Source organism: Lactuca saligna, chromosome 1 (genome assembly GCF_052625555.1).
Source record: "Lactuca saligna cultivar CGN05327 chromosome 1, ASM5262555v1, whole genome shotgun sequence".
Lineage (NCBI taxonomy): Eukaryota > Viridiplantae > Streptophyta > Magnoliopsida > Asterales > Asteraceae > Lactuca > Lactuca saligna.
The window spans coordinates 19,956,163-20,028,251 of record NC_136417.1 but is presented as its reverse complement, the minus strand read 5'-3'; the positions used below and the strand labels follow the sequence as shown (position 1 = coordinate 20,028,251).

Sequence of the window (72,089 nt, the reverse complement as noted above, 5' to 3'; positions counted from 1 at the left end):
AGAGAGGCATGGATAGAAAATGAGAAGAGTATGAGATAAGGTGAGAAAAGATGAGATGATAGGAAAATAGGGTTATAGTATATAAGGATGTGAAAATAAAGTATGAACAGAGTAAAGTGATGATTTGAGAAGAGTGGATAATATGAGATGAGATGAGATGAGAACATAGTAGATGAGATAAGAAAGGATGATAATAGAGTAGAAGAGTATGGAAATAGGAGATTATAAGAGTAGAGTATGAGAATATGAGATTAGAGTTAAAGAGTATGAGACAAAAAGAGAAGAATGGTAGAGTGTGAAAAGAAGAGAAAATAGTAGTAGTGTATAAATACATGAGAACAGATTAAAGTAAAACTCTCTAGACCTATGGTATGATGTTATAGATTTTTTTCATGTGTTGCAGGTTCATATGGTAGTCGTTGTATAAGAGGATATATGAGTACAAGGACTTAGGCTAGATATATATATATATATATATATATATATATATATATATATATATATATATATATATATATATATATATATATATATATATATATTTATTTGGTTTTTCCTTGTTGCTTTAAATTGTGGTTATAATATTTTGTAAACCCGATAATATCTTAGGATGTAAAATGTTTTTGAAGTTTAAATTCCATAAATTTTCATAGAAAACTCTGATGAATCCCCATAATATTTAGATGGAAAAATTCAGGTCGTTACAATTGGTATCAGAGCCATAGTTTAAGCGAACTAGATTTAGGATGTCCACACCTACACTTAAACTATAGGAGATGAAAAGAACCAAAGTGTTTAGGACCATTATTAGTGATGATCACTTAGTTGTATGTTATAGTGGGTGTTATTGTACACGACTAAAAGATAGAGTATAAATTGGTTTCTTAATAAACCATGTTATTAGATTGTAGGTACACGACCACATTTATATGTAGATAAAGAACAAAGGAGTTTAAATCTAATAGATTGATCAACCATGAGGGTTTGGACCAAGTATGTTAGGAGGAAACAATGAATAGTCATTTTGCAAAATGACATAAGAAATGATTCTCTGTGTAAAGAGATGTTATGTATGTGTAAAGAGAATGATATCATGGTTATAATGATGAAGAGATATATTAAATATGATGTGTCCTAATAAGAGGACCATAGTTAGGGCATGTTTCCCTAAGAGTTAGAGACAAAGAGATAATAAGAAAAGATGGAGGTTTAGAGATAATAGGAAGAAATAAAGATACAAACATAGTTAGAGGTAGAAAGTGGAGAAAGAATAGAAAGAGTGGATAAAGAGTAGAAAGAAAGGAACATGCTGAGTAGAAAGGGTAAAGGAATTGGTATGAACAGAAAAAAAAAAGAGAAAGAAAGAAAAGGTTAGAGAAATATAATAGAGATAGAGAATAAACCTACGTATAGAAGCAAATAGTGAAAGAAAATAGATAAGAATATAAAGAGTAAATGGGTCAAGACTTCTATGGAAGTAAGGTATTGCACACGGTGTAAGAGGACTTATTTTTATAATGTATCCATAAAAGAAAGATTTAGACAAGTGTAAAAAAAAGGATTGAGATGTAACTCCTACAGTAAGAAAAATTAGACCCGTGGGATTATGAAGATATGAGTATGTTATGTAACAGTTCATTGTGAAGAATTGTTAGAAAAATAAGAAGAGTGAACCTTATGTGTGATAAGGGATAGTTAGAGAAATATTGTGAAGTTGCATAGAACAATGATAAGTTAGTCGACTCATGATAAGAGTCTAAGGTTGAGTATGAGTATAGAGCCTCAATAGAAAATATGACGATTGAGTGTCGTATAAAAATGAGAAGTTAGAAACCTTGGGAGTATATGATTTCTCCATATGAAAGATAAGTATGTATGTTAAAGTACATCTTCTTGACGTATCGACACTAGATTTTGTAAGTAGAAGTGTGAAAGTGATAGAATCTAGCTGATGAGTAACTGAGAGTTAAGGAAAATGAATTCCTTAAAATTTCATGTAGAGAAATTGGGATTTAAGAAAAGATGTTATAAAACTTGTGAATCATGGAATGAAGTGGTGAGATTAAAACTATATAAGTATATTGTGCATGCAATGTTATGGGCACATATTACTACAGACACATGATACTTATTGTGATTCAATGGAATCAGAAAGTTACCTGGGGATCAAGTTGACTGAGGAGAGAAGAGCTAGCATGGTATTTGGAGAGAGATTACCATGTATGGATTAAGACTTGAGTCTCATAAATAGTACAAGAGTAGGTGTGAAGGTTCGGTGTACGAACTTTAAGAGATTGTTGGGTTAAGGGTTGTGTTAGATGCGAATATTTAGAATGAATGTAAAGTGAATAAAGATGATATTTCACAAAGAATTAAGAAGAGAGTTAGAAAAGTGGTGGTATAGCTACCTATGGAGTCAGAGTAGTGCAGTGGAAGCGGAGTAGGTTTTTAACCTACCTAAGAACGAATGGTCAAGAATTGTTTGGTTTGTAACCACCCTTGTAACACAATTGTTCGTTGGTTAGATTAGGTGGAGAATTTGCAGATTACAAAGACTAAAATGATAGCTCTCGATGTGATTATCGAAACTATGCTGTGGGCTAAATGGAGATATCAAATTTCTTTGGTGTTTGATGAAAAAATATGAAAAAAATGTTATGTTTGAATCGTTAGTTTTTTTCTTTCTTTTGAACGGAAAATCTAATACACTTATAAATTACTCTTGATTTTAAATATGTTACCAGACGAAACTTGAAGGCTCAACATCAAAGACGGAGAACAATAACTGATACTATTAAGATAGAAGTCTTTTGATCGTTAGTTTCTTTCTTGTTTCATTGGTTTACTAGTTGTGAAACCCGTATATTATACGGGTTGATTAAAACAAAATGTTAAATATAAACGATTAAATGAGAAGTTTATTTGAATTCGAAATTTAAAATAAATAAAAATTATGAGAAAAAAAAACATGCAAAAAATAAATAAATTAAAATTATTGTTTAATTATCAGACCTGTATACTAAACAGGTTAATTATAACAAAATGTTAAACACAAAGGTTTAAACTGTAAATTTATTTGAAATTGAAATTGAAATTTAAAATTTAAAATTAATATCATTATGATAGGTTTAATTTATGGAAACTAATTAATAATACATTTGAAATGGAAAATGAAATAAATGACAAGTGGAAAATAAATATATTTTTAAATTATGACAAAATGACATGTGGCAAATTGAATGAGAGAAGGACATGTGGCAAAATCATTTTTATTTATTAGGGTAGAGATGAGTAGATATCATAGAGTTATTGCTCATTATTTGGAAAGATCGGCTTAAAAGCCCTTTAGTTGTATTTGATTTATTGTCCTTTTATAGCCTTTGGCTATTTTATTTTTAACTGTGACATGAATCATTTAGCCGTTTGAAAAAAATGTGGAAGTAATATAAGTGTTCTGCAAAATTGACAAGCAAAATAGTTAAATTTGGATATATTGCTTTATTATAGCAAGCAATGAAAATACTAGCTTATATCTAATTATATTAGGTTAGAAAAAAAAAAAATCTCTTTCAAAATGTCTTATATGTTGCAAGTATTTTCTTTTCAAATAAAGTGTATTGAAATCTCACATGACTAGTTTGACAAAATGACAAAAGTAGATTTGCACAGGAGATGCTAAGGTTTGGTAGATGGAAAATGGTGAGAGATATAGAAAGAAATAGGAATTAAAAATTAGTTAGGGTAGGCCTCATCGTGGGGTTAAGTCTGACATTCTTTTAAAAATGTATAGTTTGTAAAGCCGACATATGTATACCACGAAGGGTGGTTTTTGTCCCCTCGGATACCCTAAAACGTAATTCTTAATATCCCACCAAGATCTTCTCATTCTTTTTTTTAAGAAGATAATAATAATAATAATAATAATAATAATAATAATAATAATAATAAAATTCTTTTAACTGTTGTTAATTGTTGGATGGCAATATTTTTTCGTTAGTGTAATTTTCAACTACAAATATGTTAAAAATATATAAAAATTCATAAATTATGTCTTAGTGATCTTAGATCTTACTCATATAAATAGAACCATTATAAATGTAAAACATACACATTTTTTAATGCACTTTAAAAATAATCAAATTTTCTTAGAATCTTTTTTTTTCTTAAAGTTTAGGTTTAGATTTATTAATCTTATTTTAATTACGTCGAATCTACTATAATAAATGAAAATAATTTTTGATGTCAATCTCTAATTAGTTTTAATACTTGTCATTTTGTGATGTTTTTTAAATAAATAATATCCATATGTCAATTTATGGGTTTTTCAAATTTCAAAATTAAAAAGTCACATAATTTTATACTTATATATGTAATTTTATACTTATATATGTAAAGTATCAAATGTAATAAATATTATAATAAATTACAATTAATTGTTTCTTCATTCTTTATTTCAAATAATACTTATTATTTATATTTTAATATTTTATTTTCTTTAATCAACTCGTGTAATACACTGGTTTTACACCTAGTTTATAATATGTTATAGCATGAAAGTTCTAATCAATGTGATTAAACAAGTGGAAATCGTATATGTCTTAATCAAGTTGGATATGATTTCAACTAAAGTCAAACACCAAGAAAAAATTGGAGATCTCTGTATAGCAATACTACACATACTATCCTAAAATGTAACACCCGATTAAAAAAAAGTATACAATTTTTTTTAAATATGTGCTTCATAAAGCCATCATAAAGTCATTATCGTTTACAACAAGAAATAATTATACAGGATCGGGTTCGAGCCAGATTTACAACTTTACTAAACATTCTAAAGTTTAATTATCAAAAGAAACACATTATGACTACTCTATTAGGCTCTTTCCCTTATCCGTGATACTTGTACATGCAATCATTAAGAAGTTTATAAAGGTAAGTTCAAAGCTTAATGAGTAACTTTTTCTTATATCTATAAGATATTATAACCATGAGATCATATTTTATATCAAAACAAATCATATACCCCTCCTGGGTATAATACATATTTCTCATGTATTCTTAATCAACTCCATTTAGCAATACTATCTCGTATCAAAAATTGATTATCTCGTTCAATCTCATTTTGAATATTATCAAGATTTCATCAAATCATCTCAATTAACTTCTCATACATGACACCTCCAAATCACCTCTCACGGGCTACTAATATCAAATTTCATCATCTATCAATAGTGAAAACATAGATCCAATGCTAGGGTTGCATGTACACATAGGATTGTTTGTATAAAACCCATCACTTTCTTTATACAGGGCCATCAATAATCATTTTTCAAATCCAAATACATCTTAGTGGCCCCAGGATGGATTGAAAACCTCGACTTATGGGCCTCCTCCATCAAAATCCGTCGGGCTCTACCCGTATATGGCACCTATATCCGCTTATGAAAGGTCATAAACGCTCGACTACCCGTCTCAAAGTCAAAAATATGCCTGATCACTCGCTCTCTCTTGCGGTTCTCTGGCCTCATGACCACCGCTTGGGCCTCTTAGATGGCATCTAAGATTGGAGTCACCAACATCATCTGCATACATACATGTCGAATCGGAGTACTTGCTAATCTACAACTCAAGGCATCAGCTGCCTCATTCGCTTTTCCTGGATGATACAAGATCTCACAATCATAGTCCTTCACTACATCCAACCCCCTCCTTTGTCTCATATTTAGATTGGGCTGATCCATAAGGCATCTTAGGCTCTTATGGTCCATGTATATGGTACATCGAAAACCATAGAGATAGTGGCACCAAATCTTGAGGCCAAAAACCATCGCCCCCAGCTCCAAATCATGGGTGTGATATCTTGTCTCATGAGGCTTCAACTGCCTCGACGCATATACTATCACGTGCCCCCTTTTGCATCAACACAACACCCAATCCCGCTATGGATGTATTGGCGTAAAGTTTCTCCCTCCTCAACACTCCAAGTATCTCCCGAAGATGCTCCTCGTGTTGTTCCCTAAACTTCGAGTATACCAAAATATCGTTAATGAACTTGATAACCGACTGGTCCAACATGGGCCTACACACGAGGTTCATGAGGTCCATGAACGCTGCTGGTGCATTGGTGAGCCCGAAAGGCATCACCACGAACTCAAAATGCCCAAAACGAGTCTGAAAGGCCATATTCTGAATATCCTCCTCGTGAACCCTCATCTGACGATATCCAGATCTCAAATCAATCTTGGAAAACCAAGACGCTCCCTACAGATGATCAAGTAAGTCGTCAATCCTCGACAATGGATAGCGGTTCTTAACTGTCAACTTGTTTAACTCCACGTAATAAATGCACATCCGGTGTGAACCATCATTCTTCTTGAAAAAAAGGATCGGCGCACCCCACGACGAACTACTCGGCCGAATGAATCCCTTCCCCAATAGCTCCAGAAGCTGCGAGGATAACTCCTGTATCGTGGGCGGCTCAAGACGATATGGTGCCTTGGCAATAGGCGCCACTCCCAGAATCAGATCAATCCAAAACTCCACTTGTCACTCATAGGGCCAATAAGGTTTAAGCTTGGGGAGATTTGTTAGATGGAATTTTATGTATCTTATAGGGTGGTTTTTATCATCATTTTAGCATCATATTTTGTACATTTGCATGTCATTTAGATAAAAAAAAATGTTCAGCTCATGTATTTTGTTAGAATTCCCGTACTGCTCATGTTTTTATGTCCTCGTCGGCTTGAATGGTTACCATGAGTATTTCTTAATTCTTTTTTGGAAATAAAATAAATAAAAAATAATGCCTAAAGTAGAAGGACTAATCTGTTATTTCTTTCATCGCCCCCAATATGACAATATTGGCACTGATAGTAACAGATAGTTCGAATGGAACAGTGCTTTGGGAGAAATTGGATGCGCGTTTAGAGCTTAAAATGGCACTTGGAACTTATGGAGTATGTTAAGGAATGATTTAAAGATGTTTTGGTCAAGAAACATTCGATCGAATTGATCACACAAAGATAGAATATGCAATCTAAAGTTAAAGGATGTTGCTGGCAGCTTCGACCCCCTGTCAATATTTTGACCATATCTCGAGAACCGTAACTCCGATTGATGTGATTCAAAATGATCTGAAAATTAGACGAAATTTCGGATGTCATAGGCATAACCTGAGATCACAAGTTGTCTCCTTGCGATCGCAGGTGACCCTTTTTGCGATCGCAGGTTTGGTCGCAGGTTGCCTTCGAGGTTCCGGGAGTGAAAACTCAATACCTGCGATCGCAGGTTGTGTACATGCGATCACAGGTTGGCCAAAAAGTGTCAAAATAGCATCCTACTTCATTAAAAAGGCACCAGACGTGTTTATGTCAAAACCTGCGATCGCAGGTTGTGTACATTCGATCGCAGGTGCGCCGTTTTTGTTGTTGGACATATAAATAAACCTTATAACCTTCCAGTAACCTAAGTTGGCGATTCCAGAGGTTCCAGACGATGAAAATATGATTTTAGAGGCGTTTCTTCTCTAATTTCATCAATTGCTGAAGATCTGAAGACTGTGGATCATCTCCTTCAAGTATATTAGTAAGATTAGTTGTTTGATGTCTCTTTTCATCTGTTTTCATTAGATTTTGGCCATGTCTGGCTAAACCCTAGTTTTCAGTTCTGCATAAGACAAGTACTTTTCATGTGATTGATCATTAGATTTGGTTTTTGATTTGTGTTTCTATCTAGATTCTTCAGTTTTGTTCTTAATGAATGTTTGATTTTGATTCTTGTTAGTTTGATCACCTAGCTAGGGTTTTATCATTCCAGTTAATCAGTTAATAGAATCTGTAATTGTTCTTATCAACTGGTAAAAGTAACAAGTATCAGATTGGTCCCAATTTTTCTTAGTACCAGCCTAGATAGAACGCATCTCAAATAACCAAGTCAATATTGATTTCATGATTAGGAAACTCGCAGCAGAGCTGAAATCGTGTTTATTATTGATTTCATTTAGTTTAATATCACTACAATTCTAGTTTTTAGTTTAATTCAAAACCCTATTTTTTATATTTTCTATTTCTTAACTAGACTGTGCCTGATGCAAAAAGGCGTTGACCATTAGGATGTGTCCCTGAGGATTCGACCTTGCTTCCCTGTGCTATTTTTTTGTGCAACCAATAGTGATAATTTATTAGCTTAATACGCGTGCGACAGCGTGTTAACAGTACGCCCTGCATACTCAGTCGGAATGGGTTTCGCTTATAGGGATTCGGTGTAGGCCAACTATTGGGCTTGTTTATCTTGGGCCTATTGGGTCATCTGGTTGTGGCTTGTTAATGATGTGGGAAAAGGCCCCGGAAGGATTTGGTCCCAATTTAGAAATTTGGGCCATGGTTTGGGCCATGAGTGTTTTTTAGCATTTTGGGCTTAAGTGTTTGGATTATTATTGGACCATCGGGATGCTAGGTGGGTTGGACTAAAAAGAAGGATTTGGACCTCGTGGCAAGACCCACGTAGAGGTTTGGGCCCAATTTGGAAAATTAGGCCATTAATGGATTTATGGACATTATAGTGTTGGGCAGGACATCAGCTAAGGATTTCTTTCAGGAAGCTTCTGCATTCGACCTGAGTTTTCCTCACTATACTCAAGGGTTTAAGGTACCAAGGTCGACCCTTTTTGGATTGTCATCCTGATGTGTTATACGCTTGGGTATTGTATGATCAGTTAGATCAGTATCCTGGTATATAGGATGGTGTGTGTTGTTATGATCTGTTAGATCAGTATCCTGGTATATAGGATGGTATGTGCTGTTATGATCCGTTAGATCAGTATCCTGGTAGATAGGATGGTATGTGCTGTTATGATCCATTAGATAAGTATCCTGGTAGATAGTATGGTATGTGTTATTATGATCCGTTATATCAGTATTCTGGTAGATAGGATGGTGTGCGCTGTTATGATCTGTTAGATCAGTATCCTAGTAGGTAGGATGTTATGTGCACATGTTCGTTTGGCGGTTGAGGCTTACTTGCTTTGTGTGAAAGCCAATAGAGCTGGGCATTCCAACCTGTTGGTTGTGGGCCATGAGTATTCCATCCCAAGGATGATTGGACTCATAGTATGTGGGCATTCCAACTTGTTGGTTGTGGGCCTGGGGTATTCCAACCTGATGGTTGACTGGACCCATAGTATGTTGTTTATGATTATATGTGTATTGTTATGGATATGGGTATTTTGGGGGAACTCACTAAGCTTTTGGGCTTACAGTTTCAGTTTATTGTTTCAGGTACATCAGGAGATCGTGGCAAGGCAAAGGCGTGATCATACAACTCCTCACTGTTTATGACTTTGTTTCTGGGATACTCTGATATGATACATTTTGAAAACAAGTTTTGTAAGGGTTAAAAGATTTCAAATGTTTTTAAAAGTGTAAATTTGGCATGATTTTTTTGGTTGTTACAAGTTTAATTCATTCTTCCTTTATTTATGAAGTTTAGTAAATGTCATAACTTCTTCATTCGGAGTCCATTTTCTAAGATATTTATATAGTTCAAAACTAATGAAGAGTAATACAATGTATATTTACATATCTCTGGCTAAATATGTACACATATCGAGAAGTTAAGTCATGAGTATGGGTTCATACTAATCCTGGCCATTTTTTTTCCTTAACTAGTCTTTTTGAAATGGCCATAACTCTTTCATCTTATGTCCAAATGACATGAATCTTTTCTCTTTGTTCCCATATTCATGGTTACTAAAACTTTTTTTTAACAAATTTCTTCTCATTCTCTCCAGATCATGAGTTACTCGACTTCAACCTACTCCTCTCTAACTTTCTAATTTCTCATCAACTTTGCGATACCATAAATGCTTCATCACAACTTGTTTCAAGCTAATTCGACTTGGAGTCATTTCAATTTTATGCCTAATATAAATTATTTTTTACACTTGTTACTTATCTTGCGTCTAAAGTTGGGTTTTATAGTCTTAAAGTTGACATCATTAGCATTTTATGTGAAATTCTAATTTCACAAGTTCTTCCTTCTTTGCTCTTGAGTTTCATCCGATGGCACTATAATTGTATAATACCAAATAATTTCTTGTAATGATTATATGTACTATTATTTTCCTTTTTGGTCATGTAAAATGACTAAATTTCCCTTTTAACATTTTTTTTCCTTATTACAACTTCTTATATTTTCCAAATCCTATCTCATTTTTTTCTTTCTCTATAATAAGATGTACATCAGAGGCTCAAGTATATTATGGGGTTGAAGTTCGATTGCTATTATAATAAGATGTATATCAAAGGCTCAAACATGGCAGGGTTTGTTGATGTCCAAGTGAAGTTTAAAAGATTCCATGTTCAAGCCTCAAGGGAGTGCCCGGTTGTTGTATTACCAAAGTTCTTTGGATCTTAGGGCATGGTCCTGTTCGATGTCAATCTTAGTGGTTCATTCAAAGTTCACTGCCATATCAAGGTGCTAATTGTTGGTTCTTGAGTCAAGCTGCATGTAGGTGTTGGCTTTTTATATTTAGTGTTAACATAAGTTTGTCTTTGTGTTCTAGTGTGCCTCTAAAAGCTTGATGTTAAAACTGCTATTGCGCTTTCTGTTCCGTTTATATATATGTCCATCTTGTTGGTGATTTTAGTGTCACTTTTCATTTTGTGTAATTGGAACTGACATGTGAGCTAATAGGCTTATTGTTTGTAATCTATATTATATGTTTAGGGAATGCGTTGTGCATGCATATATAAGATCGAATTATAAGTCGGTATGATAGGAAGGCGGGGTCAAGGGGGCACTCCTCCTTGCAGGGTACTAGGGGAAGTGCCCCTAGCGGGGTCCAAGGGGAAGATCCCCTGACAACGGTCCTACTGAAATCTCAAGCGGGGATCAAGGGGCAGCGCCCCAAAAGGTCTTCGGAAATTTGAATTAGTTTCTTTATAGAAAAACCGAATTCTAGTGGGTGATTATGGTAAAATTAACAAATTTCGTCAGTTTTGGAAACCATTGATTATGACATTAAATTCGAGATTCTCCTAACTAATTTAGAAGATAAAACCCTAATATGTCATGCATATATATATATATATATATATATATATATATATATATATATATATATATATATATATATATATATATATATATATATATATATATATATATATATATGGCTCCTCTTTTGAGCCGTAGACATAACCATTTTTTCATCTCTTCTTCTTTTGAACGAAAACAGAATTCTTTCTATGCCTAGATATACAAGTGTCCTTTTAGATTAGCATAGACTTGATTTCATATAACTCATGCATAGAGTGAAAATATTGGTTCAGAAAGTGAATATACACGATCTGTCGATCTATAAGACCAGAGGGTATGGGAGGGAAGGTTCCCTCACTTTTTGTGGGCCATGCCCCCTTTCTTTCACTTTTCTTTTCCTCACCTAAAACCCAATGAATGGGTGGGAAGCCCTTCCCTCACTTTTTTTTTTATTAAATAAAATTAATTTTTTTATGATTTATAATTTTTAAATTAATACTAAAAATAAAATTTAATAAAAAATAAAAAGCATTTCTTTAATTAAAATAAAACTTACATAAAACCTAAAATTTAACAAACTAGAAAATAAAAAAAAATTAAAAAAAAAACACAAACTAAAAATCAAACAAACTAACAACGACCTACAAAAAATATTTTTTCAGAATATTTCTCTCTTCTTCGTCACGAGTTCGAGAGTCGAGCCTGAGAGACGATTGACGTTTTCCATCAAAAACTTTATATCCTCCATTTCTTGTCTCTCTGTCCGCTTCTTTTTCCTTGTTTCTTCTTTTTCTTTGTCGAAAGCCAAACGTTCGGAGAAATTATGATTATATCGATCAAACGACGATGTTATTTTCCGCATTTCGTCAATGTCCCCACTAAAATCAGATGCACCCAAAGAAGTCCCTTTTCCCTTTCTCTTCGCTTTGTCCTTACCCATTGGGCGGACAATTTCTTCACGCTCGAGTTCGTCATCCTGACTTAAATCTAGACCGACCTGAGCATTGGAGGAGGTTGTGTAACCACTAGACCCCGTTTTCGTTCGCTTTGATTGTTGGACTCCAAAAATAAACTATTGCTCGTATTTTTTCCAACTAGGACATCGAACCAGTAATTTCCAACAATCGTGCCACTTGAATGGTTTTCCGACTTCTTCAAGATAAAACTACAAAGCTTCTTGAAGTATTTGTTCGTCCCCTTAGCCGCTTTTCCGTTGGGTTTTTAGGTTGTTGTACAACTCGTTTATTTTTGAAACCCCCTTTGCTATTTCTAGAAACTTCAAATTCAGTTGATATTTCGTACGGTAGTCGTCACCTTTTTCTAGCTCCTCTCGAAATCGTTCTAAAATGCGAAACCAAAAATGGTCTCCCGGTTGTGCGTTTCCTTGAATTGAATCTTTAGAAATGTCAGCCCAAGCTTTGACCAAAACTAGCTCTTCGTGCGGAAGCCATGCAGTCGACTTTTGTCATCCCGGTGGTGCGACACCCTCGCGCGCTTGTTTTTTCCATTTACATCTTTGTGGGGGTGGTGTGGGTTAAGTTTCTGAAACCATCTCTTCTACTTCCGAGTCATCCAACTCGTCGATAAGTTGGCATTGTTGGTGGGTTTGGGTTTGGGGTTGAGGTTGATTTGGCGATTGTTGACTCGGAAACACAACAAAGTTTAAAAATATTTGCGGCAAAACATTTGGAACTTGCATCGGGTAATATTGTCCAACATTTTGGTATTGAAATTATAGTGGGGATTGAATGAGAGCATCGAGTTGGGGGCGATAAACTCCTTGTAGTGATGAATTGATAGCAAAAATGTTTCGAGAAACAATGTTTATACTCGAATCATGACTTTTTTTTTCCTTCGATCGAAAGATGGGGTTTGATTGTCGGGATTCATTTTTTTAGAAGAAAGTAGAGAGTGTAGAGGGTCTGTGTGAATTTTGTTTGATGATAAATAGTTATGTATTATAGGTGTGTAAAAAGGTTTAAAAAGAAACAAAAAAATGGATTTAAATCCATTTAGCCGTTGCAACAAAAAAAATTTAAAAAAAATTATTTTTTTACCGTTGAAAAACGGTTGAATTTCAAAAAAAAAAAAAAAAAAAAAAAAAAAAAATTACACACCCAATCAAGTGAAGAGAGAGAGTGCGGGACTCCCTCCCCCATCTCTTTCTTGCGTTTCCTTTCCTACACCCCCGGTGCGGTATTTCTCCATGCGGGACGTTTCCCGCAGCATTCCCCGCTCACCATAGCGTCCGGCCTAAGGAATCCGGATTTCCACCATCACCCTAGTCATATATCCTCCAACACATCTCCTTCAACTCCCTATATAGAACTAAGTTGGGAAACTATTTTTTGGTCACCCACAAAAACTTGTAATTGATCTTGGCTGATTTAGTGACATCTGGCTTCTCTGAAAGTTCATTGATATTGCAAGTGATCATGTGAAAGTTCATTGAGGTCGTCATAGTTACTCCTTTTACCTTAGCCTATGTGCAGTTACGGACATATGCAAGATAAATGCACCCGTTTGTAGTTAATAATATAAAAATGTCATCTATAATAATATATTGGAAAACCTAATTATGTCAATATTGTGACAAAAGATTTCGACACAAACTAGTACAATTAACAGCTATCTAATAACTCAAAACGAACAAAATCTTGACTATTACAGCAACGGAATACCCCGAATGTTACTTGAACTTGGTCATTACAAGACATCACTCCCGTAGATTCTGCCGATTCCTATGGCTTTGAGATTACGCGTCCAACCGAGATTTGTTTTCAAACATTAAAAAATACCCACACCCATATAAAAAATAAAATAATTGATTATTTTTTTATTATAACTTACATGTTTTTATTTCACATAAAAGCTTTTATTAGGCTGTAAAGTATTCTACTCTCTTGGGGCTTGCACCGCCCATCGCACGATCTCCCTCTTATACGAAAAGAAAATAGTATCTTTTAGTTTTGAAGTAAATATGATAAACTCTTACAACATGTAATCATTTTTAAAATAAAGTCTAATACGAATTTATATTCTACAGTAAGCTTTACCACACATTGTCACACAATATATTTTTTGATAAATTCTTGTGATTAATAGAATTCATCAAATTGTGGTAATATATATATATATATATATATATATATATATATATATATATATATATATATATATATATATATATATATATATATATATATATATATATATATATATATATATACGGGTGAGATCCGTTGAGAACTCCTAGTTTTCTGAGAACCTGAAAACTAAAAATGGAGCGTTAGATCAAAACCAACTATATAAGAGCTTGATTGTTATCTTACCGATCTCATTTAATGTTTAATTTTTATTGTTATTGAAAATATTAATAAAAAATTTTAAAAATTAAAATAGTAAATAAATTTTCAAATTTTTTTTAAAATAATTTTCGATCTTTAGAAAAACGGATTAAATTTTTTTTTTTCAAAAAACATGAATTTTTTAAAAAATTGAAAAAATTGCAATTTTTTCAAAAAAAATCAGCAATTTTTTTTTTCAAAAAAAACTGCATTTTTTTTTCAAAAAACAACTGCATTTTTTTTTAAAAAAAAACCTCATTTAAAAAAACTACATTTTTTTAAAAATAACTGTATTTTTTTTAAAAAGGAAATTTTAAAAATTAGTAAATTAAAAAAAACACTAGAATACTTCAAACAAAAAACTCTAATTTTTTTAACAAAAAAAAAATCAATGTTTTAGATATATATATATATATATATATATATATATATATATATATATATATATATATATATATATATATATATATATATATATATGCATATTTCTTATACTATAATAATCATAAGTAAATCATAAAAAAAATCTCATTTTTGTTAATCAATCTATAAACATAATACTACAAGTATTTTTCGATACAAATATATATATATATATATATATATATATATATATATATATATATATATATAATATTAATATTAATAATAATAATAATAATAATAATAATAATAATAACTACAAAGATTCACAAATATCAAGATTTCCGTATTTTCTTCAATTTATCACTTTTCACATCTTCAATATTTTCCACAAATTCTTCAAAATCTACAAGAAAATTAAAAAAAATGATTAATGCAAGAACACTAACAAAAATGCACATGTATATATCATGTAAGATTCGCATGTGATTATATCATGTAAGATTCACATGTGATTTTATAATGTGATATTCAAATGTGATTATATCTTTTAAGATTCAAATATAAAATTCACAAGAAAATGTTAAAAAAAATAATTAACGAAGAACACTCGCACAAAATGCATGTGTGCATATAGACGCAATTCATATGTGATTCATTTGTGATTTACATGTAAATCACATGTAAATCATATGTTATTCATTTGTGATTTACATATGAATCATATGTAATTGATATGTCATTCAATTGTGATTTACATGTGAATTACATGTGATTAATATGTGAATTACATGTGATTTACATGTGCATGGCATATAAATCATATGTGATTCACTTGTGAATCACATGTAATTCAAATGTTATTCACTTGTAATTTACATGTGAATCACATATAATTCATATGTGAATTACATGTTATTTACATGTAATTAATATGTTATTCACTTGTAATTTACATGTGAATCACAAATGAATCATATGTGATTATTTGTGAATCATAGGTAATTTATATGTGAATTACATGTGAATCACATGTAATTCATATGTGATTCACTTGTGAATTACATGTGAATCACATGTAATTAATATGTGATTCACTTGTGATTTACATGTGAATTATATGTTATTTATATGTGAATTACATGTGAGTTACATGTGAACTACATGTAATTCATATGCGATCCACTTGTGATTTACATGTGATTCATATGTGAATTAGATGTGAATCACTGCACACTTATAGTTTTGCTTTCAATTTATTACTAAAATAGTATGACACTTCACACGAATTACATATGATTTTTAATTGATTATTAAAATAGTACTAAAATAGTACCAAACTCTGTAAAAACAAATGGCTTGGAGGTATTATTGAAAGATTATTCGAGAATTACTGAAACTAAACGACAAAATAGATAGGTTTTTATGCAAAACGCAAGCCTCGATTCTTTTTCTCAACTTTCTTTATAAGTTCATTAAGTAAAAAGTATCATAAAATATTTATGAAGCGAAAAAATTTGGAAGTATACCACGAAATATATGTCTAAATTTCCATTCATTGTCATGTAAATCCCTCGCGATTAATTCTTGAACCGAAGTTTGTTGTGAAAAGTTCTAAAAATTTCCACAAAGATAGTCAAATTAGTCAAAATTGGTCAAAATTAAACCTCAATGAAACACAATCCGTTGAAGAATTAGGCTACCAATGGAGGAAGCACTTTCTCAGCTGCATGACAAGGAACTGAAAATCCACCATGAGTGCTTGTGTCCCTTGTTGTCAAAGTTTTACAAAATTAATTTGTCGGTTGTTTCTAAGGGAACCCAAATTCGCATGAAGAAATGATTTTTTTCTTCAAACAAATTGTATTGGTCAATAAGTTAGTAGATGAAGCCCACCTCATTAGCAGGAAGCCACTATTGTCACTGATCTCCAAAGTCGGTTCAAAACAATAAGCAAATATGTAGTTCTAGTCTTGCATGCCTCCATATATGGGATACCTACACCAATCATTCATATTGGTTTCGAAAATTTACATCACAAAATCCAATTGAAAAGCTTCTGAATTCAAATGAAACTTTCTAAATTTCAGGTTTTCAAATGTCAAGAGGTTTGGAACATTATACATTTTAAATAGAACAATACCATTGGCCCCCATTAGTTATTCCTTCTTCAAATTCGCTGCCTTGAGACATGTTAAAGTGAGAGCCACTATACAAATTTGCCATGTATTTGAAAGTTACATCAACAAGACATGCATAGTAACTTTTGCTAAAATACTAGAAAAACCAATGTCAGCATACTACAATATAATCTATATATATATATATATATATATATATATATATATATATATATCATATTTTCAATCACAAGGTTCAGATTAAGTTGCTGAAGCATTTAACTAAATCTTCGAGTCATAAAATGAAAACAAACATAAGTGCAATAGAAAGATGTTTATTAGAGTGTGAGCATTTTCATCAAAAAAAAAGTTTAAAATGAACATTAATTTATTTAGAACTTACTTTCTTTCATCGACCCCATCTCATGTATAATTTGAAACAATTGCTCCCTAAGAAATAAGAAACATACGCACACATATTCAAATAGTAAAATTAACAAGAGATAGACTTGAGGACGGAAGGTAGTAGAAAATCAATTTCGAACAAGGAGGCGAAAGCCTGGTTGTTGTACTTCGGTAGCATAGCTCTGTCGACAATCAAAGAATCATACATATATCAGATTCTTTGATTCGTGGAGTGTGATTGGAAGTCGTTATTCATTGGATATCAAAAAATCGTTAGGAGTACGAATCCATACCTTCATAATCGGTGATGGCGGAGGCATCCATGTATTCTAACGCCTGATCATTGATTCTTGGATTTACCATATGCCATTTGGAGATTGGAGATTGAAGGCAGCGATTGATTCCTTTATCACTCGATTCCGTGACAGAGCCTCAGCCAGATTTAGCATTGATTCCTCGAAACAGGTGAAACAAGAAACTCATTAATAGAATTTTTCATATGAGCAAAAGATTAAAACATCATGTCACAGGAAACAAAATATGAGAATAGGCATTTTTTAGTCAATTACCTCTGTGTGTGTGTGTGTGTGTCTGTAAGGGAGAAAGGGGGGGGGGGAGATGATAAGGAAGGAGATCAGTTGATGGGGGTGACGATTACCAAAGGCGGCCATGGATTTCAGATGGTGGTTTCATCCAACAATCAACGATGAAGGTGTAGAGAGAGAGAAAGAGAGAGGCAGGATGAATAGAGAGAGATAGGGGTAGAGTTAACGTGATTAAATCTGATAAAGGGGGTGTAACATCATAGAATTCAGGTATATTCCTTTGATCCTTTTCTTTCCCCCAAGTTGTCAAAATTAGTCCTTGAAAGAAAAGTTAGGCTTTTGAGTACCCTAGCGTAAGGGAGAGTACGTTGCGCGTACAAATGAGCGTGTTCTTGACGCGGAGTCTAACCAGTACATTGGGCGTACCATAGTATACGTTGGGCATCCTAGGTTCAGATGGAAACCCTAATTGTGGGGGTGAGCCCTATAAAAGGAACGTTTTGGCCTCACTTTTAGCCACTATTCCCAGAGAGCAAAACCCTAAGTGTGCCAAACCCTCATTCTAGATCGTGTGTGTGTGTGTGTTTGTGTGTGTGTTTGAGCTTGATAGTGTTCTTGTGTGCCTTTGAAGAGAAGAAGGTGTCATTGAAGAAGCTAGAGTTGGAGTGCAAGCCTTGGATCTGAGCTTTTCAGAGGTTGGAGCATTAGTTGAAGGTAAAAAGCTCAAAGCTTTCTCAATCTTTTTGATTTGTGCATTATGGGCCATTTCTAGGGTTTTTGTCCCAAAGGTGGAGACTTTATGAGCAAAGGAGCTCCATAGAGGTCGAGTATACCCAACATAGGGTTCAATCAGCCCAATATCAGCATAGTGGTCGAGTACATCCAGCATAGGAATCTGGTACGCACCGCGTACTCCTTAGGGTTGACTTTTGTTGACTTTTAGGGTTTAGTCAACAAGTGGATTTTGGACCATTGGAGGGGTAGAATGGTCTTTTACCCTTCTGAGAAAGCATAGGAAGGGATTAGTCTAGCCTTTGAGAGCCATTATTAATTAGAGATAATTTATGTATGTGATTAGGCGGAGGCTAGATTAGTGTTCTGAGTTCGAGATCATTTGAGTTTACCCGAGGTGAGTCTTCTCACTATACATTACCTAGGATGGTATCTATATGTGGTATTTTGGGAAACTCACTAAGCATTCGTGCTTACCGTGTTATGTGTTATGTGTTTCAGGTACCCCGGAGGATCGCGGGAAGGCACCGGCATGATTGTACATACACTCGAGATTTGGAGTTATGTTTTGTGGATCCTGGATTTAGACAATTGTTTGAAAACTTGTGTTGATTTTTGAGAATTAATGTTGAGACATGTGTTTTATGAATATTAAAAATGAAAATTTTGGTTTGAAAAATTATGTCGTTACAGGGGAATCAATTACATTATCCCTAATACCCCTGATTCTTTTCAATAAGATGCCCCTGTCCATTTTTATTTTCACATATTTACAAAAATACCACAAAGCATCCTAACCTTCTATTATTTTAATCTAACAGTCATTGTTTAGTTCTCGGGTTCTCGAGAAACTTTGAGTTCTCAAATGATCATTCCTCTCTCTCTCTCTCTCTGTGTGTGTGTGTGTGTGTATGTGTATATACATATATATATATATATATATATATATATATATATATATATATATATATATATATATATATATATAGTGAGACAAACATAATTTTGTGAGACCATGAGACCAAATTTTTTTAGTGAAATGTTCTAATATTCTTTTATTCGTAAAAATAGAATATATAATATATTCTAACATTAAATGTTTTAGAATATTTCAATGTAAAATATGTTAAAATTATTGGCTTAAAATATTAGAATATTATACATATTTAATTTTTATAAACACTAGAATGTTAGAATATTTCATTAAAAAAAAGGACTAACGATCTCATAAAATTAGGTTGTCTCACATGAACCTAACCCTATATATATATATATATATATATATATATATATATATATATATATATATATATATGTTCAATGAAAAATAAATAATTAGGGCCACATATGCTTTTAAATTCCAACCTTTTAAGGCAGTTATGATGGGCTGTAAGAGTGATAGATTCAGATCTCTTGATCTGGGTGCGGCTAATTCTCTAGATTCAGGGTTCTCTAGTTAAGAAATCAAGAGTGCAGTGTGGGATTGTGGGCTGGACCGGGCGTCGGGTCCTGATGATTCTCTTTCCGGTTTCTCAGGCATTTTTGGGAGATTTTGGGTAATGATGTTGTGGCTTTTATGCAGGAATTTTGTGCCAATCCTAGGTTTCCCATTGGGTGAAATTCTTTTTTTTTATTACATTAATTCCTAAGATTGACAATCCTATTCGTATAAATGGTTATCGGCCTATTAGTCTCATTGGCATGCAGTTTAAGATTATTGCTAAACTGTTGGCTAATAGGTTAGAACCGGTTCATCATGATGTTATTGGGTTGGAGCAATCTACTTTTCTCAACTCCAGGCAAATTCTAGATGGTCCTCTTCTTGTGAACGAGATGGTTTGGTGGTTCAACCACAAGAAGAAGAAATTCATGATTCTTAAAGTTGACTTTGAAAAAGCGTATGATTCAGTTAGTTGGGATTATATTGACAGGATTATGATGTTTCTTGGTTTTGGGAAAGATGGAGAGCATGGATCAGGAGGATGTTTTCTAATTCTTGTTCTTATATTCTTTTGAATGGTTACTCAACAGATGAGTTTCAGTTGTTTAGAGGGTTGAGACAAGGTGACCCTTTGTCGCCTTTTCTCTTCATTATTGCTATGGAGGGTCTTCTTATTGCTATGGAGGATGCGGTGTCGGAAGGTGTGTTTAGGGGGCCCCAACTTGAGTCACATGATTTAGCTATCTCTAATTTGTTTTATGCAGATGATGCTATTTTTCTGGGATAGTGGAATGAGAATAATGTCCGAAATTTGATTTGGGTGTTGAGATGTTTTTATTTAGTCCCGGGTCTAAACCTTTCTAAATATAGTCTATATTATGGGGTGGGGGGGGGGGGTGGTAGGTCTGAAATCACCAATCTTGCTTCTATTACAGGCTACTCGGCTAGATCTTTTCCATTTGTGTATCTTGGTGTTCCGGTTAGCGAATCTATGGTGTGTGTTAAAGGATGGAAAATAATTATAGATCACTTTAAGAAGAGATTGGCGTCTTGGAAAGCTAGATTGTTATCTATTGGTGGTCGTTTAACTCTTGTTAAGTCAATCCTGGGTAGCCTTAGTATTTATTAATTATCTCTTTTTAGGCCTCATGTTGTTATCTTGCAGACTTTGGAGAATATGAGGGCTCGTTTTTTTGGGGTATGGAAGAGGGTCAAAAACGTATTCATTGGGTTAAGTGGAATTTGGCGTTAAACTCTTTTGACCATGGTGGTTTGGGTATTGGTAGTTTAGATGCTTTTAATCTGGGTCTTTTATATAAATGGAAATGAAGATTCTTTAATGAGCCTGAAGCCTTATGGGTGAAAGTTTTAAAGTTTTTTTTATGGTGAAGAGGGAGGTTTTTCTGGGGGGGGGGGGGGGGTCGAGAATACAAAGTGGTGGTGGTGTTTGGAAAAAATTGTTGGATCTATTAATCATCTTCATGAGTGTGGTTTACTGCTTCGAATGCCATGGCTAGAGTGACCTATAATGGAGCTACTATTCGGTTTTGGCACGATGTTTGGTGCTTGGATGTTCATATTATGGTGCAATTTAGAAGATTGTTTGCACTAGCTTCTAATTAAAATTCTTTAGTTAGAGAGTATTGGTCGCCGATGGGTTGGGTTTTTGCTTGGCGTCGTGATATTAGAGGAGGGGTTGAACAGGAGCAGCTTGCTAGTTTGATGTCTTTATTAGATGGCTTTCAGCTTGGCATGGAGTCAGACAAATGGGATTGGAATCTGGATAATTCAGGGTACTTTTTGGTTAAATCGACTAGGAATTGGATCAATGATTCGAGACTTCCGCCGGGTTCCTTGCCCACTCGATAGAATCGCTCAGTTCCTATTAAAATAAATGTTTTTATTTGACATTTATTGATGGATAGGCTCCCTGTTAGGTCGAAGTTTGTGGAGAGAGGGGTGGATCTTGACTTAGTTTTGTGTCCATTGTGTAACCATGCTACTGAAGACGTGTTGCACTTGTTTATTCAGTGCACAATTGCAACTCAAATTTGGAGGTGGGTTAGTCGTTGGCTTGATTTGGATATCCCTGTTTTTCTTACTATGGGAGATATGATGGACTGGATTGATGTGAGGCCTAATGTTAGACAACAACGGGTGATTGTTGACTCGGTATTTTCTGTGGTCATTTGGGTGCTTTGAATGTTCCGTAATGGTATTTTGTTTAGTAGTAATAAGCCTAGAAAAGATAGGATTTTTATTCCATTATTGATATTTGGTTGCGTTGGTTCTTGTCTCATAACTCTAAGACTATGATTAATTGGAGTTTGTGGCTTCAAAATCCTACTCAGTCTTAATGATCTGTACTCCTAGCATCTTGCTAGTTTAGTTTTAATATATTTGTTTGCTGTCGTTCAAAAAAAATTAGGGCAACATATGCTGGAACCGATGATCAAGTGACATGTGTCCAATTCTTTATTCATAAGCAATGTACTATTGAAGTTATTTATGTAGTTACTCCAAAGTGATGTGTTATCATGTTTTCATTGGTTTATTTTCCATATAACCCTTTCTATATATATATATATATATATATATATATATATATATATATATATATATATATATATATATATATATATATATATATATATATATATATATATATAGCTTCGTGAATCACGCATGTATTAGTTTATGCAAATCATGACAATCCTTCGATTAATATGGAGACGAAAAGAAAAAAAAATAAGGAGACTCATATGACCTTTATTAGTCAAACAAACTAATTAACTAATGAAACTAAATTAATTAGTTAATCATGTCAATTGAAAATGCATCAACCACTAGCCGATTAACAAAAGGACCAAGCATTTTGTACGAGCAATTTCTTATTTATTAAACTAAGTACTTTATAACACAGATATTTCAATGGATACAAGAAAGGAAGAAAAAACATCTAACACATTAAATATTATATTGAAAATAGTTTATACAATTTTTATACAAATATTCAAAGTCGATGTTGTAATATAGCCATATAGGTAAAAATCTATTATTCGATAGTTTTATGGATGATATGTCATATGTGTGATAATTTACTTAATTGTAGTATAGTAGGATCTTTTTTTAATTGTAGTAAAGTAGCATTTCAAATGTTATAAAACAACAATAATATTAATATATATTATTAAATAGAATGTTCGTTTTCAGTTAATTAACAAGGCTTTTAACCACAAACAAAATATGTGGTCTTAGGGGATGCAGAATTTACAATATTTGGTTGTATATATTTTTAATGGTTGCAACTTAATAAAAAAATAGAAAAATAAATAATTATATCTTTTTATATTTATAAGATAAAATCGAGTAGTGGGCAGGGACCCTCGAGAACCCCAGGATCTGCAATCGATGCTAGCTGAACCGTTCCCTTCACCGATTCGACTAACCTGCTCAAACCAGTTTTTAAAACATTGATCTCTACTCGTTGCCACATTGGAATTTACATTTATGATGAAAAAATGAATCTACTAAATGGAACAATCTTGTTATAATGGTTTGGAGAATGTTAATGGATAGATTACCTACTATACAAAAGCTTGTTTTAATGGTAATGATGATACCATCTTATGTTTGTCATAAGTAGGTGGAAAATATCTACTACCTCATGTCTAGTGTGATGTTGGCATATTGTGACTTATATTCAATCCCTATTTGTATTTGGTGAGATTTGCATGGTTTTTTTTTGGAACGATAATTATGTCAACGGAAACCCCTTCACATATTTCAGCAAAGTCTTCGAGATTGAATCAACCAATAGAGATGACACGACCCCATACGGATTCCAGGGAAAAATTCCCCACATGAGGAACTATTAAGAGGGTTTGACAGGTATCGAACTCCCTACCTCAAACATCTAATGGTTATAAATCGGGTGCCTTTTCCAACTAGGTTGGAAATCAATGACAGGTGGTTAGGTATTGGGAGAAGCCAGCAAAAGCTATGAGCATAAACCCGAAGTCATGTACACAACGCGTTAGAAACCTCGTTAAATGTTGGTTAATGTAAATTCCCTAAAATATGACCCAAAAATTTCATTTTTAATTTAAATAAAATGGTAATTCAAAACATTGTCATACAACCAAGATAGACCAAAGTATGTCACTACATCATATCATATCATAGTAAATCACAAAATACGAAAAAAAATGGTGTGTGCTCTACAATCATCCCGGACTATTCACTTTCGAACCAAAAGTACCTGAAACATAACCTTAAAACTGTAAGCACAAAGGTTAATGAGTTCCCCAAAATACCCCATACCATACATAGTAAACACATATTGGGCCCCCGCCCGACATCGAGTCCTACCCAGCCTCGGGCCCCGCTCGGTTTACATATATGTCAATTACCAGGCCCCGCCTGACATCGGACCCCATCCGATATACATATAATCATATAAACACATAATCATACTAACACATGCGATAATCACAAAGATAATAGCATATAATAAAGTCATCGGGCCTCGCTCAGTATACATACCAATGCATACACATGAAAGAGTCACGCAAACATCTAGCATCCTAACATAATAAACCATGGGTTGAAATTGGTGCTTCCGACCCGCTAAACACAATGAGGAAACTCACCTCAACCTGTTGTGTCTCACAAATAAATCTTTGGTTATTAGCCCGCTAAAATCCATGTACTATCAACATAAAATAGCATCCAATTAATATTTGGATCCTAACTCACACTAAGAGTCCAAACTAGAGTAAAAGACCGTTTTACCCTTTTCATAACTTGGCCCAAGGCCAAGGCCCAAACTGATAACGTCTGTTTTATGCATATATTTATGATGTTTTTATTTATCTTATACTATATCTGTATGTTATTTACAACTAAAAGATACTTAATATGCTTTGAAATTTTAAATTAAAGTTAAAATGGGAAGTGAAATGCAAAAGGAGGAGAAATGAGCTAAAAAGACGCAAAAAGGATATTGTTGGCAAATTGACCCCTCTTCAGTGTTTCGAGTATATCTGATGACTCATAAGTCCAATTGATGACAATTAAAATGTTCTCAAAACTAAACAAAATTTCCTACGACTTATGTGACAGGGCCTTTTTGCTAATTCGACATTTATCATATCCAAAATCGGCCTTGAAGATGAAGCATAAAAGTTGGACGAAAATTTCCTCCAAATTACTTATTCCCTAAGCACAACTTATCTTATTTTTATTTGCTTAATCCCTAAGCCACCATTAGTTTCCTTATTCCAATCCAACCCTAATATTCCATATTAAATCCATCTCCATTCAACTATAAATACCCCATATCATTCCACCATTTTCATCATTTATGATATTTCACTTCGACTTGTGCGACATGAAAACTTCATAGCTGCTGTTTTGAGGGTCTAGAAGGCGGCCGAAAGTCCATTAAGCTAATAGGAGAGAAGATTTGAAGGATTGGAGAGTGGATTCATGTCGGTAATCATGTGGTTTGTTATCGTGACCATGTTTAGCATTCCATTGTGATTCTGTTATGTGTTTACTTTCTGATTTAGGTGTAAAAACCTTTTACTTTGTATTTATGATTGAATGAACCTTTGAATCTATGGTTTAATTGCTATTTGGATTGTTTATTCTTATTTAATTTATTTCTCAAGTTTGATTGAAGATCCATATGTGTTAAAGATTGTTGTTTTGTTCACTATTATTGAATTGATAAAGTTTAGATGACTTTCTAGCTATGTTAATTTGAATCATAGTTGTCCAGTGACCATTGGTGATTATGACTAGAGTTTTGACCAAAACCTAGGGTTAGGGAATAAAGTAATGAACTTTAATGTGTGTGCATGAGTAGAATGACCATTCTCTGCGTGATTTAACTCCTATCATCATTAGGGTTAAATAAGATCAAATCTTGCTTAATACGAACTGAATACTGATTTGCATGATTGTTTGTTCACCTGATCGGTGAATTAATAGTTGTTTTCAAATCAAAGTATTAGGTGTCATGACCATGACACTAGTCATATTAGGAATCAGTGAATATAAATGAATATCCATTATATTAGTAGTTAGCCATTAATTTGAGATGTAATTTATCTAGACCAAAGTACCTAAAGAAATTTGTCTTCCAGTCAGTTTATCGATATTTGATGTTTAGTAGTATTTAAAGTATTAATAAAACTCATCTTATTGCTTATGTGTTTTGTGTAACCTATAATAAAGCATTCTAAAATTAATTCACCACCGTTCCCCATGTGTTCGACACCTGGTCTTACCTCAACTATATTATTGCACGACTAGGTACACTGCCTAGTGTGTTTATTAGTTTGGTTGAGATAAAATTAGTTTTCTAAATTTAAAACTTGAATAACTAAAAAAATATATAAAAACACATATCACAAACCAATTATCCAATAGGCCTAAACTCCAAAATGATCACCCAAGGCCCAAACATGGCCCAATCTTCCAAATTGGGCCTAAATCCCTTGGTGGGCATTCAACCAAAAGAGACCAGTAAAAGAGCATCAGTCCAAAATAGAATTTTGACGGCCCAACAAAGCCCTAGACTCCTAAGCTCCATCATGAGCCCAATACCGAAAAGCCCAAAATTTTGAAAGCACGCAGGGCGTACTTAGCTTGTACATTTAGCGTACATGCTCTAGGGATAGTACACGCTGCATACAAGCTTTTACGTCCAACGTACTCCCCAGCTGGCCATCCCACAACATTAAGCACTTTATCCGCTCAGCCCTTTCTGCATACTCTCAAATTTGACTTCGTTAAGGTGACTTATCACGTAAAGTTGGCATCTTTACATGCATGCATGGCTTAATGGGGCTCTAGAGCTCAAATAAGCTTAACAAAGGGCCTTAACACATGCATGAGTCCATAAACACCTCAAATATTGCATTTTTTGGACAAAGGGACCAAAAGAAACCTAAATCTACCATCAATCACTTCTAGAGTGAATCAAGAAGCTCATCCATCACTCCAAGGACTCAAAAAGCACAAAATAGAAAACTAACTAGATCTAGCATCATAGATTAACAAGATGTGAGCTTTTTACCTCAAAAAGCTAGAAAATGATGAGCTAATACCGGATCCTCAAGATCCAAGCACAAATCCAACTGGTTCACTTTTTCTTCTCCTTCACAAAGCACCAACAAACACTCTTTATGGATCAAAACTCTCAAGAACACACTAGGGTTTCGATTTATAGACAATGGGAGATAGAGGTTGTCTAAAGATGACCAAATGCGGCTATCATAAGGATTAAATAGGGTGCAATACCCTTGAAATTAGAGTTTCATTAATCTACACGTACGCCACGCATACTCAATGTACACCCAACGTACGTGGACCGAATGTGCAATCAACTTTGGGCTAGTACGCTAAGTGTACCACCCTGTACGCCCCGTATATTAGCTTCAGGACCAATCTTGCAAACTTTTTAGATAAAGAGGATAAATATGAAAATTACCAAATTTAAATGTTACAATTCTCCCCCACTTGAATCAGACTTCGTCCTCAAAGTCCGTTGATCCAAATAACTCCGGATAGTGCTCTCTTATCTCATCTTTCGGTTCCTACGTCCATTCAGAATCCTTGTGATGCTGCCACTGAAATTTCACCAACTCAACAACCTTGTTCCTCAAGGTTTTAATCTTCCGATCAAGAATCACCATCGGTCTCTTAGTAAGATTCAGGCGGCCATCCACCTGAATATCCTTCAATGGAACCATTACGGAATCATCCACTAAACACTTCTGTAACTGAGAGACATGGAACGTGCTATGAATCTAACCGAACTCATATGGAAGATCCAAGTGATATGCAACCCGGCCCACCCGGGCCAAAACCCTAAAAGGAATAATATACGTGCGGACCAGCTTAGCCCTCTTCCTGAATCGGATGACGCCTTTCCAAGGTGACACCTTTAGGAGAACCATATCCCCCACCTGGAACTCTAGATTTGATTGGTGCCTGTTGGCATAACTCTTCTGCCAACTCTGAGCTATCTGGAGCCTACTATGAACTTACTGGATCAACTCAATGGTCTTTAGTATCACATCGGTAGTCCCATAACCCGCTGACCGACCTCACCCCAACAAATCGGAGTCCTGCATTTCCTCTTGTAGAGCATCTAAAAAGGAGGTCGATCAATGTTGGTGTGATAGTTGTTATTATATGAAAATTCCACTAACAGAAGACATGTATCCTAACTCCCACCGAAGTCCAAAACACAAGCTCGAAACATATCCTCTAGGCCTGAATAGTCTGCTCGCTCTGACCACCTGTCTGCAATGGAATGTTGTGTTGAAATGGACACGAGTACCCCACTCGTCATGGAACCTCTTCTACAACCTGGAAATAAACCAGACTTCTCTGTCTGATACCACCAAAACCGGCACCCCACGTCATGCCACAACCTCCCTGATATATACCTCAGCTAATTTCTTCGCAAAAATATTCTCTTGAATCAGGATAAAATGCCCGCTCTTGGTAATCCGATCCACGATGACCCAAACTGAATCCACCCCGCGCGGAGTCTAAGGTAACTTTGTGATAAAAACCATGGTAATATCCTCTCATTTCCATATGGTAATATCCAACATATGCATATTTTCATGAGGTCCCTAATGCTCGGCCTTGACCTTCCTGCAAGTCAACCACCTTTCTGCATACCATGCCATATCCCGCTTCATGCAGGGCCACCAATAATCAGAACAAAGATCTCTATACATCTTCTTCGCCCCGAGATTGTGTGCATCCTCCATCAGAACCTGACACACACTGCCGTAATATGGAACCCATACTCTCCGATGAAGAGTCAACACCCCATGACTATCATAATCAAAGGAAGCCACCTGACCCACAATACGCTCGTTGTTCTGATGCTCTTATTTCATAGCCTAGACCTGAGCCTCAAGAATCCACTCCAAAAGCGGAGTAATCACGGTCATCCTCAAATGTATATCCCTTATCGGAGTCGCAACCGCCTTGCGGCTGAGAGCATCGGCCACCACATTGGCCTTCCCTGGATGATAAAGGATCTCACAATCATAGTCCTTCACCACATCCAACTACCAGTGCTGCCTCATGTTCAGATTTGGTTGATCCATAAGATACCTCAGGCTCTAGTGATCCATGTAAATAGTATAACGGACCCCATAGAGGTAATATCGCCAAATCTTGAGGGAGAAAACCATAGCCCCTAGCTCCAAATTATGCGTCGAATAATTCACCTCATGAGGCTTTAACTACCTCGAAGCGTAAGCCATCACATGACCCCTTTACATCAACACTGTCCCTAAACCCATGATCAACACATCACAATAAAGCCCAAAATCCTCAACACCCTCCGACAGGGTCAAAATCTGTAGCATCCATAAAATTCAAGCTAATTTAAAACTTTTTAAATCATTCAAAAATCAATAATTATTACAAACATGTTTTCAAAATGGTTTCATGTCAGAGTATCCCATAATCAAATTATATATAAAAAAAACATAAGGAGGTGCACGATCATGCCTTCGGCTTCCCGCGATCATCAAAAGTACTTGAAACAAAATCAACAACTATAAGCTTGAAGCTTAGTGAGTTTCCCCAAAATAACAACGACATACAATCATACTCATGTCATATAAACAAACAACATGCATAATGAGGCATCAGCCTGAATGGACCGCCTCGCATGCCTTCAGTCTATCTAGACCGCTCTCCGAGCATTCAGCACGTATGGACCACCTCGCAGGGCCATCAGCGTATTCAGACCACTCGTCGGGCCTTCGGCCTAAGTAATATGCCCTCCCGAGTCTGTAGTGTATCCGATCCGCCCAGGGTATGTTGGCCTTAAACACAAAGCAGGTCTGCCTCAACCCAACCCCAATCAAACAATCATGTGCACATAAATATCATACGCTAGCATGTATATAACAGTCAAACCGATCTAACATATCACTAATCATAGCCACATCCTATAACCAGGATACTGACCTAACCGGTCACTAACATAGCATTATCCTATATATCATGATACCGAACCAACCGGTAACTAACATAACACCATCCTAACAACTAGGATGTAAATCAATAAGCATATCATGCAAATAACCTGGATACAAATCCAAAAAGAGCCGATAATGGTGCCTTCGACCCTGTTAGTATAGTCAGGAAAACCCACCTCTCAAGTAGCTCGGAATGATAATGTCAAACTCTTCCAAATACAGCTCCAACTCTAACCCCTATATCCACCAATGATCCACTTCCATAAATTCCCAAATTACTAAAATACCCCCAAAATTCAAACTGGTCAACCCTTGGTCAAAGTCAAAGTCAACGGTCAAGATCAATAGTCCATGTTGACCCAACTCGTCGAGCGCAGTTTAGTGACTCGTCGAGTACTTCCAGAACTCAAGAAATCATGAAAAACCTAGTTGACTTAGCGAGATTCCAGGTAACTCGTTGACTCCATGTGTGTCTAAATGTCGGGAAAACCCTAACTGACTCGTCGAGTCACCTTACTAACTCGACAAGTCCATGTAGAAACCCACAACGGCCAATCTTCATCCGACTCGTCTAGTTGACCATGCAACTCATCGAGTCCCTTCAGTCAATTTCTCATTCATACGTTTTTAAGCCACCCCAAAGCTTTAAATTGTAGATCTAACCTCCTAAGGCATGATTTCCATATAAAGTTGCAAACTTTACGTACATGCATGGTCCTAAATGCCAAAACCAAGCTAATGGAAAGGTTTAACCCAAAGAGAAGGGCCCAAGCTTGCTAAATCTGATAACTTTATTGATATAGGGACTTAGAGGTGTCCGGATCCGAATCAGATCATGCCCAATACCTGAAATAACCCTCAACCCACTAGAAAATGGCCCTAAGCATTTGTATGAAGAGATTTAGCCAAAGATAAGTCAAGGTAACGACTTGTTACCTTCAAAATGATGCCAAGAGAAGTAGAGTAAGATCCACAAGCTTCTCTTTGCTCCAAGCTCCTTAGACTTCAAACCTTCTTCACAAAACCACTTTCCAAGCTTCTTTACATACAAAAATGGCGAGTATTCGAGATTAGAGTTTTTTGAGATCAATAGGGACGGTAAAGGAAGCAGAGGGAGGCTAATGGCCCTTTAAATAGGGTGCAAAACCCTAGAATTTAGGGTTTCATTGTCTAGCTCCTACTCGTCGAGTAGACCCTGTGACATCCCCATTTTCACGGCTAGAAAAGACCGGTTTTGTTTATGCCTTATAAAAACCAGAGTTCTTCTTTTAATAAAAATGTTGCGCAATTTGTTCCCAGAAAAACATGATAAATACGTTATTAAAACATTTTCGGAGAAATGTATTTTATTCATTTCAAAACATTTGGGATGTCATCGTTAATACAGAAACATAAGCATAAACAGAAGTTACATTTATTTACACTAGTGATCTACATCTCTTTAAATATCTCAGTGTAAAGTGACTTCGTATCAACACCTGTGATATAAATAAACTGAGTGGGTCAGGTTGGGAAACCTGGTGAGTACATAGAGTTTTCAACCCATGATAGCTTCATTTTAATTACTTCTTTTTATAGTTTATTTTAGCATATTTCATTCATAATTTAGATAATTTCCATGTATATTTTCCTTTTTGTTATTTTATGACTATTTCGGGTACTCTCGAATCTTGTGAGTATAATTGCAGGTTTTTGGGTCTAGCGGAGCGGGAGTGTTCGGGACATATAGGAGGTGATGAGATTTGGTAGACAAAAATGATGTTGGGCTTGATGGGTAGTGGCGATGATGCATGGAGTGATCTTGATGATTATTTGAAGACTTGGAGAGAAATAAACTTTAAATTTGCAAGATGCGGGGGAATATTCAAGCGTACGTAAATTATTAATCGGGCGAATTCACGAGCTTTAGAGGATTTGGAGAGGTCAAATTGGGCTTAAAATGAAGAAAACCTTGAAGAAAATGGGCTAAGCTATGGAGGCCCAAAACCTCAAAGATGCTACATCCAGGGACCACCCGCGCAACCCACTCGCGCAAGAGCACGCGGGTCGCGCAACCTCCTGCAGGGGCAATTTCGGAAATTCTTCTTTTGAGCTATTTGAGGAAGGTTGGTGCCCATCTTTTGCATACTCTTGGACACCCGATTTTTGAAGATTCTCTCTGGAGTTTTGGAGACTTTTGAAGGCCAAGAACCCTTGAAGAACATCATATTTTTACCTCTTGATTCTTGCTTAATGTTTGGTACAAATTTCTCTAACTTTGTTTCTTTAGGTTTAGCCATGCTTGGCTAAGCTAATCTTGGTTGACTTTTGGTTAATCCTTTGAACTTTTGTTGAATGTTGAAGAATCCATGAACATGTTCTTGAATCTTTATGGAAATGTTTTGTGTTTTAACATCTAATCATTACTTGTATGTTTTAGTTCATGAGTTTAAATGTGTTTGTGGTGATTAGTTGGCTAATTTCTTGATTAAGTAAAGGATCCTCAAATTAGCAAGCAACAAATGATTTTTGTGTTGTTTTTGCTTCACACAATCATAAAAACATTTCCTCCAACATGGTGGTGAAAGCATTTGACCCCTCTTGGATTTGGTGACTTTTAGGTTCTTAATGCTAGTTGACTTTCACTAATTACATGCTATTTGGAATTAGTGATTTTGACTAAGGAAATTGTTATGAGCTTCTCTAGCCATTTCAACAATTAAGAAAAGTCTAGGTAATCTCAAGCTCCTTGGATTACTATAGCCAAATTGAGGATTTAAAACAAGTATTGCACCATTGAATTCTAATGATATGTTCATCAAAAGTCAAAGTGAGAAAACTTTAAGTCAACCATCTTTCCCTTATTGATTTTACATCAAATTCTTATTTTTGTTGCAATTGTCTATTTAAATCATAGTTAATTCTAGTTTGTTTCAAGTATTTCAAAACATCAAAACCCCCATTTTTAATTTATTGTCATATTCCAAGTATTTTACAAAGAGATTTTTCATAGAGTTATCAAATTGAACCAGTCTCCGTGGATTCGATCCCTTTACCACTATACACTATTTTAGTGTGTAATAATTAGGGTTATTATTTGTGTTGGCCTCGACAACCACCAAATTTTTGGCGCCGTTGCCGGGGATTGGTTTATTTTTAATCAATTTGTTTCTTTATGCCTAGATCTCATTGTGCAGGTACTCAAATTTAAATTCCTGAAATTAAAAAAAAAAAAAAAAAAAAAAAAAAAAAAGAAGAAGAAGAAGTATGGTTCGGAGATGAACACTCCTTGCACCGAAGAGCGACTTTCTGAGCTAGCTCAGTTAGTTATGATGATTGAAAGTGACCAAAGTGTGCAACCCACACCTCTTCTTTGCGATTTTTGTGCCCAAAATGGACATCATTCCGACATGTGTTCATATTTACAAGGAGAATGGGGAGACGTGCAAGAGAAGGGAAGCTACTATTTGTCAAACCAATCGAGTTATGATCAACCTCAACATGATCAATGGTGGGACAACAACCAAGTTTGGGGAAATAACCAATACCAAAACCCATACCAAACATGGGGAAATAACCAATACCCACCAACTCCACTGTTCCAAGAACCCTATCCTTACCCTCCTCAACAAACTGAAACGCCAAGCATGTCCTTAGAGGACATTGTTAAAAGCATTGCCACTTCTACCCAAATTTTTCAGGAAACAACCCAAGCTAGCCTCAAAAGCTTAGAGCAACAAATAACACAAATTGCTCAATCAATTAGTTTAATGGAAGCTCAAGACAAATTACCATCCGAAAAGAGCCCATCGCATAGTTCATGTTCCATTCCTTTGAATGATGAGAAAATTTTTGATGGCCCAAGAGTGTTATATGAAGAAGAGGAAGAAGAAGTAGAAGTGGAAGAGGTTGTCAAAGAAGAAGAAGAAATTGAAAAAGCTGACAATGAAACTATAGAGGAAGTGATAGGGGTTAATGAAAGAGAGGTTGAGCCGCCCACTACCATTAAGAAACTAACTCCATTGGTAGACCAACCACAAGAGATGGAAGCGATAAATTTGTCGGACTCTTCAAAGGATACGTATCACAAGAAAGAAGACGCCCAACCGGTCACCTACTCAAAAACCATGTCAAAGAAGGAAGAGTTGGTCACCTTAATGAACAAGTACAAGAAAGAATATGGTTGGATGATTGCTATTATCAAAGGTTTGAGTCCGGTATGGTTCTCCCGTAAAAAGAAAGTCAAATACAAGAAAAGAGTCTCAATGGAGGTGTGGAAATTAAAAAATGTCGACACGGGGAAAATTTACAAGGTTAATGTACATCGATTGAAGCCATTCAATGAAGTTTTTGATTCAAATGTCCAAGATGTCGTCCATTTGGACGCCCCAAAGTGTTAAAGTGAAGTTTGGAGGCGTCTCGCCAAAGACGTTAAAGAATGGCATTTTTGGAAAGCATTATGTTTTTGTGTTTTTAATTTGAATAAATGACTTTTGAAGATGCTTTTGGGATTCAAAAGAATTGTTTTTGAAGAAATCAAGAGTTTCTAGGTTTTTGGGGCCTTCCAAAGCGAGAACGGGTGAAAAACGAAGAAAAATGAAGCAAAAATGAAGATCAGGATCAGGGGGTTGCGCGACCCGCGTGCTGTTGCGCGGGTGGGTTGCGCGGCCAGGTGTGATGAAGCGACATTGGCCCAAGACTTAACTGCAAGGTCTGCGCGACCCGCGTGCTACACTGCGCGACCCGCGCACTGTGCTGGGCAATTTGGGCTATTTTTGGCTATTATTTGACCAGGTGTTGACCAAAGGTTTTAATGAGTTGACCTTTTGACTTTTCTTGACCAACATTGACCGAAATTGACCTTTTTTGACCCATAGATTAAAATGTTCAGCTTCTCTTCTTCTTCCTTTAATCATCTTGACCTCCCACTCCATTCCTCTCATATAACCTTCCAGCACCCACCTCGCTTGAAAATTCAAGATTGGCGGAGTTCTACCGGTCGTAATTTCACGAAACCACCGCCACAGACATTTCCCGCCGCCCGACCCTCCGATTTAGGTCCTTTCCGCCCTTTCCTTAAGCATTGAGGACAATGCTTGTTCTTAAGCTTGGGGTGGGGCATTTCCCTTTTTTTTCTTACTCTTTTTCATGCATTTTTAGTTAGGTTTCATAACATATTAGTTTAAGTTAATTTGCATTCATTTTTTTTTTTTTTTTTTTTATAAAATTTCAAAAAGATTTTATTTTCTTCTTTTCTACTTTTTATTTTTGCATAACATTTAGCTTAAGACATTAGCATTCATGCATTTTTGTTGTCTGTTTATTCTCACCTCTCTTGGATGCCATGGAACAGGTTCACAGTTATTGTATCATTATTGGTCCAGGATCTTGTTGCTATCTCACCCATCGAATCGGGACCACTAGCTGCAGTTTGGGATTTCATACTTGGGATCAGATGCTGGTAGCTTAAAGGGGTAAGTGATCATGGCCAGGTAGTTTCATGAAGAATTATGCATACAATACTAACAACTGTAGGATATACTATAGCAATGGGTGTTCTTAGCCTTGCGGTCACTACCGCGGAGAGGATCACACTTGATCATGTTTGAACTGTTAGGATGAAGCATTGGTGCTTGTCCCCGAGTAGAATCCATATCCGGTCTCTTTACATCACCATATCTTTTTGCGATTTTCTTAGAATTTAGAGAGTCTTTTAGTCCACATTTGGACATTTTCATTATCTTTGAAAAACCACAAGTTTGAAAAGGAGCTTACATTACATCTTTATGCTCCACACATGGTCATTTTCACACTTAGGCCATTCGGATTATATCATTACCCTTTCGGTTCCACCTACACACCTTTGGGAACCAAATTTTGAGTCAAAGGGTTTTCTCATCAAAAAAAAAAAAAAAACAAAAAAAAACAAAAAAAAAAAACAAAAAAACAAAAAAACAAAAAACAAAAACAAAAACAAAAACAAAATGAAGCATGCAAATTTTCAGTTGCAACTATCTTAGATAGGTGGCCGGTTCAATTATTGAACAAATTTCCCAACATCTTGGTCACCCGGCGTTTGATATTCATTTATTTAGGTATGTTTTATTGTATATAGATCGAGTTGTTTTTCGTAAATTGGTGATGTTAGGGAGACTGTCGAGTCGGATACTACGGGAGGTTTGGGCCAACACCAAGTGAATCGATTCCTACAACGGTGCCCGAGCGATTAAACCTAGTTACACATGAGAGAAACCGGCAAATGTGAGATCAGAGTGTACACTTAAAAAAGAGCTCCACCCGAGCCCATCCAGTTGCTTTCTCCCTACTACAGATGTTCTTCATTGTATACATGTTCCATTGAGGCTGCGACTGCTCATCCCTCCTTACTCACCTAAAGGAGTTGTCCTGGCTGTGGTTTATGGTTCCATTGTCATCGGATGAAAAAGTTGTGAGATAGCAGCGAAATCAATTCTGACCATGTTGACTAACGTCGAACAGGTTCCATGGTTCTATCCATTCTTTTTATTTCTAGGGTAGTTCATCCCAAGTTCATTTAGTCTTCTCTTACTTGAGGACAAGTAAGGTTTAAGCTTGGGGTGATTTGATAGCTTCATTTTAATTACTTCTTTTTTATAGTTTATTTTAGCATATTTCATTCATAATTTAGATAATTTCCATGCATATTTTCCTTTTTGTTATTTTATGACTATTTCGGGTACTCTCGAATCTTGTGAGTATAATTGCAGGTTTTCGGGTCTAGTGGAGCGGGAGTGTTCGGGACATATAGGAGGCGATGAGATTTGGTAGACAAAAATGATGTTGGGCTTGATGGGTAGTGGCGATGATGCATGGAGTGATCTTGATGATTATTTGAAGACTTGGAGAGAAATAAACTTTAAATTTGCAAGATGCGGGGGAATATTCAAGCGTACGTAAATTATTAATCGGGCGAATTCACGAGCTTTGGAGGATTTGGAGAGGTCAAATTGGGCTTAAAATGAAGAAAAACTTGAAGAAAATGGGCTAAGCTATGGAGGCCCAAAACCTCAAAGATGCTACATCCAGGGACCACCCGCGCAACCCACCCGCGCAAGAGCACGCGGGTCGCGCAACCTCCTGCAGGGGCAATTTCGGAAAATTTTCTTTTGAGCTATTTGAGGAAGGTTGGTGCCCATCTTTTGCATACTCTTGGACACCCGATTTTTGAAGATTCTCTCTGGAGTTTTGGAGACTTTTGAAGGCCAAGAACCCTTGAAGAACATCATATTTTTACCTCTTGATTCTTGCTTAATGTTTGGTACAAATTTCTCTAACTTTGTTTCTTTGGGTTTAGCCATGCTTGGCTAAGCTAATCTTGGTTGACTTTTGGTTAATCCTTTGAACTTTTGTTGAATGTTGAAGAATCCATGAACATGTTCTTGAATCTTTATGGAAATGTTTTGTGTTTTAACATCTAATCATTACTTGTATGTTTTAGTTCATGAGTTTAAATGTGTTTGTGGTGATTAGTTGGCTAATTTCTTGATTAAGTAAAGGATCCTCAAATTAGCAAGCAACAAATGATTTTTGTGTTGTTTTTGCTTCACACAATCATAAAAACATTTCCTCCAACATGGTGGTGAAAGCATTTGACCCCTCTTGGATTTGGTGACTTTTTGGTTCTTAATGCTAGTTGACATTCACTAATTACATGCTATTTGGAATTAGTGATTTTGACTAAGGAAATTGTTATGAGCTTCTCTAGCCATTTCAACAATTAAGAAAAGTCTAGGTAATCTCAAGCTCCTTGGATTACTATAGCCAAATTGAGGATTTAAAACAAGTATTGCACCATTGAATTCTAATGATATGTTCATCAAAAGTCAAAGTGAGAAAACTTTAAGTCAACCATCTTTCCCTTATTGATTTTACATCAAATTCTTATTTTTGTTGCAATTGTCTATTTAAATCATAGTTAATTCTAGTTTGTTTCAAGTATTTCAAAACATCAAAACCCCTATTTTTAATTTATTGTCATGTTCCAAGTATTTTACAAAGAGATTTTTCATAGAGTTATCAAATTGAACCAGTCTCCGTGGATTCGATCCCTTTACCACCATACACTATTTTAGTGTGTAATAATTAGGGTTATTATTTGTGTTGGCCTCGACAACCACCAATCCACAATAATATAATTATTATGTTTAAACAATCAAGCAATTAAACCCAATTACCCATCCCCATTATCTTTTTTACTCTTAAGGATCTACCCTAAGAATCAACTATTTCTCGTTCATTCGTTCCTAAGGATTATCCTAAGGAATCGACACAAAGTCCATCATAGCCACGGTTTACACAATAGGCACTAAGTCTGCATAGTCGTCAGGGTTTAGGCATCAAGTCTGGATGATCACCAAGGTTTAGGCATCAAGTCTGCAGGATCACCAGGGTTTAGGCATCAAGTCTGCATGATCACCAGGGTTTAGAGTACACCGGGTGAACATGTCGTTCACAACACCTACAGGTTGCGAGCCTGCTAGTGTTCCACTGGACTGTCTAGAATAGTCCGTGGTTGTCATCCATACTCTGCTGAATGACGGGGCCATCATTTGGGAGAAAGGCTTCTCACATCGTCCACCTCTCATCCTCACCTCACGGTCTATTTCACCTCTCAACTCATCATCCAACTCATACTCCATCTACCCATTTTTACCCCAACATTATCGTAGATATAAAATACATATACAGTTTAAATCATTTAAAACATGTATAAAATCTTTCATCAGCATAGACAACAAGTATTCAGACAATATGCACACATAGCACGTAATTTATAATAAAATACTTCATATCTATGTGTAAAATGAAAGGGACCATGCACTCACCTGATAGGTAGTGACTCAACACTCGGACAGCGCTTCGATACTCTCAAAACAACTTCCTTCGATAAAACCTAGTATCAACACCACTAGGGTTTAGTCTACCGTTATCCGCGACAAATTAATAGTTTGACTATTATTATTATTATATAAGCGTTAAATAACACTCAGTATAACTCATAATAATAGCCCAAATAATAATTTTAAGGTCCTAATAATGTTAGTATAAATATTTGAAGCTATATTAAAACTAGCATAGGCGTAGCTCACTTACAGCGGGTTTTTCGCAAAACCGGGCTTCGCTGGAGCAGCATTTCCTAAGCCGAAAGGCTCTTTTCTCAGAGCCGTCGGGCACCCCGGGGCTTCCACTTTGTTCTAGGGAGTTACCCTAGGCTTTGGGGGGTTAGGGAGGCTTAGAGAGAGAGTTTAGAGAGAGAAAGAATGGTTTGAAGGTGTGAGAATGAATGGAACCTGACACCTCTATTTATAGTGGAGAAATCTGATGGACCTGCCGAGTCTGAGTCATGACTCGCTGAGTTGGTGCATGTGGCAACCTTCTGGTGGTGCCACGTGTCCAATTCTAGTGGTGCCACGTCACCCACTATCGCGTATCAGCCTTCAAACTTAGAAAAATCATAACTTTCGCATACAAGCTCCGTTTTCGACGTTATTTTTTTCAACGCGTAGGTAAAATCAAGATCTACAACTTTCGTTTAGACTCCATCGGCTAATTCTTGACCGATCTGAAATTTAACAGTAGGAGGCGTTTAGACTGTTAAATGACCGCGAAGAATTCATAACTCCTTCATACGGACTCCGTTTTCGTCTTTATTTTTACCGTTGAGTTCCTATTAATGAGATCTTCAACTCTTATTTAGGTCGCGTAAGACAAAAACTGCTCGAACTAAAATTCGAGTTTCGGGTTGTACACTGCTAAGCCGAATCTTAGAAAAATCATAACTTCCTCATACGCAGTTAGATTTGGGAGTTCTTTTTATCGACGCTCTTAGTTTAACATATTCTACAAATTTCATTTAGATCACTAAGGCTAAAAAGTCCTCCATCGTAAATTCACTATTTATGCTTCCAGGTGCCGTGCCGGTTCCGTCGCGAAACTTCGACGGGCCATAACTTCTTCGTTATAACTCGGATTTCGGCGTTCTTTATATGTACGGAAACCTTGTGACATATTCTACAACTTGGTTAAGATTATTTATTCTAAATAATCTTTTGTTGAAAAGTCATTTTCGACCCATATTGCCTCTAAATTGACTAGCCCGGATCTGCGGGCGTTACAGACCCCTTAAGTTCACGCGGGCTGAATCGTTTCTACATGACGAGTTGGGGCATCCAACTTATCGAGTAGGTCCAAGAACATGACTAAAACTTTAAACTTTATACCTAGAAGTCGGGATGTTACAAATGTTGGATTTGGTGTCTAAGCCCATAACTATTACTGGTATGTATTTGACCCGATTGTAGCATGGTCCTTTTGGGTTACCTTCACCGGTGTAATTTGATAGGATGGGTTTTGAGAATAAGGTTATTTATGATTAATATATTATAAGTACAATATATTAATATGGTTATTTAATTAGTATTGTCCAAGAATTAATTTGGAATTAATTTTATGATCAAAAGAGACTAATTAAATATGGAGGGATTGATTATGTAAATCAATCATTCTTATAGTGCGGTGTAATGATCCATGATTATGGGCTAAACGAATCCATGGATAGTCCATGGAGGTTAAAACCATGGAGCATGAGAATGTGGAAAGTTATGGGTCATTAGGGTTTACCAAGTGTAACCATAGCATGACCAACACTATAAATAGAACCATCCATAGACCAAAATTGGTTGCCTCTTCTCTTTGAGATAAATAGATTATTCTCTTAATCTATCCTCTTGAATATGGTGTTTTTGAACCATTAGAGGCATCACACTTGAGGTGCTCAAGCTTTCAAAAGTCAAGAACTGTAAGTCCTTCTAAGAGGTAAGTCATATAACTAGTTGTATTGTTCATTTAAAAATTTGTATGCTAGTTAGGACAATGCTTTGGAAACATGATAATGCATGTATAATTAGAGAAAACATATATCCAAAGCATTTAGGGTTGCATGTGCACTTAGGAAGTGTTATAGTGCTCATATCCCAATAGTGGTATCAGAGCCTAAGGTTGTTTTCAATTATACTTGATGCTACTTGTTGTTAAATGCTTTAAAAATAGATTTTTGGGCTGTTTGGAAAGTGGACTCGCCGAGTCCACTAATAGACTCACCGTGTCCAAGCATAAATGCAACTAACTCACCAAATTTTTTTCTTGCACTCGACGAGTTGGTGCTCCAGAGGGCGGTTTTTCGACTTTTAAGGTTGGAATTGGACTAGGATCATTACCCTAAACTGTTTTTGGACTTATAAACCTGTTTTTGATGTATTAATGATTATCCTTATCCAATTTAGAAGATAATTATCAAAGTTTCATGTTTTGTATTAGTTTATATGATTATGTTAATTACATGAAATTTGTTTGATATGAATTATCTTGTTCATGTGAGTTTAATCTAGATCATGGACATTATTTGACATGCTTGTTAGTTTATTTGATGACCTTGATGGCCTTTAATGTATTCCATAACTTGTCCTCAAGTTATGAAAAATGAAAAGTTTTCTTTTAAAAATATCATTAAAGTTATAGGTTATGTATTTGAAGAGTCTTTTCCCCATAAATAATTTTATGAACTCCATAACTTGTCCTCAAGTTATGGATTTTCAAGAGTCTTTTCATTAAATCCTATATTAAACTCATATTATGGATTCCAAATGTTCCTTGAATAGTTCAAAACTTTCCCTCAAGTTTTGGAATTTATAAAGTCTCACCGTTGAATACTTTAATTCCAAATAAAACCCTAGAGTTTTAAAAGTTAAAATTCAACCCTTATACTATTATAATATTATAGGTTTAATAGTTATATATGTATAAGAACAAAGTCAGTCTTACCGTTAGTAGGCCTCATTCACAAAGTCGGCCTATAAGGGGGTATAAGGTTGTTGCCTGTAAAATGACATTTAATGGGTGTCCACTCTCACCCACCGCTTCCTTGACTGGTGCATGGTCGTTAGCCGAACGGGTAGGATAGGACACTAATTCTCCCTCATTAATAGTATAATGATAAAAATATAAAGTAACTAAACTTTTATTGAATTCCCAATCTTAGTTACTTTAGGAAAATGTGAAAATGGTGCTAACTCATGAAATTGCAGTTTGCACCTTGTTAAGTCATTAGTGGAGCGTGTGTGATTAACCGGCACACTAATCTGGGACTGATAATATGTGGTAAAGGGTAACTTGATGTTAATCATAAATCAATGGAGCGTGTGTGGTTAACCAACACATTGATTAGGTGATATGTAACATGGGGTGTACCAAGCTAATTTTCATGGTTATTTACACCTTGTTTGTGATCCTCGGCATCCCAGTCACAAACTTGAAGGGTACACTCGAGATTTAAACATGCCATACCTATTTCGTACACCTTGTTCATGGTTATTTACACCTTGTTCAATAAATCTCAAATATCTAGGAATTTCATACCAACTAAAACTCAATAAACTATTTCATTTTTCATGGTGGAAATTGGTAAATCGTTATTTACCTACCTTCAAATATTTTACAATTGGATTATAGCATCCCTCTTCGCAATTGTAGAATATTGTGTTGGGTCCTAGCCTTAATACTTTGGTTTGGGTGTTATATTAAGGATTTAAATCAACTAACTTGAATTTCTCCCTTGTAGATGTCTAGTTCAGACAACTATGGTCGTCTTGAAACTGTTGGAAAATCTTTCCACATGAAGATGATATTCCACAATATCATGCTTCATTTCCTCCACCTCCTCCAACCATTCTACCTAACCCAAAAGTTCAAAGACTTGAAAAGTTCAAGGTCACTCAAGCCCTACTTGCAATGAAACATCAATATGGAAGGTTTGTGTGTACTCACGTCTTGGAGATGAAGTCACATATTGATAAGCTGGTGGTATTAGGTGTCGTTGTCTCGAGGAAGTTGGCTGTTGACTGGGTTCTTCAATCACTTCCTGAGTCATCTAGTGAGTATGTCTGTCTCTATTTAACATATAGTATATTACATTAGTTACATTAGTTACTAATATAATATACTATATGTTAAATAGAGATAGTTATATCTAATGTAAGTGAATCAATACGTCCCAATCAATTTTTGTTTTCTTAAAAAATTATATCTAAATTTAATAATTTTTTATCCGGATAATACGAGATTTTTTCATTTTTAAGATGAATTCTACTTGCATTTATCCCTTATTGAATATGATTTTTCATTTGTTTTTAAGAAAAAATGAAATTGTTTACCACTATAAATAACATATAGCCTCTTCTTGTATTGAACTTACTACTACTCAAACAATTTTTTTTTTTGGAATTCTTGAGTTTGAAAAAAAATTCTCCATATTGATTCGTAAATTATGGTTAGTAAAAATGAAAACTAATATTAATTTGTTGGTTGTTGATGATTGATATGCGTAATCTTGAACCTAATGAAACTTGTAGAGTGTGTATAGTTTTCTTTTGAACTTTTAATTTCGGCCCCCCTAATTTTAGGGTTTGTGTTCCGTCCATGCCTGTGGGAATTTCGGTTATAAAATTAATTAAATTTTCATAGAAAATATTCAATATTATTAATCAATTATTTCAAATAAATTATTAATTAAGAGAGTTCTTTTAGTTATATAATATTATAATCATTATTTAAATAAATACATGAAATTATATCACCTTATAATATATATTAATTTTTTTTATTCTAATGTTATTAATTTAATGTAATTAGAGTGTTAAATTTAAAATTTAAAATTTAAAATGAAAAATCAATTATTAATTTAATGTAATTAGATTATAAATTTTAAAATTTAAAATTTTAAATAGAAAATTAATAGGTTGATATGTAACATATAATACTAATTAAGATTTCTAATATTGTAACACTTATCAATCAATAGGAGAATAAATTTATTTATTTATTAGAAATTAAAATTAGAATTAGAATTAGAATATGGATATTAAATACTAAACTCTAATCAAATTTATATTATCTTTGTTAGGGATAACATAATTACGTTTAAGGAAGAATATTGTATAAATAATTGTCTTAATTCTTAAATAGGCTTATCTCATCTCCACGAGAAACTCCAGGCCCTTTAAAAGTCTATACATTTAGTTTTGACTTTTGAATGTATAGATATTTTATTTAGTAGGCAATCACAACGAAATACTGAAACGGGTTAAGTTTTGCCGTTTGTTTGTTTATGAATAACAATTCATTTGGTAAAACATAAATAAATATCTAGATTCATGATTCTCACGTAGTCACATTATTGCAAAAGGAAGTCTACAATTTTCGTTCTACCTTATATATGTAAAATTATTTTATGAACACACTGAAATTTAGAAACCAATTTTTTTGCAGAATTGTTATGAATTAGTTTTTGTACCTCTAGGGTCTCTAAATATATTTTTGTGCCATTTATACTAAAGGTGAATATAGGCAGGTAGCCATTTTAATGTTTGGAATTGGAATTGTAACTAACAGTTATTGAAATGTTGGAACCAAATAAACGATTCTAATACTTCTGAATCAGATGATGCTTCATTAGTTCATAATAATCAACAATCAATGAGGATTTATGAAACCATGTCTTGGTTTAATACTTGTATCAAAAGAGGTAGAATAGATACAAATAATTCACCCCCAATCTTTTCTTCCACCTCATTCAACCCATTCTCAGATAAGCTTCATATATTATTTTATGTTACTTCTCTCTTTTTCTTTTCTCTCTTTTTCTTTACTTCTCTTTTTTTTCTGTCTTTTCCAACTATAACATATAGGAACTTTACTTTTTTCAACTCACTCAATTTTTAATTTTAAAATAAACACAAACTAATAAAAATTATACAAAACTAATTTACATAATATTAACAATATAAAAACTAATTTAGAAACTATTAAAAACATACAAAATAGTTTTGACATAAGTTTTGATGCCTAGTATACAAGTGATTGTTGGATGAGTTGAAAATGATAGAAACGGGTTAGTGTAGTTGCGCATGAAACTCACTCAACCCATCACTTTTAACATGCTAAATAATGGATGGTTCCTTGGAGGTACCGTTGATACCGCCCATAAATTTGTCTAACACATGCTTGATTCTCTCATCCCTTAGGCCAGACGGAGTGGAGAGCAGAGAAACCGTGGGATCGTTTCCCGCACGAAGAAACACCGCACCGTGGATGAGGGAAAATGAACGCGGGAAGAGGCGGGGGGAGAGGGTCCCTCTCTCTCTCTTGAAATGATTGGCTGGCTTTTTTTTCCGTTTTTTATTCCAAAAGGCTATATATATATATATATATATATATATATATATATATATATATATATATATATATATATATATATATATATATATATATATACTATCTTATAAAAGAAATCTCACTATTTCTAAAAATAGATTGAATATAATAATATTATTTTTTTAAAACATTCAAATCATTAAGCTAATAGTACAAGTAGTCATCAATAAAATAATATTAAATTTTAACCTGTGTTTTGAATCCTTATACTTTTTAACAAATTCTATCTCCTTCCCTGAATTTCGGATAATTCAAAATTTGAAACCATCAGAAAACACATGTTGATTTAAATATCCCTCATGCAGATGGCTCTTTCTTAACAGGTTTTTATTTTAATCCTTACTTGTAATTGATTTCATCATTTTTAACTTTTTGTATTTTTATCTTATAAATATATTGGGTGAAGGCTTTATTATATCAGGTTGTTCCTAAAAAGGTTTTTACTATGTTTTTTTAATGTGTTGGCTTTGCAGGTTCAAAGAACTCAACCAAGAGGGCCAGTTAGAACATTGTATTATCATTAGTTTGTATATTTTGGCATCTTACTTTTGCAATAAAGAACGGTTAAACACAACATTTGACATGATTAAGGTAGTTTGTATATTTTTCATCTTGTTTAGTCTAAAAATGAAACCGTTTTCATCATTGGTCCTTATAATATCAAGTTTCATCAAATGGACTTCCTGATTACGGTGATTATTGTCCTTATTATAAGGTTTTATATAGATTTTGTTTAATATTTTAAGGTTTCGAGAACCTAAATCAATATGAATCCTTGAATTACATACCATCGTTGAAAATGTTTTAATTTGTGACCAAACTTGGTTTAAAATCACAATGAACAAGTTGACACCTGAGTATTTTGGCCTTCTCAAAGGCCTATTTATCGACTTTTAAATCACAACACCTGATATTCTAAAGGTTTATTTTTATAAACTATTATTTATATATTTTAGCATTTTACTTAGTAGGACATTAAATTAATAAAGGAATTAAGGAAAACGGAAAAAAAAAAAGGACGATAAACAGTACAAGTGGTTTGGGTATGTATAAATGGAAGTAATAACCAATTAGGGGGTGTTTGGCAAAAAAAGCTTATTGCTTATTAGTTTATTAGCTTATAAGTTAATAAGTAAGTGTAGGGTAACTTATGAAAAAATGACGTATTAGAGGTTCCCCACCGGAATAAGTTATTTTAATCCAAACACTTTTTTAACTTATAGTGATGTGGAACCTAATAAGTTGTTTTAAAAAAAGCTTAGCCAAACACCCCCTTTAATATGGTATGGTAATGCTCTTGAAAAGTAGATATCATTTAATATTCATTTCTCGAAGTGAACGCAAAATGGTTTTAACTCTAAAGAGATCAAATTATTCGTCGTCCGCCGCTTTGCGAGGGTAGAGAGCTAGTGTGTGTGTGTATATATATATATATATATATATATATATATATATATATATATATATATATATATTCTTTTTTCTTTCCTTTTTCTTAACTTATAAATACTACAATATTCTACCATTTTTTAACATATAACCTATATTTATCTCCAAAAAATATTATTCAAAATGTTATTATCTTCATCATCCGATTCAACGGCTGTAGAGGAGGCTATATTTAATGTAAATTTTATTTTAATTAATGAAATGTTTTTTATTTTTAATTAAATTTTATGTTTAGTATTAATTTAAAAATTATAAATCATAAAAAAAAAAATCTTATTTAATAAAAAAAAAATGAGGGAAAAACTTCTTACCTATTCCTTGGGTTTTAGGTGAGGGAAAGAGAAACGATGGAAATGAGGGTATGACCCACAAAAAGTGAGGGAAACTTTCCTCCCACATCCTCCGGTCTTACTACAAATGCTCTTAGAAAATTAGAATGCAAAGTTTATTAAATAAGGATTTATTATAAACTTTAGGAAATACACCCCCTCCCTTGCAATACTCTACCTTTATGTTAAAATGTTATAAAATGTTGATAGATAAGATATCGGACCAATTATGTTTAAGTTGTTATTAGTACTTTGATAGGTTATCTAACGATGACACGGTTTATTGATAGGTTTAGAACGGCTAATACACGCCCTTAGGGGTGTACCTACTTGATGTCCGGGCAACCCTTCAAATTTTATCGTCAAATGCATAATTATAATTTCGTACAAATCTGTCACAATTGCATCATAAATCTGTTGTAAACCCATCATAAAGTCTTAATAGGTGTAAACATGTTTGTGAACCCCTTTTAGTGATGGATTTTATGACGAAAACTACCATAAAAATAAGTTTTTTTAGTAGTGTAACCTTTAAAAAATTATGCATCCCCTAAAGGATTTATTATAAACTTTAGGAAATACACCCCCTCCCTTGCAATACTCTACCTTTATGTTAAAATGTTATAAAATGTTGATAGATAAGATATCGGACCAATTATGTTTAAGTTGTTACTAGTAATTTGATAGGTTATCTAACGATGACACGGTTTATTGATAGGTTTAGAACGGCTAATACACGCCCTTAGGGGTGTACCTACTTGGTGTCCGGGCAACCCTTCAAATTTTATCGTCAAATGCATAATTATAATTTCGTACAAATCTGTCACAATTGCATCATAAATCTGTTGTAAACCCATCATAAAGTCTTAATAGGTGTAAACATGTTTGTGAACCCCTTTTAGTGATGGATTTTATGACGGAAACTACCATAAAAATAAGTTTTTTTAGTAGTGTAACCTTTAAAAAATTATGCATCCCCTAAAAAAAATGTGCACCCCCTTATATTTCTATATGTTGCCACTGCATCCACCCACTATTCTATTCATAAATCTTGACATCTGTACAACAACTCCTTATACCGTGGTAAGTTTATTGATAGGTTTAAATGCTAAAACGAAAGGCAAATCCTATGGGATGATTTGAGAACTTTTAGCTCCATAAGAAATGGACATGGAACAAGAGACATAACATTTTCAAGTCGGAATCACAAACGCTAGCATGTTTTGAAATTATATTCATATATGTCAATCCAAATATACATAAAAGATCCAAAATGCTTTCAGTCTTCTTGTAAAAAGAAAAAAACTATAAGCGTGATCCCCGATACTAAATCATTTTTGTTCCTAAAAAATGATTATTTGTTGTCAGTTGTCAACCCTTATAAAAATAAGGAATAACCAATCGAAAACGAGGTAAAAGTCAACATATAATAGGGTTTGACTTGCAATTTTTGGCTTTTAAGAGAAAAGATCAAACACTATTTATTCTTTGTTAATAGTGTACAAGTCCAACAAAACATTTTTAATGTCAATGCAATAAAAAATCAGTGTCGAATATGTTTTAAAAATAAATGAAGGGTCAACCTCGTAACTTCAAAGGGAAAGCACGAATCAGTCACAAAACAAATGGAATTATCGGTTATTCTTTATAAATGGCTCCACAGGTTTCAACTTCAAATATTATTGTGACATCAATCCTGTTGGGCGAGAATGCCTAAATGCAACAACAATGTGTATGTGAAGGACACATAAAAGCTAGCTAAAAGCAAAAAATATAATAAAGCTAGAGGCCTATATCGCAAATGCAACTTAAAACCAATATATAAATAAAAGAAAGTTATGAAAAGAATAACATTAAAACATATACGGATGTCAAACATACAAATTTATAGGTTTTGGTTCCTATAATTTGCTCAGATATAACCAAGTTACTTTTGAAAAGTAAGCAAACTTATTATATATATGAATTTCAACTCAATCAACAATGTGTTTAATATATAAAACAAATGTTATCATTAACCAAACAAAATATTCAACTTAAATGTTGATCGGCTACCATTTAGATCCAGGAGTAGAGCTACTATGTAGCCCGTGCTACCCTTCAAACTTTCCCGTGAAATGTGAATTTAGTGATTTGTTTTGAAAATCAGTCCATATCCATCACAATGTTTGATAATTGTGAATTTAATGTAAATTTGCCGATTTAGTGACCATTTGGTGACAAAAACTTTCTTTGGAAACTAATTTTTTTCTAGTGGTGCAACCCCTAACTTTTTATTTTGGATCCGCCACTGTCTAGACCAATACTATCAACAAATACTCCAAATAAATTGCATAAAAAGTGATCCATCATATAAGTACAAAGACAGATTTGTTTTTATTAAGTTCCTTGAGAACTTTGAAAATCGGATGATGTGTATATAATTTTGCTCAACTTGTGAACCATATTTTTGTTATGAAACCACATTCATCTCATTGGTTGTTACCCTCTTTCTTCTTGTGTGTGTGTGTGTATATATATATATATATATATATATATATATATATATATATATATATATATATATATATATATATATATATATATATATATATATAGGTAAAGATTCAAATGAAAACCAAAAAATGTTAAGAACCATAAGAACCTCTAAATTTAGATGTTTATAAAGGGTTTAGGATTTAGGGTGTTTATAAAGGGTTTAGGGTTTAGTCCTAAACCTTTTATAAACCCTTTATAAACATCTAAATTTAGAGGTTTTTATGGTTCTTAACATTTTTTGGTTCTCATTTAAACCACTCCCTATATATATATATATATATATATATATATATATATATATATATATATATATATATATATATATATATATATATAATGTTAAACATGAGTTTTGACTAACATACAACAATTATCATAGTTTTCAAATGCATAAAGAACTTAAAAAGTCAACCTCCTATAGAACTGAAAGATCAATGTAGCAAAAATTTAGAAGTCCACTCCTATTTCATAAAGTCATAATAGTTTTTGGCCAATGACACAAAAGGTCAAACATCTCTTTTTTTATCTTGATAGTATAAGTTAAATAAATATTTAAAACATGTTCAGTTTGTGGACTTGTTTGTTGAAGACGTGTTTACCAAAATTAGATGAAAGTTGGAAACTACGTTCTGTTAGTTATTAGTAGAAAGTTGGAAATTATTATCTGAAAAAGAGAAGCTCTAGTTTTATTTGTACATAAATGTTGGGCAAAAGTAGGTTTTAGCTTTTAAAATTGTAATATTACATAAAAATCAAAGTTAAAAGTTCCAAAAAAACTACTTGAAATAACTTTTGAATTAAGAACTTTTTGTTTAGAGTAAAAATCAAAAGGTTATATTGCCCAATCGAATGCTTAATACAAGACTACAAACAACCTTCTTATGGAGCCTATTTTTTTGGAGGCATATATTAAATTGGGTCAATGAAAGTATGATCACTAAATTTTTTTCAAGGAAGATCAAGGATAACGCCTAAATGGTGGATCAGCTTAAATTATATCTTTCTCCAAGACTTTCACTTTCTTGTATCTCTGCTAGAACTACCAGCAAAAGGAAATTGTGTATCTTGAGAACTACGAGCATATCATATAGAAGATCTGTCACTAACCTTTCGACAAATGAGAAATAGATAAACAAAGCTAAAACAAGCCCAACTTAAAACATGCATAATTTTTGATCCATTGGAGTTTGGAGGTCCGTTTTACATTGCAGAAAAGCTCTCTTCGGGCCAAGTTCCTAACAAACTGTCGCTGTCATATTTCCATTTCGTCATCTAACTTATAACCCAGGATCCTTAAATGGAGATGACTGATATTATGTTCGTGATATTTGAGTTTTGGTTTTATTATAAACAATATATTTTTTTTTATTTCTTAGGCTGTTGATTAAATTTAATTGTTTTTAATTTAAATTTGCTGAACATTATGAAAAAGATGGAGACGAGCAAAAAATTATCTCAACAGTAAACAAACTCATCAACGTTTAAAGACTCAGAAGGAAATAATGAAATCAGCCATTACATTAAAATCCCACTTATTGTTAACTACAATACTCCAAATCATAGAGTGATTTTCTCTCAACCCTTCAATTCCAATCATATCATTCAATAAATAATGGAAAATCAAGTTGAGCTTACGAGCACGAATAGCGGCTTGTCTCCTAATCGATCCCGACCCTGAAATTTTCAAAATTAATTCACGATCAAATACTGTTTAAACATCATTTATCCAGACAACACAACACACAGTGTACCTTCAGATCAGGCAATTCAATGACACAAGCACACTCGACTACATTCGCACCAACACGTTCTGCAACACAACAAAATTTGTACAAATCTAAAAGAGTGGTAAAAACTAAAAATAAACAAAAATAAATAAATAAAATTTAATGGTCAAATTACTTACCAAGTAGGTTAATGGCAGCCACTAAGGTTCCTCCTGTTGCAATTAAATCATCTATCACAAGAGTTCGTTCACCAACTTCTACTGCTCCAACATGCATCTCCATTATGTCAGTACCATACTCTAACGAGTATTCTTCCGATATAACAGCTCCTGACATGACATGATATAACATGTTATACAGTGTTGGGTATTATTATACTGAAACTGAGACAGATGTCAGTACCGGGTAACTTGTTGGGTTTTCTCATTGGAACGAATTTAGCACCAATGGCTAATGCAATAGGAGGACCAAATATGAATCCTCTTGCTTCAACACCTATGCATTATAATTTATAACACCAAAATCATCCAATAATATTCGTTTATCAGTAGTTGATTATGGAGAAGTTAAAATGAGGTGATGAATTAGTGTACATCTCCAGATTTCTTAATCTATGCATACAATAAAATCGGGTGCTTTGATGGTTAATTTCTACAATGAGTTCAGGGTAGCAAACAACCAATATAGTTACTCTATTATCAACTACAAGCTGAAGATCAGGTCAAAATCAATCGATTGTTTTTATGAATTAACAGGTTTTTATAATCATCAGCATGAATCTACTGCCTACTAATTCATTGATTTCAACTTTATGCAAATACGGAAAGCATCAACATATAAAATTAGCTCAACTGAATAACATCAGCACAAAGGCATAGTGATCTACAGTGAATCTTCAAAAAGTACTTCAAATTAAGTGAAAAGGGGAATTTACCAGCTACAACGGATATGTCTTTGTCTTTGTATCTCTCGACGAACAGATCAATCGAATCCTTAAAGGCCACTGGATCAAGCAGCATCGTCGTGATATCCTGAAACATGATCCCTACACATGCATAAACCTCAATATCCATTGGTCAAATCAGATATCTACACATCAATTGAAAATTTGAAACTGTTAGTGTGTGTACCAGGTTTAGGGAAGTCCGGGATGACGCGAATTGTGGATGAAATGTGAGCAATGCGATCGTCTTTGACGGCGACATCTCCTTGCTTATGATCGGAATCAGGTTCCGCCATGTTAGAGTAGGAGTTCACTTTGAAGTCGGTACGGACGCCGGTGCCGGCGAAGGTAGAGTAGACACGGGGGCCACCGGAGATCGACGCCGGTTTTACGGAAGAAGGAGGGGTAAGTGATTTTAGTGAAATGACGGAATTGCCACCGAAGAAATATGAAGTTGGCTTCTTCAGGACGGCGAAACTGATTTTAAGCGTGTTCATCGTGAGTGGGTTTTTCAGAGGAAAAGACTGGGAGTTAATAAACCGGATGTTATCGTCGAGGGCAATTTGGTCAAATAGGTATGTGTACGTAGCAAGCTTTATCCAACCCAGGAGTACACTACAAAAAATAATAATAATAATAATCTCTTGTTGTTATTTTATTTCTTTGATAAGTGCACTTTTGTCTACCGCAAAAATACAAAAATACAATTTGAAGGTTTTTTATTTTTTATTTTTTTGTAAATTTTATTTGGTGAAAAAATGTAAGTTTACTCACGATACTTGTAATTTCAAAAGATAATTATATTTGTTTCAAATTTGAAACCTAAAAATCATTCCTTAAAATCTTAAAAGTTGTAATCATCTTTTATCACAAAAAAGATCATTTATACATTGTTTGTAATTAATTATAGTAAAGAAAATTGAAATAGTTTATAACTATAATCAGTCGCAATCGGGTGGATAAGGGAAAGACTTACACTTACGAGGGAGGAAGGTGTTGATGATAATGTTAGGGTTTTTTATGCCAATGTTGTTACAAATAATAAAGATAAGCAACCATCGAATAAAGTGATGATTGAAAGTAATGAGGTCTATATCACATTAGAATATGCACTCTCTTATTATTCTTTGAATGGATATTAGCGAATAAAAAATCGTGACGAAACTGATCAAACTTGTAGATTTTAATGTCAAAAGCTTTTAATCCATTTCTCATTTCTCCGATTACTTTAATGTCTCTGTGTCTCATAATTCTCTTAAAGTATTTAGTGTCCATCCAAGTTATATGTTTGATATTGTGAGCGTCGGCAAGCGTTGGGCATCAATGTGACGTGGGTCTATTTGTGATACAATTAGACTTGACAATTCTTTTATTCGTGTCTTGAAAATGTGTTAGTCATGAATTTAACACGTTATTATACGTAAGCGATGTACATACCATGTGGGCCCAAATTCGATCAACAAAACTTGTCAACTTGCTCAAATCCAACTCGTAAGGCTACATGTAACTATGAAGAACAATTTGGGAAAAAAAATCGCAAAGCTTTATAAGCATCACAAAAGACGAGGAGACGGGAGATGGAATCAATCATGCCTAATGTCGAATCTATCGCCATCGTAACACACACAAAAGTAACTCACACAAATACATATACATGAAAATCGATTGGAGCAAAACAGTATCTCGTCTTTGTCGTAATGCCCTTTGCCTCTTTCTGTCTTTTTGGAGTTCAATCGCTCTTTCTCAGGTTCTATTCATTTGATTTTTAATTTTGTCTTGCATATTATATTGTTTAAAGAGTATCGGTATGTGTCCCTCAAAAACACATACTTAAAATTATAATCGGTTAAATTTCAAAAAATATGTAAATCGATTTAAAGTAAATTACACTATTCGTCCCTCGTCAAAGTGTCAAATTGCGTGTTTACTACTTATTTTTAAAAATTAACTTGGGTCGTCTCTATAATGTTTTTTTCTCACTCGGACCATCCTTGACCAACATAAAATGAATATTTTACCATTTCTGTTTCTTTTCTTATATATGATTTGTTTATTATTAACAATTTAAAACAAAAATCACAAAGTAAAGAAAAACAAAAAATAAACCCACCACCACAAACATTTATCATCTACCCTAACCCCACCCACACCCTTTAACCCTTCATCAGTTTATCTTCTACTGTCAGACCACCACGCAACATCGTCGGACCACCACACACCACTGTCGACCACCACCTCTTTTCTGTCAAAAACACTATCGATGACCCTTCTTCCCCCGTTCTTCTTCCCACTTGTCCTTAAACCATAACCATCTTCTCAGTTGATGCGATATAGAGCAAGAGAGATGGAGATGAAGCCGCCATCACCACCTGTTCACATATTTATTCTCCAAGTGGTGGTTTTTGAAGTTGGCTTCATATTCTTCACCCAATATATCCGGTGGTAAGCCAAAAAATCCGATGGTAACCTACCAGATCCGGTGACAATGAGTTTTTTTTGCAGGTGGAGAAAAAAGCATACAGGTGGTGGACGGTGGTTGTGGAAAAACCCTAACCGATGGAGGCTTGGAAGTGACGATTACTTGTAGATCTGCAGCAATGTTTTAGTGATAGTGAAGATCTGAGGCGACGTTTAGTGGTGATAGAGGGGGGGGAGACCAGAGACGATGTCGCCGACATCCAGTGGTGATAGATGTAACGCCTGTGTTTCTGGGTCTGTCATTAATGATGATATAATAGTTTAGGTTAACCTTTGTAACCCGTTTTGAAATAATAGAAGTGTATTATTTGAGTATTATGTGTTTTGTGCTTAATTGCTTAATTATGTGGTTTGATTAATTAAGAATAAAAATAAGCATCAAAATTTAAGTGTAAAATAAACTTGATATCTTTAGATAATGTTGTAGTAGTTGAAACAAGGTTTCCGAAGATATAAAGAATGCCGAAATCCGAGTTATAACGAAGAAGTTATGACATGTCGAAGTTTCGCGACAGAACCGGCAACGCTGAATGACGTAAAAAGTGAAATTTACGTTAGAGCGATATTTAGCCTTAGTGATCTAAACGAGAATCGAAGATCTCGTTGTTAGTATCGAAGCGATAAAAAGTTAGGCGAGAACGGACGTCAAACGAAGATGTTATGAATTTATAACGAAATTTTCTGTCCCGGCCTATTAAAAATAAATAATAAAAATAAAGTCAAAATTAGCTGACAGAGTCTAAACGAAAGTTGTAGAGCGTAGTCTCACCTTCGCGTGGATATGAAGAATGTCGAAAACAGAGTTCGTATGAAGAAGATATGAATTTTCGAAGTTTATTAAATAATTAATAATTAAATTTAATTATTAAATCCGGCATTATCCGAAGAGGAGTCACCGGACTCATCCGAAGTACGCCCCGCGTACCCAAGGTATGTCGACACTCGCACTCGAGTTCTTTGGATGACGCATGCGCTTACGAACCAAGGCGTACGCCCCGCGTACTACGAGGTCTCAGCCCCCTATAAATAGGATGCGAGGGCAGTCGGCTCTTTTGCTATTTTTCTCCCTTCTCTCTCCCGTTTTGCATCGATTTGCGTGCCAGAAGTACCCCGAAGCCCCGCTAATATTCCCGAGTCTCGAAGCAAGTCCCGAGATCCTAAAGATCCCGAGAAGTGCGGTTCCCGAGCCGAAGCTCTGCCCGCGAGAAGTTCGATTTTTGTAGAGATCTTCCAGATCTGCTTAAGAATACTACTTTTGCAAGTCGTCGTGCTGTCCGATCATCTTCTGATCAAGTGAGTGTATACTACCTTTCATAAACACGATAATAATACAAGTATGGTTTGAGTGTATTAAGTATATTGTTGTTTATATGTGTGAGTGTGTAGTTACTTTCTTCTAACGGATAATTATGAAGTATTTTATATGAAATACGTGTTATGTGTATACTTTGTTGTTATGTGTGTGAATGTATATTCACTTTCTTCTATCTTTTAGATCTGATTATTTCTCTATGAAATACGTGTTATGTGTGTGTGCCTCATCTGTTTATGTGGAAAATGTATTGATTGAGCATGCTATACAGGTTTTGAAACTATGTATAAAAATGTATATTTTATCTACTAATATGTTGGGTAGAACATGAGTAGATAGTTGGTGTGTAATAAACATATGAGAGGCCTCGATGCTGTTTTGATCCAGTCATCTAGCGGAATTTAGATGACGACCACGGACTTTTCTAGACAGTCCCGTTGAACGCTAGCAGGCTCATAACCTGTAGGTGTTAATGAACTTGGGTGTTCATTCGCTGTATTCCATCCCCCTCATGGTTGCCTTATTTGACTTATATTGCTGAGGAACCCCCGAAGCATGTGTTGTCGCCCCGATGAAGTATTCTAAGACTAGGTCCCTTGTGTTAGTTGTTTTAGGGACGTAAAGTGAGAATAACGAGAATGAGTAATTGGATTATTGTTGGTTGGTGGAAACTAAATATAATTATTTATTGTGGGTTGAAAACCCTATATGCTCACCAAGCTCCCAAGCCTGACCCACTCAGTTTTATTTGTATTACAGGAAGTGGCGCGAGGGCGTAAGATGGATGAACCATCAAGTTGTTTTGTTTACATGTCTGTATATGTATATATTTGTTAAATTACTTGTAATGTTATCGTTTATGCTTATTGGTATGTATCGGAACATAACACCCCGAGTTTTGATTATATAATGAAAATACATTTCTTTTATGAAATGCTTTGGTAAACATTGTTTTATCATGTTTTGTTTTTGGGAACAAATTCCGCAACTCTTTCAAATCAAAAGGATTTACTCTGAAATTATTTTAAAAGCATAAATGAAAATCGGTCTTTTCTGACCGAGATTTTGGGGATGTCACAATAGAGGTGAAGGATGACGGAGAGGAAGGTCGATGACGGCGTTGGCTGGCTAGGGTTTTGTGTTGTTGTCGAATGTAGATAAGAAAGAAGAAGATGGAGCTGGGTGTAGTGGGTTCCAAGTATCGGCAATGCATTGGGGGTGGTGGAGTACTGGCGGCGATCTCACCAGAGATGGTGAAGAGGAGCATCAAAGTGAGAATATTACGGTGATTCTTGAAAGAAAAGAGGAAGAAGAAGATGAGGGTGGGGCCCACTTATTTAATGATGTTTTAAAATTATAATCCCTATTCTAATAAAAAAATAGTTTTTTTTTTTTTTTTGATATCTGTCATCTTATTAGGCCTCCTAATTAATGTATATTTTATATCTCCTTTTGTTATGTGTCACCTTATTATGTCTCCTAATTAATGTATGCCACTTGTCAACTCCATTTCAAATTTTAATTTTAAAATTTCCACTTTAATTACATTAAATTAATAACATTAGAATAAAAATTAAAATAAAAATAATACAAATGATATAATTTTACATATTTGTTTAAATCAATGATTAAAATTTATATAACTAAATAAAACTATTAATTAATAATTTTTTAAAATAATTAATTAATAATTTTGAGTTTTTACTATAAAAATTTAATTAATTTTGTAACTGTGGTTTCCACGGGTTATAAACTAGTTATAAATAATAACAATCTAAAACTAAATAAAAAATAAAAGAATAAGGGTAAGATAGACATTTTATGTCTGCTAAATGATTTAAGGGATCAAGCGTGTAATTTTTAACGATACAAAGAACGATCCGAGTTAATTTTTAAAAATAGAGACTAAACGTGTAATTTGGCATTTTAACGAGGGACGAATCGCTTAATTTACTCATCAATTTATTAAGTTTTGTGTATATAACTTTTAACTTTTCAACATTTGTTTCATTTTGATCCTTGTTCATTCTGTGTGTCGATAAAATGTGGGAGTCAATGGGTTACACTTTTTTTATAATTTCAAAATAAGTGTTAACTTTAACTTTCTGAAGGGTTCTTTGATAGTTACTGATTGAGTCAAATCTGACTGAGTTAGAAGCTAACTGAGTTAGAAACACTGATCGAGTCTGTTTCTGAATAAAACTTAGTTGTTTGATTATACTTTTGACTGACCGTGTTGAATGACAAAAATAACCATAGTACCCTTCTATTTTTATCTTATACCTTGTATTAGATAAAATGTATCTGCTTGAATTATATATTTGAGCTTGCACAAACAAAATATTTTTTTTTCTAATCATTAAAAAAGATAACGATAATTGTAAATTATACAATATGACAAATACCTTATATATACAAAAAAATTCAAATAACAGGTTAAAAATAATGTTGCTAAAATAAATTAAATAAATAACTCTATTAAATATAATATTAGGTGTTTCTAAAACAAAAGTTATAACCACTAACCTAATCTAGTGAAATAGCCCAACAAGGAAATAATCCAATAAAGTCCCCTAAATCTATAATACAGCCGCTTTATACAATTACCTAATCACAATTGCCTTTTGGATCTATAAGGAAGCATGCAACAACAGCCGGCATTTGAAGGATTGAGCTATGCAATAGCATCTGTGTCTCTATTCTTGTCTCTGCAAATCCTTGATTTTTAGGAATGAAATATCTCTTATCTTCTTTGATTTTTAGGAATGAAATATCTCTTATCTTCTTTTTGTAACGATCTCAAATCGATGATTCATGATCGATACATCAGAAAATTTTCTTGTTTCTTCTTTGATCTAATCTGTTAAATTATTTTATGATTTATCACTTTATGTTTCTGACTTCATCAACTTGTTCATTTTTTAATCTACTAAATCGATGGCCTCCCTGGCCCAATAGAAATGTTGGAAGTGGGAGGAGTTGTCGACCATACCTGAGAATGAGAGAAAAAAGGTTATGGACATGAGAAGGAGAGAAAAGGGAAGGGAGGGTATTTGACTCGGTCAACTATATTTTTTTAATTGACTGAATCAGAAGTCTGGACCTAGTAAGAGGCTTCGAGTGTTGTTATTAGGGGTGAACAAACTCAAACCAAGAAACAGACAAAACTGAAACTGAAAAAATCGAAACCGGCGGTTAGGGTTTTATTTTTTTTAAAACCGAAAAATCGGGTTCAGTTTCGGTTTTTTACCAGAAACCGATCCATCCAACCCGATAAACCGACCCATAATTAAAACCGATAAACCGCCCCAAGAAAACGATTCATCCAACCTGTGAAACCGACCAATACTTGATTGTATTTTTGTTGCAATTGACTATTTCAGGATTTGGTTGTAACTTGTAATAAACTATTTGTTGTAGACTCGTGTTTTTGAAGTACTTAACTTAAATTTGGTGTTTTTTGAAGTATTTTAAATTGTTGCTTCATTTATGAAAATTGGGTTAAAACCCAAAACCCACGAGTTTAAACCCAAAACCCGTGAATATATGGGTTGAACCCAAAAAACCGAAAAAACGCCCAAACTGACCTCAAAACCCGAGAAACCGAACCAACCATAAACCGATCCTATTGGGTTCTGAAAATCAGAAACTGATCATTTATGAGTTGGGTTGGGTTTGGGTCCAAAATCGACCCAAACCGGCCCATGCACAGCCCTAGTTGTTATCAAACATCCTGATTTGACCGAGTCAACCAAAAAGTCTGACCAGACCCAGTCAGTAAGAAATCAAACATGGCCTAAATTATAGTTAATTTCTTTCAATTGCTAATTTCATTTAGTTTTTTTACTACAGTTGAATTGGTAGATATCTTTTATACTTAGTTTATGTTTAAGTTTTTTCTAATTTTTTATTATTAATTTTTTTTTATCTTTATTCAAATCATCTAATTTGTGTAGAACACCAATATAAAACTTATGTAACATCTTATTTTTGAGGCTAAAAGTTTTGGGCTTTTTGTTAAAAATAAAAATCTTTCTTTAACTTGATATAAAATAAAACAACGCGAAATATATTAAATAATTGAAATGTGAGGAAATTGAATAATAATAATAATAATAATAATAATAATAATAATAGTAATAATAATAAATCTTGCCATTACTTGGTAATTTTAAAATAATAGAATTTTAATGTTTAGCTTGACCTGAGAGTTGATCAACTTAATAACTTGGACTTAATTTGTGAGTATTAGGATGGAAGAGGTACCATTTTGAAAGATATTAAATGTTTCTTTGTTGGTGTAGAGTATTTTTAAAAGATTTTGTAAGGATAGACCATAGTTGCCTAAGTGACCAAATTTAGATCTATTTGAAGTTAGCTTCTTCCCCTATTTCCATCACTCACGTATTCAACCATTTTCCTCCCATATGAATGCTTTTTCCCAACCAAAATCCATAATGTTTTAATGATTGAAAATTCCACTTGAAGAATTGTCAACTAGCTAAATAGTTGTGAGATTTAGATTATCTGGTTTGTTTTGATGAGTTTTCCAAACCCTACAAAGTGAAATTTGAATCTAGTGATTGGAATCTAGAATTGAGTTTTATTTTATGCTTTACGAATGTATTTAGCTCAAAATCCACGATCTGTTTGTCAATTGTGTATGGTGAGATTTACTCGATGCTTGGTTCAAATCCAACATCCATGGGGATGATTTTGATGTTTTCAATTCTAGGAATCATTGATCCAATTTTTGTGAACCAATGTTGTTGAAAAGTTGTTTTCATACTTAGATGATGATTTACGTTCCAAAATCTAATTCATATTGTGATTTATGCTTTAATTTGACATTTGTTGAGCTTTTATGAGATGTTGAGCTTCATTCAAGTTCATATGAAGACTTGGACTCGGTTAATGAGTGGATAATCTTCATCACCTCTTAATTCATATGTTTTAAGTTGTAGAAATCATGTTTGGTCTTGTTGGTTGAAATTTATCATTCACACACAACAAATTGGTGAAATTTTAGCTTCATATACCCAATTGTCTTCCATTTGGAAAATTATGTTTATTCCAAGGATATGAACCTTTTGGAGATCTTTTCTTGTGCCAATTGAAGTGTTTTAGCATGTATTTGAAGGTCCTTGAGTCATTTGGGTAACTTGTAGGATGTTTGGATGCATTGGGATCGACAATAAGATGTCTAAATGTGAAATTTTGGCCATCTTTGACCTGCTGGGTTTGACACAGGTCGTGTCCGAAGCTTTGATCTCATGTCACAATGGAAAAACTTTTTTCAGTCATAACTTCTTCATTCGGACTCGAAATCACGCACTGTTTTCACCTACGTTCTTGTTTTAACATGAGGAAGGTTTCAAAACTATAAAAACTAAGTTTTGGAATTAAGAACTTAATAAGTGACATAATAGACCATTTTATGGTATTTTGAACTTTGAATGTTAAGTTGACCCATAGAATGGCATTATAGTCTTTTAACACCTTGTAATGATATTAGGTGTTTTATTTGGAGATTCTGAAGCTGGAAGTGGCATAGATAATGATTAGAAGATCTTTAGTGTTGCAAGCTTAGGACTTAAGGTGAATACACTTTACCTTGGAGCACTTGTCCCTAAAATGAGTATTCTACTTGTGTTTTCTCTTTTTGCTATGTTATACATATTTATATGATTTAAAATATATATGTTTCGTTTTCTCGTTATGATAGTTTATTATTTGGGGACATCCTCTTGAATTAAGGACATGTTTTGAGAAGATGATTTATTTGTTGGGGTTAAACTTATTTTTTAGTATCATAGACACAGTTGTCTTTTTGGTTTTTCTTGTAAAATATTGTAAGTACACATCCGTTGTTATAGATTTTGTGTTTTTGGAAACTGTTGGGATTATTCGTGCATTCATGAAATATTATTTTCAGAAAGTTTTTGATTGATATAAAGCTAAAATGCCTATTTTGAGAAAAGAGATTTTTGGCATCCTACTTGTTGCATACATGCATATCATGCTAGGATGGGTGTGACTTTGTGGTCCCGGGTACCCAAATGGACAATTGTTATTGCTTATTATTTATTTGTAAGTAGATTTCTAGATAATCCTCAAGTGCACGAGTAGAGGCTCGCTACCCCTCATGTAGCCTAGTTTGGATGGCTCATAGTGCCTGGTTTGTTGTGGGTGTAAGGGCGACCCGTAAATTTCGTATGTTGTGCGTTCTTCACACTTGGCATCATTACCTTGTTGTCGGAGGTAAGTACAAAAGTTGGTTGTCTTTCATGAGTATTGCATATCCGATCTTTCTTGTGAGTTGGACTTTGAGATTGACAATGGTTTAAGAGTAGTTTAATGCATTGCATCTTACTTATTGTGATTGGTCTTGTTTTACTAATTTGTTATTGTGAGATATATTGTCTCTTTTTGGAAACTTAAATGTTTTATGGAAACCTTTTGGGCATGTAATACCCTTATATTATTTTTGGATTATAAATCTAATTTCTTATATTACTTTGGATGTATTGGAAATATTGAATGCGAAAATGTAGATTTCTATCTTGTTTTAGCTCACTCGAACATTTAATAGTTTTTCTATTGTATTTTGTTCAGATTATTAAGAGGTGCTACTCTGGGTACATTCACTTGACATATTTTACTTAACATTGAAGTTTATTTGGGAATTATCATAAATGACAATGTACTTTGTCTTATGTCTAGTTTTACCCCAAGCTAACCTTTGGTGTTGATTGGTTGTTTTTTAGAAGATACAAGTTTGTACATTAGTGTATGAACTACAGTTTCATTTATACACCATCCATAATGTCTAAACATGGGATCAGACTCACTAGGCTTTTCTATAACCTAATCCACTTGTTGATAAATTATTGCATGTTAGCAGATTTTTCAGAAGCTAAGGGGACTCATAAGATTTGGATATATAGAAGACTTTTGGTTTGTAATATTTTCTTAAACCTTTGTTTTGATATCTGTTGTATTAAACGACTAAATGTTTTGGGAATTTTAATTAAGACCGTTATCCGCATTTGAACTTTGTAAAGTATTTTGAATTCACCTTTGAAAATCGATTTTCCACAAACTAAAATTCTGAATTTATTTTGAAAGATTTTATTGAAGGCCAATTCAAATAGGCCCATTCGTATGATGTTACAACCTAACAATTGAACAACTAAAATAGACAATGACAAATCTTTTTTTTTTTTTTCTTTAATGTTGCTTTTGAATTTCATTATGTATCATGTTCCTTTCAAGCTAATGATGATGGACCATCGTTGACTCAATTTTTCTTCCTCATTTTTCTAAAGGTTTTGGTAATTTTTTTATTTTTGTGTTAATTGATATGATGCTTATGATATATATCATAACTATTTTGTCGGTGGCTAGAGGGCAAATATTGTGTCAAATTGATGTGGTGTTTGGAGGGAAGAACTTGGGGACTCAGATATATGAGAGATTCTACATGATAGTTGTTGATTTTGTGTTTTTTTTTGTCAGTATTTTTAGTTTGAAATTGCTAAAGTTTTAATGTGATTGTGTTTTTTATTTAAAGAACGAACGAAAACATTGTTTTATATGATATTTACAAATGTTAGTCGGATGGATACACATTTCATTGAAGAAAAAATGTATTTGCATTTTTGTATATGGGGTCGATGCAAATAAAGGGGGCATTGTTAAGTCGTTTTTACCCGGGACATGACAAACCTATAAACCGGTCCCACATATTAGTCATACTTCATATAATATTTCATCAAATAGGATATTATCGACAATAATTACTTACCTGGAGGGGAGCTCAAGTGCTCAACCTTATTGTGGACCCAAGCATCCACATATGTGATCGTTAAGTATTTTTGAACAAAGGAAATTTAATCAAAATAATAATAAAAGATATTAGAAAATAAAACAAACATCAAATAAATACAAGATATTAGAATATAATACAAAACATCAAATAATAGTTGGATCTTTGATCAATCTAAGCCAATTACAATTCTTATGGATGATACTTACACGTATATGAGGAAATTACAACATTTTTATCTTGTGTTTTTAGCTTTATGAGCTACAACACATTGTTTGGAAATGTTAGTGAGTATAAAAGTATTTGACATTGAAGACCTTTTTTAAAAGTCTTCAAAAGTCTACTTAGACATCGTTAATCAATTTTTCTTTCTCTTAAGTTTTCTTTTTGGATATTAATCCATTTCTCATTTTCTCTGCTTACCATTTATTGTAGTGTTCCTAAAATATTTAATGCTCGTTCGATTATGTGATTTAAGTAGATTCAGGTAATAAATATTTCTTCTAATCGGGCATCATCCATAATAATTCTTTACCATGGGGAACACAATCATCTTATGGAACCATGTATCGACATATGCGATCGGCAATCTATTGTTATAAACTCAAGTAGCGTAATCTACGATTCCACAATGATCTTTAAGCCTATATGGAGACCTTGCAAACTATTTATCTTTTTGGATTTAATGGATGAGCTATGGAACAATTTTTTCAATGTAATTTTTTTTTGAACAATTGAAAATTTCATATATAAAAGAAAGTACGATTAGCAAGTAGCTTGGGTCAAACTTCAAAAGAGCTCTCTAATATTGGGTTTTGTAAGCATACAGTCCATTTAATTCTAAATTTATATGTCTACTAAAAAACCAACTAAACGAACTAAGAAAGATTTTCTCAAACATTTCACTCATTTTCAACTTTGAACATGAGGAAAACCAAATATTTTCAATACCTCCATACTGCCCACAATGTAGTCATAAAAATCACCTCAATGACATTTTTCTTCGTCATTGTACTTTTCACTGTGTCCACCTATGATAGTAACACGACAATCTTTGTCGGAGTAAGAAAACTAATATCCAACTACTTTGTAGTTTTACAATTTTACTCCATAAATGTATTGCCACCTCACAAAAGACAAATATAGGATTCACATCCTCTTATAGGACATAAAATACACATGATATCAATACATTTATTAGCTAGATTTACCCCGGTTGAAATTCCATTCAACAAAAGACACGATGTAACGCCCGAATCTTCAAGATATGTTTTAATATTTTGTGCATTGTAAGGCCACGACGTAGTGGAGTGCCCATGACGTGGTGATATCCGGGACGTGGTGATATCTGGTTCAGTCGCGCATCATTTAGAACGCCCACGACGTGCCAGTATGCGACCACATCATGGGGACTGTTTTGGGCCTAAACCCTAATTTCGGGGTTGGTGCCCTATTTAAGGGCACTAACTTCTAGGGTTGCCTCATTTGGCGGCCTCCATTCTCAGAGAAAGCACCCCTTCCAAACCTTAGCCTCTTATTGACTTTGAGAGCTTCTTGTTGTCTCTTTAGCTTATTATTGAAGAAGGCCCTTTTGGTGTGTGGTTCTGCACGCAAGTCTATTCATCGTCATCTTGTATTGTTTATGGACCTTTGTAAGTCCTTAAGTTCTTACATTTCTCTTTCAAGCATGCTAGATCTAAGTTTTTTTTTCCATATTCAAGCATGTTAGATCTAAGTTTTTTTCCCATATTTCTTCATGTTGGGTTGAGTAGAGTGCATGGAGTTCATAATGTTTGCAACTTTATGGATTATTAAGGTCCCTTTGCCATTAGATGTTATAGATATGGAGTTTGATGCTATCTTGAGTTCCATATATGAGGTTTTTAGTGATATTTCTTCATTTTGGCCTAAGTTGAGATCTAGACTTGTATTGGCATACATGTTTGAAAAAGCACTAATCTTTAGAATGCATTAGACATTTAGACCTTAGGAAGGATTTTGGAAGATTGGAAGGAAAGGGCATAATAGATCAAGAGTTATATCTGTTAGGCTGTTGGAACCCAGTTCCCACAACGTAGTGACTGAGGAAGCCTGGCTGTTTTGTCGTGGAGTGCCCATGGCGTGGCACAAAGAGGCCACGATGTGGTGATCTGTCCAGATGGCATGGTCCATTGACTTTTTGACCAAGGTTGACTTTTGGTCAACTGTGAGGATTTTGGTTTTTATGATGGGTAAAATGGTCTTTTGCCTAAATTGTGGATTAGACTCAGTTTTGGAGTAGCTGAGTTTGTATAATTACCTTAATTGTTAATTAGGGTTATTTGGTGCGATTAATAGGTGGAATCTAGTTTCGGCAATTCAGATGTGAATTCTATCAGTCATATGTGCGATGTGAGTCTCCTCGCTATACTTACCTATGTAGTAGAATATATGTGTTGACCAGATGGATCTATTGTCTATGATTGTGATATGTGTTACTATATGTGATAAGACTTCAATAGTCTCCAGGATTGTTGATAAGCCATAGGGCATGCGGTTTGCCTACTGAGACTTCAGGTAGTCCCTAGGGTTCTTGATAACCTATACCCGTTTATTTGTAATGTGTTGTATGTGATACTTTGGGGAACACACTAAGCTTTGTGCTTATAGTTGTTGATTAAATGCGTTTCAGGTACTTCTGGTGTTCGTAGGAATATGAAGGCTTGATTGTACACATTCGCCTACAATTCTAAATTTGGATATTTTGGGACACTCTGATATTTTGATAATGATTTGTATTTGACACCTGTGATTTTCTTAGGATGGTTTTTTATGAACAATGTTTTATGTGAATTTTTTTAAATGAAAATTTTGGTTTAAAAATTTGAATGTTACACACGATATACACATATTAATTTTTAATTTTATATAGGAACATGTTTGTTCTATTTCATACCAATATCACCCATAGGCAACATACAATCGTCAATATACTTAATGGTACTAGAGTCAGTGATTATACAATTACTATTTAAATCCCAAATCCAAGTATCCATGTTACCTCGTTGAAGTACATATTGCTCCTTCTCATGGCCATTTCTTAGATGTCTTCTCTAATTCCACCTCCACCCACCATCAAGCCAACGATCAAGGACATAACAATATTTATCCATATTTAAAACATATAACATAAGGAACTTGTATATAAGCCTCATATCTCCAACCGACACATCTTCCTAAAATATGATCCAGTTATTGTTACCTATTTTACGCAACGGTTGGTATGGAACAATATCTTTAGCATGTAGCTTATCAAACCATTTAACCATAGTCAACTACACACCATTACCTCTCGGTTTTTGAGAAAACTTAGTCAACTCTCATTGATTACCATAAATCTCTTTTTATCACTTTAATACATAAGAGATTTTGATCAACTAGAAATCGTCATCTCCAATTTTGAAATAAATCCATGTTGAAATCAAATAAGCTTCCAATTCCAAGACCGCCATTTTCATTAGAATTTAATATCATATCGTACTGTATACTCATCCCTTCCTCACAAGAAATAATACCTCATCGATTCAAGTAACTTGCAAAATAGTGTTAGGGACTTTAAAAAGGGAATAAAATAGATACACAAGCTACCTAACACATAATTAATCAAAGCCAAATTAATCAAAGCCAACCATCCACCACTCGATAACATTTTAACTTTCCAAGTAACTAATCTTTTTTCTTTAATTTAAAATGAATATATCATTGAAAGATGTGATTTCTAGAAGAAACTACAACTTCTATAGAAAATATTTTGGAATTTTGCTAAATAGCTAAATCACACAAGTTATTTGCGAAATCACATGCTCCCAAGATTTGATGCAATCTTTTGTGAAGTTTTTGCAATCTTTTATGAAGTTGTTTACAATATTTTATGAAGTTGTTTAAGGAAGTTAATGAAATTCATGATTCATGGTGGTTGTCAATGCCAACAAAATAAATACCATAAATTTTGCACACTAAAATAGTGTATACTGGTAAAGAGATCGTATCTACGGAAATTTGTTCAATTTGATAACTCTATAAGAATCTCTTTGTTTAAGCACTTGTGAAACAAAAACAAAAGTAAAAAAATGAGTGTTTTAATCTTTTGACGTTTTAAAGAAACTAAGGTTACAGTAATGTTTGGAAATTACAAGTAAACAAGTAGAAGATTTGATTTAAATTAACGAGGGGAAGTTGGTTGACATTAGAGTTCACCACATGGATATCTAACTAACTTACCAGTAGATATTATGGTGTAATACTTGTGATTTCATTTAACTTGGCTATAATAATTCATAAGCATAAATCACCTCAAACTCTTCTTTATTATTAAAATGACTAGAGAAGCTCATAACATATTTTCTTAATCAAAGTCACAAAGTTAATGAAGCATGTAATTTTGTGAAAGTCAATTAACATTAAGTTCTAAGAGTCACCAAATCCAAAAGATAATCAAATGCTTACATTATCATTATGGAGGAAATATTTTCATGGCTTAGGTAACATATAAACAATTTGTTGCTTACTAATTTGAATGTCCATTACTTAGCGAAGAAATTAGCCAACAAACCAAATATCCATTCATCTGAACTCATGATTAGAGACAAAAAAAAAGCATAAAAGATGCTTAAATAGAAAATACTTCCATAAACTTCACACACAAGTTCGTAAGAAGTCTTCAAAATAACTAGTCATCCATAGGTTAAACCAACATCAACCAAAGATAAAATTAGCCTAGCATGGCCAAGTTTAAGGAAAAGTAAAATAGTTTGGAAATACCAAACATTGTCCAAGTGAAAATGAGATGAAAAAATGATCTTCAAAAGTGTACTTGGTGTTCTTCAAAAGCTCCAAAATGTAGAGAGACAACTCAAAATTTTGTATCCAAAAAAGTTCTCCAAAAGTTTTCCACCTACTTTCCTCAAATAATAGCCAAGACAAAAATCTAGATCTTCCCCTACACAACTCACACATACTCTTTTCGTCTTTCACGCGGATTGTGTGAGTGCCCTAAAGTGACATTTAGCTCATTTTTATTGTCTTCTTCCTCCACTTCTTGTATTTTGCTCCAGCCCATTAGTTAAGTCATCATGGGCCTATTTGTTGTCTTCTAAGCAATCCAAACTAGCACGAGTTTTCTTTGATCATCCGAAGCTCCAATTCATCACACCTCCATAAGATCATTAGCCTAAATTAATTCCATCTTCTTTTTGTAAGAAAGCCCAAATGCATCATTTTAAATTCCACAAGCATACTGTAATCCTCTGAATTGAGTAGTCTTTGATAATTAAATATGCAACTAAACTCAAAAGACTAGAAAACACCTAATATATATATATATATATATATATATATATATATATATATATATATATATATATATATATATATATATAATAACAAAAAGAGAAAACATGCATGAACATTAATTAAAATGAGATGAAATGTACTAAAATAAACCAGAAAAAAAAGTAAATAAAATGAAACTATCAATTCACAAAGCTAATATTATAAAAGCCCTAAAATTTGAACGCATAATTGGAAAAAACCTTGATATTTTTTTATTATTGCTATGGCCACAACTTTCTCGCAGAATTATCACTCTAGCCCACTTAACGAGTTTTATGGTTAAGTTGGTTAACTTTTTTGCAAAATTAGTCCTAAAAAGTTCAAATTTAGTCCCTAAGGTTTGAAAAAAATTACACCACATGGTTTTTTAACTTTATTTTTTGTTTTTTGTATACTTTATTTATCTTCTTTATATATATATATACTTTATTTATCTTCATTTTTTAACTTTATTTTTCAACAATTGTTTTTAACCTTTTTACCTTTTGTTTTCTATTTTTTAGTGTCTATATAGAGTATATTAGAGTTTTTTTTAGGTTTTTTCATATTTCTTTTCGTATTTAATTTATTTTTTTCACCTTTTTATTTATTTTATTTTATTTTTCTATTTTTTGTTATTTATGGTTTTTCTAATATTTTCTCTAAGGTTTTTCATATTACAGTTTTTGTTTTCTATTTTTTTTTTCCTATTTTAGTTATTTATGATTTTTCTAATGTTTTTATTTACTTTGATTCAAGTAAATGAACTTGAATTCAATATAAATTACTATAACAAGGTTCTTTTTTTTTTTTTTTTTTGTTTTAATAAAGATCAACTATTATTATTATTATTATTATTATTATTATTATTATGATTTTGTTTTATTAGTCTATTATCAAATTGAAAAATATTATCTTGAATTTAATCTATTGATATCACATATAGAAATATAATTTAATTTGGAAGTTATATAACACATTGAAACACTAATTCTTAGTAAACAAACTATTTTTTTTTTTTAATTTTCATTTTTTCGTAACATAAATATAATAGCACTAAAGAAAAAAAAAACAATTTGGACCGAAATTACAAATATAAACATAACTACTTTATTTACTTGAATAAAAATAAAAAACAATTACAAAAACTATAAATTATCAAAATTGTAATATACTCTAATATATTAATACATTTTATTTTATTTTTGAAAAATGTCAATAAAATGATAAAAATACAAAAAAAAAATAATAATTTGATAAAAAATAAGAAAAAATAAAAAAATAAAATATAATACAAAAAGAACTATGAAAAAACATAAAAAAAACTCTAATATACTCTATATATACACTAAAAAATAGAAAACAAAAGGTAAAAAGGTTTTAAAATATTATTGAAAAATAAAGTTAAAAAATGAAAATAAGTAAAATATACATATAATAAAAGAAAATAAAAAATGTACATATATTTATAAAAAAAACCGAAAATAAATAAAGTATACAAAGAACGAAAAATAAAGTTAAAAAACTATGTGGTGTAATATTTTCCAAACCTCAGGGACTAAATTTGAATTTTTTAGGACTGATTTTGCAAAAAAGTTTACCAACTTAACCATGAAACTCGTTAAATAAGCTAGAGTGATAATTCTGCAAGAAAATTGTGGCCACAACTATAATAAAAAAAATATCAGGATTTTTTTAAATTACGCGTTAAAAATTTAGAGGTTTTATAATATTAACCCTAATAATAACTTGGATAATTTTTTAGATCCTGATTACAATACTTTCTGAAATCTATAATTTGACCCTTATGTTCGGGGTTACACGAATGCGGATTTCGGGATAAACCAAAAAGAATTACAGGACTAATCTGATTCGCAACCACAAAATACTTTAATTGTACAATTGTGTTCTTAAGAGACAAAATGGCAGGGAGAAGAGGAGATCGTCATATCAATTTCAACCTTCCGATCTACCTTTTATATGTAGAAGACGGCAATTATGTTGGATGTGTCATTTGACAAGAAATTTTGGGCTGACCCATTTTCCTAGTCAATTTGTTTTTGTTTTGGGGCTCCACCCTTTAAACCCACATCAAATGGTTATATCTCAATCAATCAATCCAACTCTAAAAGTACTTAGTACGTTTAAGAAATCAATAACTAATAATAATAAATCTCATCAATCAAAATGACTTTATTCAGCTTCATCTTACCAAAGATGAGACAATTACAAAAATTCCACCAATAAAAAATAATCACCATTATCAATCGTTTTCCTTTATAAGAAATGAGAAACATCAATACACAACAGAAGCTAGCAAAACTTATCCGGTTATAGTTGGTTTTCATTTTTTTGTTTTAGTTTAAGCCTTTTTAAAATTATTTTTTCTACATTTTCCACAAGATTAGCTATAAAAGAAAATATAAAATACTTCTCCTATTTTATTAACACATATAATATATTTTACTAACTATTTATGATAAATTTATCATATTATTATTTTTAAATTTTTTTATCTTATTAGTTTAAATAATAAATATATTGCATTAAATGATAAAAATTGTAAAGTTTAATATTAAATAGTTAAAAACACATACTATATATCTTGGATAAAATGATGATAATGTATTTATTTTTAAAATTTTATTTACAAAGTTCCAATCACAGTATCATATTACCAATTTTGTGTACTTTTAGATTTAGGTTCAGTCCTTTATCACTCGTTTCAATTGGGATTTTCATGTTTAAACTTTTAGCTCAAGCCTAACGGCCCAACCCAAGTGTAAATGTAGATTTCTAGTCTTTTGTTCAAATTATATAATTTAGATTTTGG

At 33.5% G+C, this 72,089-nt stretch overlaps 1 protein-coding gene and 1 long non-coding RNA gene across 2 annotated transcripts; one reads left to right on the top strand and one right to left on the bottom strand.

Moving 5' to 3' along the window:
• Window positions 1–51,119: 51,119 nt before the first annotated feature.
• LOC145026502 (adenine phosphoribosyltransferase 1-like) lies at window positions 51,120–52,858 on the bottom strand. Its single transcript, XM_078976845.1, has 6 exons — window positions 52,477–52,858; window positions 52,281–52,391; window positions 51,749–51,841; window positions 51,526–51,675; window positions 51,371–51,429; window positions 51,120–51,293 (listed from the first exon to the last, which is right to left on the bottom strand). Exons 1-6 carry the CDS (start codon window positions 52,784–52,786, stop codon window positions 51,240–51,242), a joined length of 777 nt encoding a protein of 258 aa, XP_078832971.1. The 5' UTR covers window positions 52,787–52,858; the 3' UTR covers window positions 51,120–51,239.
• Window positions 52,859–53,570: 712 nt separating this feature from the next.
• LOC145048513 (uncharacterized) lies at window positions 53,571–55,082 on the top strand. The gene is made up of 2 exons (XR_013682892.1): window positions 53,571–54,036; window positions 54,792–55,082. It is a non-coding gene; the product is annotated as an uncharacterized LOC145048513 (long non-coding RNA).
• The last annotated feature ends 17,007 nt before the right edge of the window (window positions 55,083–72,089 follow it).

Bases quoted from the DNA above. Each gene is read 5' to 3' on its own strand.
- LOC145026502 (XM_078976845.1), bottom strand. From the start codon at position 52,786: ATGAACACGCTTAAAATCAGTTTCGCCGTCCTGAAGAAGCCAACTTCA. The intron at 52,392-52,476 runs GTACACACACTA...ATGCATGTGTAG, and splicing joins CCCGGACTTCCCTAAACCTG to GGATCATGTTTCAGGATATC. The intron at 51,842-52,280 runs GTAAATTCCCCT...TATAATGCATAG, and splicing joins AGACATATCCGTTGTAGCTG to GTGTTGAAGCAAGAGGATTC.